General features: G+C 38.6%; 1 protein-coding gene across 1 annotated transcript; it reads left to right on the plus strand.

Moving 5' to 3' along the window:
• The first annotated feature begins 9998 nt into the window (after window positions 1-9998).
• SLC17A6 (solute carrier family 17 member 6) lies at window positions 9999-50867 on the plus strand. The gene is made up of 12 exons (XM_035012297.1): window positions 9999-10084; window positions 12799-13051; window positions 14793-14911; window positions 32799-32913; window positions 34891-34978; window positions 35673-35759; window positions 38794-38936; window positions 42569-42718; window positions 47213-47345; window positions 48169-48279; window positions 48726-48853; window positions 49604-50867. Exons 1-12 carry the CDS (start codon window positions 9999-10001, stop codon window positions 49937-49939), a joined length of 1749 nt encoding a protein of 582 aa, XP_034868188.1. The 3' UTR covers window positions 49940-50867.
• Window positions 50868-72089: the final 21222 nt, after the last annotated feature.

Here is a 72089-nt window from a genome sequence, read left to right on the forward strand (position 1 = left end):
AGCTAACCTTGATCAGAATGGCATAAACTGAAATATTAGAATTGTTTCTGTGATAAGTATATTTTTTTGTCCCTAAAAAAGAGAAACACAAGATCTGCTTCAAGGTTTACAGCATAGTCTTTTTTTTTTTGTATTTTTGTATTTCTTTTTTTTTTTAATTTTTTTATTGTTATGTTAATCCCCATACATTACATCATTAGTTTTAGATGTAGTGTTCCATGATTCATTGTGCATAACACCCAGTGCTCCATGCAGAACGTGCCCTCCTCAATACCCAAAACCAGGCTAACCCATCCTCCCACCGCCCTCCCCTCTAGAACCCTCAGTTTGTTTCTCAGAGTCCATCGTCTCTCATGGTTCATTTGTCTCCCCCTCCGATTTCCCCCCCTTCATTCTTCCCCTCCCGCTATCTTCTTTTTTTTTTTTTCCTTAACATATATGGGGTGGCTGGGTGATAGACACTGGGGAGGTTATGTGCTCTGGTAAGCGCAGTGAATTGTGCAAGACTGTTGGATCTCAGATTTGTACCTCTGAAACAAATACACCATAGTCTTTTTAAAAATATTAAGACCTAATTTTTTTTAGAGGAGTTTAAGGTTCATAGCAAAATTGAGGGGAAGGTACAGAGATTTGCATATACTCCCTACCCTGCACCCAATATCAACATCTCCAACTAGAGGGGTGCATTTGTTACAACTGACCTACGTGGACACATCATATTCACCCAAAATCTATAGTTTATATTAGGGTTCACTCTTGCTGTTGTACATTGTATGGGTTTTGACAGTGTATAATGACACGTATCCGTCAGTGTGGTATCATATTTTCACTGCCCTAAAAATCCTCTGAGATCCACTTATCATCCCTCCCCTCCCAGTACCCCACCCCCAGAACCCCTGGTAACCACTGATCTTTTCACTTTCTCAGTAATTTTGCCTTTTCCTGAATGTCATATAGTTGGAATCATACAGCATATGCTTTTTTCAAATTGGCTTCTTTCACTTAATAATATGCATTTAAAGTGCCTCCATGTCTTTTCATGGCTTGATAGTTCATTTCTTTTCTAGTGCTGAATAATTTTCCATTGTCTGAATGTACTGTAGTTTAGCGATCCCTTCACCTACTGAAGAACATCTCGGTTGCTTCTAAGTTTTGGCGATTTATAACCTCCATAAACATCCATGTGTAGGTTTTCGTGTGGACATAGTTTTCAACAGAGTTTTTTTAAACTATAAAATAGACACTGATTTCCAATTAAATTAGAATGATTGAACATATGTAGCTTATGTCCATTTTCTCCTAGGACCTCATTAAAATGATAGTAAAGCATTTTTTTTTTTTAAGTTAAAAATGCCCAAGGATAAAGAGATTAGAACAGGAGGTTCCAATATTTAGAGAATGTTAACAAGACTTTAAAAGATGGAAGCCTGATGGACAAATGGAAAGTGGCCTAGATGGTGGGGAAAGATGAACTTTAAATGCCTTGCCAGGGGAACCCAATAAGAGGCAATCTGATTCATGTGCAAACCCTGGAAAAAACTTGTGAGTTGAAGTGACCAGGTCACTGTGAAAGCAGGATTGTGGGCTAGGGTTAAAAACAGATGGTTTGCTGCAATTCCATATAAAGAGGATTTAGACCCACCTTAGCCTATAGAGATCGGCAAATACACCTCACCCTTGCAGAATATGGAAATGTATCCCTGCAGGGTGAATCATACAGACCTGGGTCTCAAGGAAGGCAGGCGCAGCTGAGGTCTGAGGGGAGAAGCCTTACTAAAATCAGGAGGAAAAATGAAAACTTGCATACTGAATAATGAGATTCTATCTCTAGTTCCTTTCTCTACTCAGCTTCTAGAATACTGGTTGCCAGATGTGTAATCTTCAGGAAAGGACTCCTATATAGAGAAGCTCATCAACTCAAGAAAAAAGATGTGGTTGCTATCCAGGGCCCACAACTGAAAGGTTGAGTTTTTGTGTGATCAATCTTGGTTGGTGAGCCCGATACCCACAGTGTCTTACCCTTTTTTTTTAATATTTATTTATTTATGAAAGAGAGAGTGAGAGCACGTGGTGTGGTGTGGGGGCGGAGGGTGGCAGAGGGAAAGAATCTCAAGCAGACTCCCTGCTGAGCATGGAGCCTGAACAGGGGGCTCCATCTCACAACCCTGAGATCATGACCTGAGCCAGACAGTTAACCGACTGAGCCACCCAGGTGCCCCCACAGTGCCTTGCCCTTGAATACAAATGGACCACTGAGGACTCCTAGATGTTTGAGGAAAAACTCTAAAAGAATCTAAAATAAAGTGAAAAACAGGAAATTAACAGAAAAACAGGGACAAAAAGAAAACTAAAAATAATAACAGCCTTCTGAAAATATTAATTTTAGATGCTCTTATTTTTAGGAACAACAGGATCATGATATGGGAAAAAAGACTAATTTTTGAAACATTTCATCAACTGATACACTATTGCAATAGTTATCTTCTGAAGTGAGAACACTGCCTCCATTTTCTCTCCACAGTTTACCACATTATTGCCTGATTAAACTTCTAAGAATGTTATTTATAAGAAAAAAAATCTAAATTTCTTAATTAAAATCTGAGTTCTCTGAGAGCAAGATCTCTGTGTTATTTTCCTGTTTCCCCAGTATCCAGCCAAAGACCTGGCACATAATCATAACTTAGAAATGTTGAATAAAATGTAATTGAATTAACTTGAAATTCTTTGTCTCGTCCTATTCTGCCTTTCTGCTATTTTGTTCTGTAATTACTTTTATATGATCCTTCTCTCTTTCCAGTGTTTTTAATTTATATTCTAGACTTCAAATCTATCTATTCACCCTTTTTTCTATTCATCCACTTATCCATCCATAAAATACTTTTAAGGTGTTAAATCAGGATCCTCTCAGTTACCAAGAATGAAAACCCTGACTCAAACTGGCTTAAATATTAATTAAAAGGGACTAGGTGGCTCAAAATTTTAGGAAAGTCAGGCTAGTTAGAGAGCAGATTTCAGGTATGGTTTGATCAGATCTCTAATTCTGTTCCTCCACAATGAATTAGCAAAGGGAATGGCACTCAATATCCAAAGTGTCAGTGAAGGATCATAGCCTCTTCTTTTTACACAATAAGACCTACTCACCGTGGTTCGCACCACAGTATAATGGTGTCTTTACCATTACCATAATTCTACAGGCAGACATAAACAAAATTGTTTAAATTGTAGCACAACTTTTGAGTGCTAATTAATCAGTGCCCCTTTATTCTTTGTGCTAGGAAAAAAACACACAAGTAATATGAATATTATTTGAAACATGTTTACCTGCTGATTTTAAAATCATTTAAATCATGCTTTAGGTTAGCCTTTTTAACTTAAAGAAATCTTTTTCTTTTTCACCACCAGAGGGCAGCAGTTAGAAAAGAACGCTATTGATCTTGCTGTTGTTTTTACTTCTCCAAAATTGTAATAGAGTATGCTTACAGCAGTGAAATATTCTGTATTTTCTGTATTTTAAATATTCTGTCTTATTAAAAAAAAACTATGTATCTATCCATATCTTTATTTTGGAAAATGTCACTCTAAATATTCTAGAAATGAAATTGCCCCACCTTCTGCCTCTGATAGCTTAAGTAACATAGAAAATGTAAACAATTTAAACAGAAAATATCTAGGTGCTTGCAGCCAAGTGGGAAATTTTAATAATGTTAGATGCTTTCCTACAAGGAAGATAATATTCCACAATCTGGAATGACAAGCATATGCTCTTCAAAGGAAGGGAACCAGTAACCTAGGCTGATGAAAGCTAAGTAGGATCCTTATAGGATGCAGAGAGAGAGAGAGACGTTTCAATTAGATAAGATTTCATTGGACTTGAAGGGTATTACATGTTGTCACTTGATCTCTTTATTTACCTGTAAAATATCTTAAGTCATGGTGATCTCTGCCTTGGTTTCCTTCATATTGAAGTATATATTTCTTTTATTCATTTTACAAGTTGCATCTCTTTTCTGTCCTAATTTCTCCCAGTATTTCCTTATACAATCACATCTTCCATTTTAAGAAAATATTTTTGAGAGTTTAAAGAGAGGTCAAAGTCCTTCTGCAATTTATCACATTACTCTCTATGTATAGTATGGGATTCAAAATTAGAAGTACTTTCCTGCATGAGAACAACAGTATTTGGTCTCCATTCACTTTAAACAAGGCATAATGGTGTGTAGTGAATAAGAAGGTTTTTTTTTTCCTTGAGTACAGAAAGAAAGGACAGGAATAAAATGTATAAATCTTTCTAATGGTAATTTATACAGAGTAAGATATACACTAAGAGAAGAACACATAGCATACATGATTATATATATACATTTTGGGTAGTTAAAATATATACTTAATATTACAATGTGATTTATTGAAAACTTCCAGCTTTCAGTTTTTTAATCAAAGAGATCACAGGGAAATCAAAAGATATTTTATACTAGGCCACTAAATATAGCAGTGCAGCATATTGGGTTATGTACACAGATGTGGATAAGACGAAATTATTTCTTCTATCTCCAACACTCAAGAAATTGTATAATCATAATTTCTTGGAAATGTCTCTGAGGCTAACATTGCCAAGTAAAGTCAAATAAAGCTGAACTAAAAGCTGTCCACTTAAAAAGCCTTGATAAGAAACAAGGCACAGATGAATCCTAGAGCTTATTTGTATAGCCTCAACCTGAAAGAAGTGTGTAATTATTAGAGTGAATGTTGATTTAGGAATTCAAGTCAAATAATAAAAAGTGATACTGTAAAAAAAATAGCTTTTCAAAGCACTTTTTCTTCAAGAATATGCACTCCCTACATCTATTATAACAAGCTGTGATACTGTCCTAAGTTCATTGGTTTACTATATTCCAGAAAAAGGCCTAGCTCACTACATGTGCAAATTATCTGTTGAGTATTTGTTGAAAAAACAATAGAAAATGTTGCATTTAAAATAGCCTTGGAATTAGACATCTTGAAGAATTTTTTGAAATAAATTTGCCTTAAAAAAATGCTCCAGCAAAGATTTGTGAATAGCATTAAATATGATGCCTTTAAAATATATTTTTTGGTAATGGAGGAGGAAACTTATCAAACTTACATTACTATTTCAAAATATTTATAAAATTATCATAATTTATTCCATTGAGATAAGAAACTTTAACCAATTTTCCTACTGTCTGATGACCATATCATTTATAAATCTTAATAGAGTTAAATTTCCTTATAAAAACTCTTTGATTAACTGATTCTTAGACAATCAACTTACTTCTAAAGACATTTAGTACTTGGTCAGGCAATTTCAAGTGTATTGTCCACAAAAAGGACTTCATATTTTTAGTTGTAGATATTAATTTAACAAGTACTAAAAAGAGAAAAAGAGGGAGTGAATGAGGGGGAGAGAGAGAGAGAGAGAGACTGAGAGAAAGAAAGGAAGGAAACAGTAGTTTTAATTACATAATTAAGGACTACAATTACTTCTAAAATAATTGTATATCCTTCCACCAGAGGGCAACATTTGCAAGTCATTTAAAAGATCTCTCAGAAGTAATTCCTCACAGGCAGTTATAAACAAATGCAAACTATCACATTGTTATTGGGTAATATCTTCTATAAATTTCAAAGAATACTATCGAGACAATTATTGAAATGATTGCATATAAAACTCAATATCTACTCATAGTAAAACAAGCAATAAATGTATTCTTCTTTGAATATGTAAGAAGATTCAACTCAGGAAGAAGCGTATTTCTCCCATATCATTGGCATTTTCTTCTGTTCATTATTAACCACTTAGCTCAAATATAATAGAAAAATCTCATGGTGGAATAAGCAAAGGAAATGTGGTTTTACATCAATGAATAAATTAATGAAAAAGTCATAAAATTTTACAAGTAGAAGGGGTAACAGAAACCACTTACTATAACCCGTCATCTACACAAGGAAGGAACTGAAGTTCATTAAAGTGAAATGATTGATTAAAAATTACAAGGTTGATAACCAACAGAATCAGGACCCAAACCCAGGTCAGCCAATTTCATCTTTCATACTGTAATGCTATCAAGATTCGAAGGGTGATCTATGAACAAGTGGTCCTGAAGACTTGTTAAAACTGCTGAATCTTAGGCTCCACTCTAGATCTTTTGAATCAGAATCTGTGTTTTAACAAGATCTTAAATTTTGACAAACTACTCTACTTCATGCTCCTTCTTCATCACTGTTTGCATGTCTTCAGGCAATTCATTAAATCTAATTTTTCTCCTCAATAAAATGGGAATGAAATTAGTTTAGTTCGAAGAATAATTATAAGGAATAAATGTGATCATGTAAATGAAAGTCATTCATAATTTGTAATAAGCTACACACATTAAATAAATTCAATGAAACTTCCTTTTATTTTTAAGAGTGTTTGGGTAGAGGCCACAATTCTTCTATAGGAAGACTTGTCTAATAATTCAATTTAAGGCACTATTAAAATTGGATGGAAAAGTGTGTAAGGGGTAAGGGAGGTAAGAGAGTAAGGGAGTAATCTCACCAGATTAATACCATATGTGTAACACTAATATTTCTTTGCATAAAGATAAGTCTGGTGATCTTTTTATTTTTTTAAAGATTTTATTTTTATTTATTTGAGAGAGAGAGAATGAGAGAGAGAGAACACCTGAGAGGGGATAGGGTCAGAGGATGAAGCAGACTCCCTGCCGAGCAGGAAGCCCGATGCGGGACTCGATCCAGGGACTCCAGGATCATGACCTGAGCCGAAGGCAGTCGCTTAACCAACTGAGCCACCCAGGCGCCCCAAGTCTGGTGATCTTAAGGTCACAAAAGTACATGTTCAGTGTTTGAATTTAAGGATCACACATGAAGAAAATCTGTTGGGTATGTACATAATGCCCAAGTATATGTCTCTTATATTGGGAGCTATCAATTTAAGAAAAGCCTAAATGGCATTCTTTGGTCTCAGGTGGCCTAGTAACAATTCTTGTAATTTTCCATATACAATAGTTTTCCTTTGTTTATGACTTCGCTCAAGATGTCCCCTCTGGCCGGGATGTTCTCCAAATATCACCACCCCTCCTTACCCAATTCCACTGGGCTGCCATCACCTTCATAGAGCTAAGTTTCTCTTCAAGTATTAAGACAGACAAAGAAACATCATTTCCTGGGATCTTTTCCGTATACTTTTACTTCCAGGCTGGGTTATTTACTTATTTGCTTGTCCAATTGCATCCATAATTGTTTGTAATTGTATTTATGTGTCTATTTCCCATAGCTTGTGAGATCTTTCAGAGAATATTCCCAGAACCTAGTGCAATTCTTGGCACTGAATGAATATTTTTAGAATGAATAAATCAATATTAGCAGTAATTCTGATTCAAGGACTTGCTCTGTTATCTAGAGAATGGAGGAGTCAGATGACATTAATTTCAATAAAGGTGATATAATTATTTTACTATAGAAAAAATGTTTTCATGTTGGATTTGTATTGCTTGGTGCCCTCTGAGATAATCTGTAGTGCAGAGTTAGCAATTCTGCTTAATGGTGGTTTAGATCTCTAGTTATTTAAGGTGAAATATAAGCAGGAGTGTTAAGGAGAATCAGTTTTATATCATCCTCCTAGCTTCACAGATATTTATCTAACTTCTATTTTTTGCATAACTTCACAGAATTTCAAAATCATGGATATCCCTAAGTGAATCTGATCTAATGAATTTCGTCACTAAAGAATTGAAAAACATAAATATTTTGAAAAGCACCCTAGATGAGTAAAGTCCTGATGAACTTGAATCTTTTATTTGGAAGGAGGTAGATTAGTGTGTGTGTGTGCGTGTGTGTGTTTCCTTCTTACACTTGATCATCTTTGGGGATATTATTTTGAAACATTCCAGAGTTTTAGAAAAATCTGGTTCACTGTTTTATAGGGATATATATTTTAATACATATTTATCAAAATGAGAGAAAGATGCCTCTAGCTTTCTTTTCTTTAATATAATTCATAATGATATATAATTTAGTAATAGCAGATGGTTTTAGCTACTTCTGATTATCTTTTTTTGGCTATTCATTCACTGTATACATATACATTGTATTATTTGGCTTATTTAGGGGACATTCTTACACGATTCTGTATTTAGATCCATACTTTAGAGATTTGGTCCCAAAATCCCTAAGAAAAATCTACTCTCCCTGCTGGCTTAAATAAAATCCAAAGATTTTGACCTTGACAATGTGGCTCAAGGGCAGTCAATTTTGTAATCACTTGGTTGAATGGCATCTAAGAGGTTTGTGATTCATGTTAAATGCATTAATAATTAACATTAAGCTAGCATAGCTTTCTTGCTTTGCTTAATGAAATAGATTCATTGATGCTATACCTATGTATGTGACAACAAAAGTCTTACATGAATGTCTCTCTAGAATTCTGCTTTAGGGGAAGATGGTATGAAGAAAAAAATCACATTTTAAAGGAATATAAGCGATTTCAAATAAATCTTGAAAATATAATTACTCATAATTTGTTAACAAGCACAAGATATAGCCACAAATTTTGTCAGTATATTGATAGTTCCATAGTGTGCTGTAAATCAGTTAAGCAAAGAATCATAAAATTCTAAGGAATTTATATTAAACTGGCTGTATTTTATTTAACCAAGGGCACTGAGGTTGCAGCTCATCTTTTCTTTCTTTCTCTCCCCTCCCTCCTTCCCTTCTTGCCTTCCTCCTTTTTCTTTCTTTCTTTCTTTCTTTCTTTCTTTCTTTCTTTCTTTCCCTCTCTCCTTCCTTCCTTCCTTCCTTTTTATAAGAAATTAAAACAAAACTCATGAACAATATAATTATGCATTCTGTGTACAAATGTTTTATATCCAAGGGAGACCAAGTGCCCCAGAATTCCACAAACATAAATGAAATATGTTGTAAGCTTCCTTCCCTGCAACTCTGTCAGAGCTGGAGGTAGCGTGCTGGGCAAAATGTAGGAAACTAGAAGTAACTTGTCAATTTTTAATAAAGTCTTCCTCCTTTGAAGAGTCAAATGCCCCATTCTCTCTGCAAACTCTGGCGATGATGACAGATTTTCACTTGGTTTCCATAGCATCCATTCCTGAAGATGCCCAGAATGGTTCTTGGTCAGGGCGATCCATCCATCTCCCCTAGAAAGTTGGCGACCTGGCCAGCCAAAAGAAGCTGTTTTCCGGAAACTTACTCTGTCCATGGTGCTGAACAATTCTTCCAGGACGCGCCCTCACGAGCGCTGTCAGCCGCGCTGAAGAAATCTTTCCTGACGCTGTCCAAATCAGGACTGTGTATCTGTTATTTACTCACGTCCTCAAAGAGCAGCAAGCTTTCTCCATCTTAATTCGACACTACCGCAGAGCAGAGTTGCGCCGGCGTGAGGGAAGGAGATCATAGGCAAGGAGGAAACTAACAGCAGCATTGCTCACCTGAGACCTCAGATGCTCCCATGAGTTTTGGAAGTGCTCTGCTCCCTACAGCAAAGACACCATTTAAAAAATACTATTCTTCTGACTTTGCTTTTACACAAAGGTTCTGTGATATTTCTGCTCCTCCGTTTAAAAGCCAGAAGATTTGACAGCAATAAGGTTTTCAAAACCGGGAATTTGCATTGTTTTTCAGTGGACTGACTTCCAGGACAAGGACTCATCTGCACCCGCCCAAATACCATGGCACTGCATGCGCCCTTTGCCACCGGATCCTCCCCTTCCAATGAGACTTTCTGATTGTGTCTACCAACTCTCCTATTAGGAAACCCGTGGGTTGCATGCAGCTATTCTGTTGTATTCTCTTTCTCACTCCCTCCCTTCTCTCACTCACACTCTTGCTGGAGGCACACCAATACCGTTCTGCTGAGAAGAAAAGCCCACAACTACCTTAAGCGATTAAGACAATATGCGCAACTCTCGCCTTTCATAGCGATCACTATTTAAATCTGGCAAGAGCCAACACCAGTCTTTGCAAGAATGGAGTCGGTAAAACAAAGGATTTTGACCCCAGGAAAAGAGGGGCTAAAGAATTTTGCTGGAAAATCCCTTGGCCAGATCTACAGGTAAGAGAAAGCAAACCCATGTTTGCCTGGGGCTGAGCATGAAAAAAAAATCTACAAGGCTATTTCTGTAAACCCTGGTTGCTTTGAGAGATTGTAATATGATCGGAAAGTCTTTTTTTGTTGCTCATTGCTCAAGCAGAGCTGCTCTGGAAACCTGCTTATTAATTCAGGAATGTTGCACTAAATGAACCTGTCTGCTTTGTGTGTATGTGTGTGTGTGGTTTTTGTCTTGGTACCTGCAGTTTCTCATCCTTTCCTACCCAGGATTTATCCTCTTTACAATTGAGAAATGATCCGCACCTGTTCAGAGAATCTTTGTTTTGGTGTTTATAGTCACAACAAATTAAATTCCTTTGATGCAGACAAATGAATTAAAAAAATACAACCCTCAAAAAATTAACCAAGAAATTCCAAAGAGTAATGGCAGAAGGAAATTTAGATCTCAGCCTCAAAACCACTCAAGTAGAGAATCTCCCAGTGGAATCTTCCTCCTGTGCTGAAGGAAGAAGAATCAAAATATATCAATAATTAATAACTAAAGCAGCTCCTCTCTCCGAACCCAAAACAATGTATATGTATTTTAATTATTTGACTTCTCCCAGAAGTCTATTTCTTGCATGGCAAATGTCACAGTGTTCATAAGAAAAACCATAATAATAACCAGCAAAATGCTTCAAAAGTACTAGAAATGATTTAATTTTGTTATCCTTCCTGTAGTCAATGTACTAATTATGCTGAAAATGTTACAACTTTAAATCATTTCAAGTATATTACATGAATACACTTTTCTTAATAATATGAGCAAAATCAAGAAGAGAGGGCAGAAACAGAAGGATAAATGATTCCAAGAGAGCGCTAATTTTCACATTTGGGAAATTGAAGCCTTTAGAAATGTATAGAAAATATAAAGAAAATGACCAATGCACTTCCTGATTTTCCAAATCTCTTTGGATCTGGTGGGCTTCATGTAGGCACCATCATGCTCCTATGCGGCAGTAGATACCGCAAGGGCCCTGCAGTCCCGCAGCTGCCCTAGAAAGAGCTGTTCTTTCCCAGCTCAGTGCCATCAGGTGGGGAGTTCAGGTGCATAGTCCAACTTTGCATATATCAGCTATAAGCCAATGTAAAAAAAAAAATCACATTAGTTACATTTTTTTCTCCCAGAATAAATAATTTGCCATGTGTTCTGACATTGGGATTGGACTTTAAAAATAAGAATTAACATAGTTGCAAAAACCTTCATGACCTATTCTCCAGGTGACATTTTGTAGAATTTGGAAGTCTAACATTGTTTTCTCGTAGCCTCAAATTGCTTGGCAGTCAGCTCCCAACCTGTGCATTCTTGGAATTGATCTTAAAATTTCATTTGCTTTACTCCTGTGTATGAAAATAATTGTGTGTGAATATATCATTTAAATGGGAACACAGAAAAATAAACTACATGGTGGATTTAAAAAAATCTGCAAATTGTAAACGGAGAGGTTCTTTGTTTAAATATCGAAAGTATCCATCTCAAGAGTCCACAGTGATTCTACTGTTCACATTCATTCTCTTCTTCTTTTTTAAATAGACATTTCACGGATATATTGTGGACTAGAACAACACCCTCAGCTTTTAGTAAAACCATGCCACCACCCTGCTTTCCCCTTCTCCCTCCCCCCTTCCCTCAAGGACGAAAACCTAAAAGGAACCTTATTATACGGGTGAAATCTTGTGAAATAACAATGCAAATTAAAAAACACAAAACAAAACATAAATGTGAGATCTACTTTGGTGTGGAACATCTTACCAGAGTTGATTTGGGGCACGTTTGTGTATCTGGGAGTCGCATTTTACGTCTTTGGAAATATGCCCATGACATTTTTCGGTGTTTGTAACCGAGATAGTAATGACGCAAGATTGTGAATAATTAATTATTCATGTCTGGCAGTGGGAAGCTTAGGTGTCGGCCATATGCTGCGGAGGCCTTTGTTTCAAACTCGAGTAACAAGGAAAAGAAAGTAAGATATGTGACAAGAGAGTAAACGTTGAACTAACACCCCGGGACTGGAGGAATGGGCAATAGAATGCGCGCGTGACACTCAGGGAGCATTCACGGGCCTCCGCGTGGGCACCGGTCAGGAGAGGCCTTAGTCCCTCGGGTCCCCGGGCTCAGCTGGGGGGCGGGATCGCGCGTCCTTAACCCAGAAAGCTTCAACTTGGCTGGGAAGGAAAGGATAGCTCGGGTGCAGGACTGAGCTGGGCTGGCCTGCAGAGGCGGCCCCCAGGAGGCTGGGTGGCTGGATAAAACGCCTGTCGCCGGGGGTAAAGCACTGCGGGCAGGAGACATCTACACAGATGCCGACCAGGCGCCGCTCCGGTATCCCATTCCCTCCCTCTCAAGCTACAGACCACGCGAGAAAGTTAAGCCCAAACAGCTTGTGTCGTGAATCTAGGCGCTGCGGGTTGGATCCCGAGGGAATGGGGGCTGGATGCCCCCGGCCAGACGGCATGAAAGTTGAAGAGATGCTACCGCAGGGAGGGGGACGGGCAGGAGGCTGGAGAGCCGGGGAGGTCCCGAAGCCTGGTGGCGCCCTAGCACCCTAACTCCTGAAGGACTTGAGCGTGTCAGCGCCCCTCCCCCCAGCCCTGACGGGTCCTGGGGATTGGGATGGGCCGGCGTCGGGGGTGCCTAACCCGCCGCGCCCTTGCCTTCCCCCCGCTCTGCCGCGCAGGGTGCTGGAGAAGAAGCAAGACACCGGGGAGACCATCGAGCTGACGGAGGATGGGAAGCCCCTGGAGGTGCCAGAGAAGAAGGCTCCACTGTGCGACTGCACCTGCTTCGGCCTGCCGCGTCGCTACATCATCGCCATCATGAGCGGCCTGGGCTTCTGCATCTCCTTCGGCATCCGTTGCAACCTGGGCGTGGCCATCGTGGACATGGTCAACAACAGCACCATCCACCGCGGGGGCAAGGTCATCAAGGAGGTGGGCAGCCGCTGGCCGTGTGGGTTCGCAAAGCCACATCACTTGTTTGGGCTCCATTTCCTGCCCACTGAGCGAGGAAGGCCGGGCAGCTCGCTCAGCCCCCTGCTAGCGCTGCCGTTCTAGAATAGGAATCGACCGCGGTAGCAGTATGACCTCCCTTTTCGAATCTGCTCTCTGGGTCTTCCTTTTCTTACCTGCAAGGTGGAAAAATAGCATTTAGCTCGCTAGATTTTTGTGGAGTGACTTCAAACGAGAAGTTGCATAATAATGTCCCCTAAATTTAAATCGAAATATTTTTCTTTCCCTCGGAGGAGTGGGGCTGCATATCAGTGATAATGTCCCCCTGGTTTCCTCCAATTCCTGCCAAACATTCTTAATAATAAAAATGAAACAAAACCGAAATCAAATGAACTGTGAGCATATCGATAGTTTCCACCGAAAGGCCTTTAGGAGCTGTCCACCTAACTGGCCGAGAGAAGAGCCGCCGCGTCGAGTGTCTCGAGGTCACAGGGAATCCAGTCCCGTAATCTCCTGAATGTGTTGGGGTGACGCCTAGGGAAAGGAGGGTCAACTTCAAAGTCACCGAAACCCCTGGGTCTCGACTTCCTGTTCAGGGATCTGAGCAATCATAAGCAAGGGTTGGGAGGAGAAAATTCGGGAATCGGCCGTGGTTGAGAAGCGGTGAACGCTACTGGGCCCTGGGGATTCCGGGACACCCTGCAGAGTGCGTTTGGTTTCAAAATACTATTTAAAAGGAGAAAAAGGATCCTCAGTTTCCCAGGCGGGATTAGCGCTCCTTTGCCTTTCAGATGCAGATTTTTACTTTAAGGTTCACCCTGTGGGTCCGCCCAGGCTGGCTAGGGCGGAGCTAGGCCTTGACCTTCAGACACACCCCTCGCCAGCTCTTAGGACTACCCCGGAACAAATTCTCCTCTCCACTGGCCACCCCCACCCCCCACCAATTCCCCAGGCTACTCCCAAATCTTTCCGGCCTAAGCCCATCCCCATTTTTGCCGGGACGATCCTTCCCTCTGGCTCCTCCGACCTCCTCACCTTCCATCCAGGTGCCCCACTTTCTTTCGTCAGAATTTCCCTGGTTGGATTTCATTCTGGAAGCGACCCCACTACTGCATTAGTACTGGCTGGCATTAACTAAACGGACCCCGGTCAGGGGTCCCTATCCTCAGCCAGCAAATGGAATCTCTCCGTGGAGAGTTCTAATTTCCAATACTGGAGCTCAGAGGACTCCTCATTCATCGAGGGGATCAGACCTGCCTGACAGTAGTCGGGGAGCAAATCCAGGGCGTCCAGCTTCGCCATTAATTGCAATACATTTCAAATGAGCACAGTTTTTCCATTAAAAGAAGCATTTCTGGGCGCCTGGGTGGCTCAGTTGGTTAAGCGACTGCCTTCGGCTCAGGTCATGATCCTGGAGTCCCTGGATCGAGTCCCGCATAGGGCTCCCTGCTCAGCGAGGAGCCTGCTTCTCCCTCTGACCCTCCCCCCTCTCATGTGCTCTCTCTCTCTCTCGTTCTCTCTGTCTCAAAAAAAAAAAAAAAAAGCATTTCTTCTCTAGAAGAAGGTATACATTGAATTTTGTTAGCAAACGAAAATTCAGCCACCTCCACCTCCAGAATGCAGGGCGTACCCCGGGGGTTGAGGGCTCCTGAATGCAAGTCTGCAGCCCAAGCACTGACTCTACTCTTTCCCTCCACCCCGTTCTGTCCCCCTACCTCCGTAGAAAGCCAAATTCAACTGGGACCCGGAAACCGTGGGGATGATCCACGGTTCCTTCTTTTGGGGCTACATCATCACCCAGATTCCGGGCGGCTACATCGCGTCTCGGCTCGCAGCCAACAGGTAACGCGCCCCCAGGGCTGGGGATCTTGGGGCTTGTGCCTCCGAAGGGGCATCAGAGGCTGGGGGCAGGGACGACAGCCCCGCGGGGATTGGAACTCCTGGGTGAGGTCTCCTGGTTCCCAGGCACCTCCTCTCTCAGGACTGGAACTGTTGGTTCCTCCTTCCAGAATTAGGCACCCAAGAGGATTTGGGTTAGCCAGGCTGGGCGCTGGTTGCCGCTTCCTCTCTGTCCTGGCTGAGCCAGCTTTACTCCAAATGGTCGACATGCCTTAAGACCTGGTAGGAGCTGAGGCCGGGCGGGAGTGGACCGAGCCGGGACTGAGCGGCTAGGTGCACAAAGGGGAGGGTGTGTGTGTGTGTGTGTGTGTGTGTGTGTGTGTTTAGAGGGGTAGAGACACGTGCTGCGCTCTCGCCCGTGCGCCCCTTGGGGGCCCCGGCTCGAGAGGGGACTGAGCGGCTGGGTGCACAAAGGGGACTGTGTGTGTGCGTGTGTGTGTGTGTTTAGTGGGGTAGAGACACGTGCTGCGCTCTCGCCAGTGAGACCCTCGGGTGCCCCGGCTCCTTGTGGTGCTGACCTCCCGGCAGGGCGCATCGAACGCCGGGCCACGGAGCCCGCCCAGATGGTGCTCTGGGTCTGAAGGATTTGTTTCTATGGAGTCAGGCGGGATTTCAGGCGCCCGGGGTGCAATTCCACCTGTTAATGAGCGCCAGTGAGTAGGGGCGGGGTGGGGAAGGAGCTCAGCTGAGTCCCCAGGCTTCCAGCTTTGCAGCCCGGGCTGCAGCCGAGGTCCTAACGCCAGCTCCAGGAATGTTGTTGGGGTCGCCTGCAGAGACACCCCAAAGTATGGGGCATAAGGGGTGGGGATGTCTAAGAGCACAGTCCGGCCACTGCAGCATGAGAGGCAGCTTTATTTGCTTCATTGTGTATATTAAGATAAATAAAACTAAATAAATTCTCCTTAAGTCTGAATTATAAAACTGAGAAAGAACACACGCACTCACTTTTTCAAGTGTTGCTTCATAAAGACCCCCAAAAAAGACTTCAGGTCTTTCCTCTGACTTTGTATCTATGACGTCGCCTTTCTCCCTCCCCTCCAAAGTCAGATTTTCTGGGGAAGATATCTTGAACTAGGCACCTCTCTAGTCTTGATCTCCTCTTTGCTTTTGTAAACTGGTCCCTTCTCATTTCTCAATAAAATCTCCGAGGAGGCCTCTTCCAGGAGCTTTGTCACCTAAGACCCATTCACCAGCGGTGACTTCCTGCCCAAGATTTTTCTGTCCTCTCCAAAGCCTCGGGAAGAATTCTTGCAAATTTCTCTTAGGCTTCACAATTGCTTGGGCCAAGATTTTTGGACAGTCCTTCAAAATGTCAAAAGAAGAGAGTAAAAGATTAGAAATAGTGCCTTTTGAATATCATATTTACCTTGACATCATGATAGTTAGTACTCAGACCCAACAGGAGACAAACTATTCTTTTAAAAAAGGAATAATTTTAAAATGAAAATCATTAACTATTTAGAGAACCCAATTCTATGGATGGGATAAATCAAATTAAAGAAAATATTTCCTTAAATAGTACTGGTAATTAACATGTTACATTTTTGGCTTCCATATCCCTAAGGCATAATGTCTCGAATCTTTTTTTTTCTCATTTTATTCCCCTAAAACAAAATAAACCTCCCAGAAAGATAATCCAAACATACGTATATGAAATATTTTCACTTCAGGGGAAAAACAACCAATAATTCACAAAAAAACAAAAATGATACAAGAAACTCAGTGTAATGTGAAATGAAATTATAATGGCTGGGCCTTTAAGGGTTTTTTTCAGAGTCAAAACCTTCATCTTGCCAATTGTTAAAATGCTAACATTTTCCTGCCAGGAAAAAACACCAGGGATGCCCCAGCTTTCCCTCTTTGTAACACTGGGAGGTCAGTAAACAGGTTTTCCTGGGGGGAAAAAAAGGCAAGATCATTTCTATACTATCATTTGTGTTATGTTTAGTATGCTAACTCAGGTTCTAATTTATTTGGTAGATTTTTCTTAAAGGAAAAAATTGTGAACTTTAGAAGTCATATTTGGATCTGAATTCACCTTACCTTTATTGGATATTCAAGGGAGAGAAACTTAATATTTTCATAATGTTTTCAATGTCTTCTGTTCTCCAAGACTGAGAAAACTAAAATTTATTGTAAAATATGACAAACATATAGAGGATATAGACTAACTTCCTTATCAGATCTTAGGGTTTTGACATATTTGTCTCATTTAAAAAATATAACAAAATGTTACAAATACAGTTGAAGCTTCCTGTGAAAACATTCCCTTTTCTGATGACGAAAGTATTGTATCCTAATAAAAATATATTAAAAAGAAAATATAATAAAAATCATAAATTAATCACACAGAGACCCTCTTATTAACATGTTGGTAAATGTCCAAATAGTCCTATATATGCTACATAGAATTTTATCTTAGAACTTTTTTATTAACACAAAATCTGAGAGATTTTGAGAATTGGTTTGAAAGATGTGCATTTCCTAATATGATCCTTTTTCAAAAATAGTCAAAACAACACAGCAAGACCAGTTTTCCACCTACAAATATTGTCTGCCTATTCAAATAAACTTCTCCCTATAGATCATCTAATAGTAGAACAAGATTTCCCTTGGGTGGATTACTGGGGACAGATTCCTTTCCCTCTAGGTGTAAAAGAAGCTCACTTAGGAAAGTGTTTGCCATCACAATTATGGGCGGAACTGGAGTAGAGGAACTGAGGTGTGTGTCTTGGAGAGAAGGGCCTCTGGATACACCTCCTGGCAAATTTCTCAGTGAAAAACCAACAGCAATGATGTGGCTTCTCCATTTTATGTTTTAAGCAAAAGCAGCTGCACCCTTAGTCAGAATACAGAATCTTGGTCCCTTTTCTGGTCAGATTCTAAGTATTCTTGCTTTCTTTCTCATTGAGAAAAAAAGCTAGGGAGAGAAATCTCAGTCCCCGAGGAGGACTCTTGCATCATTTTTTCCTTTGTCTTTTCTTTAAGGGCTATTGCACATTGTAGGCAGGAGAATTTAGTCACCTCCCTGGAGGGCTTTGGGATGAGGAACCAAAGGGAGATTCCTTACAAAATCTGTAGTGTCTCTAGATGAGCATATTTACTATAGTGATAACAGTGTGTTGGGGTCAAATTATTGTTGCCTTTAAATAGTACAGGACATGGGGCTTACAGTAATCCAGATAATTGCAAATGTGAAATTGCTAAGGATTATTTTTACCTTGCATTTTGACTGATGAGGAACCTAGGCAAGTACTTAACAGGAGAAACAACAGAATTTCTGCAAAGGGCATAATCACAGATGGTCAGATTTACCAAAGAATATTTGGTCAACGTTACGTTTTCAATGGACAATATTATCTTCGCAAAGACTATTCTTTCTTCTGTCTAGGTGGCAATATTATATAAACCTTATTTAAAAATTTTTCCTATCCTGCTCATATCTTCTTGATCTGCCAATGGTGACTTCGTTTTTTATATAGCACTTATGGCCAGCTGTCATGCCAGTATTTTACTTATTTAACTTTTTGTTTTGTCCAATAAAGTGTAAGCTCCATGAGAGCAGGCAATTGTATCCATGTTGTTTTCACTGCTATATCCCTAGCATCTCAAAGAGTGCCTGGCCCAAGACAGATATTTTTTTAAAGATTTTATTTATTCATTTGAGAGAGAGAGAGAGACAGAGAGAGTGCAAGCAGGGGCGAGAGGCATACGGAGAGGGGGAAGCAGGCTCCCTGCAGGATCCCATCCCAGGACCTGGAGATCATGACCCGAGCCCAAGGCAGACACCCAACCATATGAGCCACCCAGGTGCCCCAGATATTTGTTGAATAAATAAAATGAACATCCAACGAAGTGTTTGGGCCTTTTTTAAAAGGCAGTATGACAGAGTAGTTAAGATACAGGTTCTAAAGACAAACCATGTGGGTTCAGACTCCTGAAGGTACTACTTAATAACTGAAAGACATAAAACATTACTTAACTCCTCTGAACTTCAGTTTATATTTCTGTAAAAGGGGACTAGTCAAAGAACCTACTTGATATGAATATCATGACAGCTAAATAAGAGAATATGTGTAAGGTTCTTAGAAGTGCCTGGCTCTCACTAGATGTTGGCTGTTATCATTTATTATTAATTAGGTCCTAACTTCAGAAAAAAAATGAAAGAATAAATAATATCTTAAGGCCATTCAGTATTACTTATGTTTAAATTGGTCTTAAGTATTAGTAATGCAAAAGGATTATTTCTATTGTGATAAAAATGCATCTTTCCACCTGTCAGATTTCTAGCTTTAAAATTATTTCCCTATACACATTATTCCAGCTAAAATTACTGTTCACTGATAATGCCTTAAGTCTCATTTGAAGGACTGTCTTAGGAAAGCTTTTTAGCCAAGGGTATAGAGAGTGCTAGTAATTCAGTGCATTCAGTCTTTGAATTCTAGTCAGGCATTATAAAAACACTTAGAGAAATCCATTTAAGTTTGAGGTTAGACTTCTCTGTTAAATGTTACAGTTTATTTCCCCCTACTCCTTTATTTAAAAAGATTTTAATTCCTGGTGCAACATTTTGTCTTTTCAGGTATTTCTTGGGTTTCTAACTTGACTTTTGCTAAAGAAAAAAAAATAGTTCTTTATTTGAATAAGAGATTGAGGATCCTATGTGTCTGTAACATGCAGTGAACTTTAGCTAACAGAAAGAATCCATTATTAGAGAGGGATAAGGCTCATCTAATCCAATCTTCTCACTTAAGAGACCAGGAAAGGAAATAGAGAATCAGGGAGGTGGTGACTTGCCCACCAGATTGGGACTACAACTCAGGTGTCCAGCAACGAATGACCTCAGGCTATCTCTACACTGAAATTTAGCATCTCTGCCTCAAGCTGAGCCATCTGCTCTCTCAAGGAGTGCCTACAGTCTATCATGCCCCAAATCCAGGATAGAAATCCAAGAATTAGAAAGAGAAGCCTTTAGCTGGCCCAAGGGTTTCTTACATTTTGGTGGCAGGAGAAACATACTGTATTTGTGTGGGTGTGTGTGTATGGACTCCCAAATGATTTGGCTACAGCATGAATGATTCTGTTGTTTTCTCTGCAAGAGACAAAAACCCAAACGTGATAATGACTTAAACAAATAGTGTGATTTTCTATAAGAGAAAATATGGCATTTAGAACTTTTTCTCCCTAATCAGCCCTTTGGTAGTATGGGCTCCTGCAATATTTCAGAGGTTTGAGCATCACTGGGCAAGGGGGTGGGGGTGGGGGGGAATTTAGACCTTTTGTCTGCAAAAAGGAAGGTATTCTTCCTTGGGATTTTGATGGATACAACTCAATTCATACCACTGTTATGAAAGAGAGAATAGTTTCTACTTAAAAAAATCAACAAATTCAAATCCATGGATTTTAAAACTGTTAACTCATGTGAATTTACATTTATAAAAATGAAATTTGGTATACTTTAGGTAAATAACCTGGCTTGCCTGATTCTGAAAAATTCTCTTGTGAGAAGGATTTTCAGAAGGAGAGGAATGAAGATACTTTGAACATAATATCTTCATATTTTAAACCCAGGAAGGGACAATTTTACCGGTGTTATTCTTTTTCCTTCACAGAAATAAAACAATGAAGATGTGCTTTATTTACTGGAATAAGCATTGGAAATTAATTCTTTTTTTAAATTTTATTTTATTATGTTATGTTAATCACCATACATTACATCATTAGTTTTTGATGTAGTGTTCCATGATTCATTGTTTGCGTATAACACCCAGTGCTCCATTCAATACATGCCCTCTTTAATACCCATCACCAGGCTAACCCATCCCCTCACCCCCTCCCCTCTAGAACCCTCGGTTTGTTTAATTGTCAGTACCAAACACATATGCAAACATTATCTATCTATCTATCTATCTATCTATCTATCTATCTATCTATCTATCTATCTATCATCTATCTGTGTATCATCTATCTATCATCTATCACTCATTTTTTTCCTCTCTACTTACTTACCATTGCAATATCTATTGCAAGCAAGGGTTCCATAATCCTTCCTGTGAGAAACATTTGCAAATTCCTTTTGTGTGAGAAAATAATTCAGACTATGAACGTAAAGCTGCGGCAAGACCACCATCCTGCTGTGGTGGAAGTGGTTTATCATGATCCGGTCCTTTAGGACCAGAGATGACTCTGTTTCACTCATATAGCAGCCCATCAGACATCTCGCTGCCTTCCCATTGTGGGATCTATAGGGACAAAGCGGAAGAGACTTTCCTTTTTCCTGACAGAAGAAAATACCTTTCCACAAGACGAATAAATGGAGTGAGAGAGGGAGGGGTCCCTAAGGGCTTGCACGTGGTTTGCTGACAAGAGCTTCTCTTCCCTTCGATTCTCCCTCCTCTCCTCTCACCCTTTACTAGCTCTGGCTTCCCCTGTGGCTGCCACATCCAAGGATGGCAGTGCCGAGGCAGCCTCAGGAGGGGAGGGCCGTGATTTTGAGGGAGGAGAGAGTCAGGTGGGCAGCTGGTGGAATGATTGTCCTGCTGCCATATGCCACTGCTGGGCCTGTCTAATTTCTCTGTCATGAGTGATGAAGTCATTTTTACAACTTAATGATGTACCAAGGGACCCAGAGGGCTGGCTTGTGCTTGTGTATTCCTTTTTAAATATGGGAATGGGGCATCAGATGTGACAAAGGGAGGCGCCGGAGCCCTGATTTGATTAGATTAAATAGATTAAACAGCCTGAATCAGTCTATTCCTACACACCCTCTAGGACAGGATTAGCGCCACACCTGGGGTGAGGAACACTAGTTCCCTGTTAAGTGACAAGCCACTGTCCAAATGGAAATGGATTGATCGATTTGGGGAAAATGGATATCATCTGTAGAAGTGACAAGGCACCAGTGTTCCTGTCACCTCCACCAGGCAAATCCTTTTGGGGTGGGCTTGCTAGCTGAGGGTATTGTGGCTGTGGGTCATAGGGAAATAACATGACTGAGAATTTCACAGCTAACTCACCCTGGACCACAATGAATGTTAATCATCAGGCAGGGTGTGATGCAGGTTTTCAGCAATTGCATTTGCTTTTCCAAACATTTCTGTATCAGGGACACTATATGCTTCTCAATTTTGGGAATCTGTTTAGTAATGTAGAGCCTTCTACCGCACACACATACATACAAATGCACACACACCTGTGTCCTTAAAGTCATTCTATGTAAGAGGATCTAATCATTTCCCACTGGAAGACAAAGGAGAGAGAGAGAGAGAGAGAGAGAGTGTGTGTGTGTGTGTGTGTGTAACAAGCAGAGGGAAAACAAGTAGAAATTAGGTTTTAACTTGAAAATAAGCAAATTGAATTCATTTTAATATGTCATTTGCTGCAGGGGAAATCATGAGGAAAACAACAATTCTAAGTAGCTTTCAAGTGGTTTATCATTTTGAAAGCAATCTTTCTTATTAGCAAATGGCCCTTATTTTATTTCACAGAGATTATGATGTTCTTTGAGAAATGGAAAGCACCCATCAGTTTCTAATCCTGTTCTTAAGGCATTTGAGATGTTAAGATTTTTCACATTTAGTTTGCATGTTTCTTTGCCTTTTTTTTTTTCTTGGCCCAATTACTGACACCGTCTCTTACTTACAGTCACAAACATGGATTTTTCAGGTAGAACTTTAGCTGCCAATTATATAAGGAGAAGGACTGTAGGTGAAATGAAATATCATGCTAGTTGAGATGCAACTTCCTCTGTGGAACTTCAAGTTAGGCAAAATTTATTTAATTAATAACTTGAATATAAATATATATTTATATATTGCCTGATATTACATATACTGCCTGGTATTATAGAGAACTTAGATTTACAAAGTAAACAAGTATGTTAAAAATAGACAAATATTTATTTGGGGAAATTTGTTTAGAGAAAATGTGTTTTTTTAAATGTAAAGTTTAATATTTCTTTATTTACCTATACATTATTCACCTTTACTTAGACTAAATGGTGGATCAGACCATAAGTGAGCTTCTTTTTTTTTTTTTTTAAAGATTTTATTTATTTGAGACAGAGAGAATGAGAGACAGAGAGCATGAGAGGGAGGAGGGTCAGAGGGAGAAGCAGACTCCCTGCCGAGCAAGGAGCCCGATGCGGGACTCGATCCCTGGACTCCAGGATCATGACCTGAGCCGAAGGCAGTCGCTTAACCAACTGAGCCACCCAGGCGCCCCCATAAGTGAGCTTCTTAACTGACATAGATTATAAAGCAAACAAAAAAAAACAAAACAAAACCCAGACTCTAAATCAGAAGTCAGCTTAATTTTACAAACATGTAATTGGTTACTTATATTGAATAGAGTCTTAAATTTCTATTCTATAATCAGCATTTATTAACACATTCTCAAACAAGCTACATTATTATTTGATAGGTCACTAAACTTAGCCTTTAGCCTGTTGAGAAACAGAAAAAGTACCGGAGAAAATCCACAATGAAATTTCAAAAGACAAAAAAATAAAAAAGAAATTGTAAAAATGAACCTTAAAAGCAGCATAGATGTTCTTCTTAGGCGCTACTGAAGTCAAGCAGTAACAGGATTGCTTAATTTATGTGATGGAGTAAACTACAGCATTCTCCTTCCCTGTAGTTAAAAAGAGTTTAGAAATCTAGCTTTTAGATTAAAACAGGGAAAAACAAAGCCAGCTCTACTGAATGGAAACAGAAATGCTACTCTAACCAGGCACCATGGAGAGGGATGAGTGAGTATCAGGAAAGCTTTTCAATCAATGAGAAGTAGATCATTCAGGGATAACATTTCCACCTCTCCCTAAATAGTACATTTGTATTGGGTTGGGAAGAGAGAGAGGATATGAGTTATAAATTGTTTTTATAATTGCCTTAGTTCCCCATTTCAGGAGGCAGATGAAATTAGAATTGAATACAATACTAAATATATGTATCACTAAACTTTTTATGTATAGCGATCATCTTTCTTCCTCATAGAGACTATAAGGCAGACATTCTTAACACTTGTTTTACTGATGAGAGAACTGAACACAAAATAGCACTTATTTCCCCAACGATCACTAGCTGATAAGGGGAAGAGCTGGGGTCTGATTTCAAAGGGTCCCCAGGATCCCCCTTCAAAGGATCCCCAGGATCCCCAGGATGTCTGATTTCAAAGGACGTGCTTCTTTACTAAAAACATTTCTCCTATTAAGTAACTTTACTGTGTGCTCTTTAAAACATTGATTTTACAGTCTCTTAGAAAAATTCACCATATTACTTAGTGCTAGGCTAAGCTCATAGGAAAGAACATGGCTGTGGAATAATTTAAGACATTTCTTGCCTGATTTTGGTTTTTAGACAAGCCTTCTAATCAGGATAAACTTGGAAACCTATTATGGTGGGAATTGCTTTCTGAGCAGCAGTGCTCTGAAATACAATTATGTGTCAATGTTGGAACCAGTGCTAGAGATAATGAAACTCACAAGAATAGTACATGTTTCTTGGTGTATAATCTATTTCCTTCTACTGAGGTATCAAAAATATATTCAATGCTTATGTTTGTTTGTTTTTGTTGACATCGGGCCAAACAAAACTAATGACTGTCAAGCATAATACAATATACACGATGAGGACATTAAAAATTGATAAATGGTGGGATTCTTTAAGAAGACAATATGTCATCTCTGAATCATTACCACCTAATTTAATTTTGAAAGCAGAGCTTTAGAGACAGTGGTCTCAAATGCTGATGAGGATGCTGTGATAAACAGAGAATGTAATGGCGGTTGGTTTCCGGAGATTCTACAGTGTTGTTGGGAAAACAAGGATGAGGCCAGACTGGGCCACGTACTTGAACTCAGCAACTATCTCAAGTGAGCATTTATCCACAGGAATACTCTAAACTCTAGTTCGTAGCTGCCATCCTACAGTTATTCTATGAGAGTAACTCAGCTTCCTAGGATTATTAGGATACCCAGAACAGCAGTTCATCCCCACTAAAAGTGCAAGAACAAAGAAATGGTCAATTGATTGAAAAGGATATTGGAATAATAAAGGTTCAAAGAAGAAAGATCTGTTATCACCCACATATATCTCAGGAAGGGAAGTTATCATTGCTCTCTGTTTAAAGTCTTTATACAAAAGTAACCTTTAAAAAAATTTTTTTTTAAATATTTTATTTATTTATTTGACAGAGAGAGAGAGCACAAGCAGGGAGAGCAGGAGAGGGAGAAGCAGACTCCCCGCTGAGCGGGGACCCCCCCCGCCCCCGACGTGGGGCTCAATTCCAGGACCCTGGGATCATGACCTGAGCTGAAGGCAGACGCGTAACCAACTGAGCCACCCAGGTGTCCCTGGGTGGTCATTTCTTAAGAGCATATCATGTACAAAGCATTCTGCTAGCATCATGGAGTTTGAACAAGTGAAATAAAGACCTGGACTGTGTTCCCCACAAATAATGCAGGGGTTTAGGGGAACAGGTGATCTCTTGAGTTAAGTCTTACGAAAGCAATCTATAGTTGCTTGAGGGATACCTGAGAGAAAAGATTATCTGAAAAAAGAGGTGTGTGTGTGTGTATCTGTGTGTGGTAGGTAGGTATTAGGGATAAGGGTGGAAGTATGCTAAGTACCAAGACCATATAATTCATTTGGATAATGCCATACATTTTAAAAAAATGTTTTGTTTCCTGCCAGATATTTTAGATGACCTATTGAGCTACAGATTGAGAGCCTGATGCAGTTCAATCCATTCTGTATGCCTTCAGAATGGGAGGTAGAATTTTTATTCTATGTCTTCACTCACTTTAAGCTGATAGAATTTCTTTTTTTTTTTTAAGATTTTTATTTATTTATTTTAGAGAACGAGCAAGAGAGAACACAAATTGGGGAGAAGGGCAGAGAGAGAGGGACAAGCAGACTCCTCATTGAGCAGGGACTCAGGGCTGGCTGCCAGGGTCCTGGGATCGTGACCTGAGCCAAAGGCAGACGCTTAACTGACTGAGCCACCCAGGCGTCCCTAAGGGGATAGAATTTCAAGATGACATGGAACAACTCTGAATCCATTGTCACAGAATACTATTTCACCAGGGCAAAAGCATGCTGGGAAAAAAAAGGGCAAAGAATAAGAATTCTCTGAAAACTCTAATGAATGTTGGGAAATTCCTGTATAATGATAGCTGACATTTATAAACCATTTACTATGAACCAGACACTGTCCCCTTTCATAACTGATTCCTTTAATCTTCATGATAGTTCTTTGAAGTATGAAAACTGATTATTTCCATTTTACTAATGGAAAAAAGTAAGGCTTAGAGAATTTAAGTAATAACAACTTGCCCAACATTATACTTAGAAAGAAATTAGAGTTGGAATTTGAATTCACATACCGTAACCACAGTTTTTATTCTTAATATTATGTTATGCTGTTTATATGTCCCCAGGAGAAATATGGCAGTTGCTCAGTCAAATTGGCCAGTTAAGGCAGTCGAAATTAGGCCAGAGAACTTCGTTTTGGGTCTTGATCCAACCATCTAATTACAATTTGTGCTTTGTAAAGGATATTGCCCCTTTTACTAAGTGTTTCCATTCCATTCTTGCCCCTCCCCTCTTTAAATAAAGGTAGACCCCCTTTTCTAGCTAGGTCTACCTCTGTCCACTTTAGGCTTGTCCCCAGTCCTGCCCTGATCTGTCATTTTTGTGATATCTTGGGGGAATATCTAACATGGTATTGCTAAACCAATGATTCGCAAGTCAGGAAAAGTAACATCAGCATCATCTGGAAACTAGTTAGAAATGCAAATTCTCAGGCCCCACACAAACCTCCTGAACCAGAAGCTCTGGCACCCAGGGTTCTGTGTTTGAACAAGCCCTCGAAGATGATGATCGTGAATGATGAAATCTGAGAATCACTGTGCTGAACTATTTTATATTCTGGAACTTGTATTCCATACTTAGTTCTATTTCTTCCATTTCTCTTTCGAAAGCTAGACTTTGCTCATTAAAAGACAAAACCCTCCCCAAATAAGCTTCTCAGTTTAACTACTTTGGAACCTAGGACAGGAGTAGAATCCTTTTTTTTACTCCTCACTGCTGCTGTCATCCATTATTCAACAAGTTTTTGTCTCCCAAAATTGTTGCCATTTTATCTGCTGCTGATGGAACTGTGTGAGTACTAGTTCTGTTGTTATTACAGTAGAGTAGAACTTAGCAGGTGAATATCTAGGATCAACAACCAGACTGAGTCAATACAAACCATAATTCTCCACTTAGTATCTATGTGACTGTAGCAAGCTATTTAAACCCACTTGCACTTCATTATTCTATGAAATAAGGACAGCATTAACAGCATGCTGATATTATTGTTAGCTTAAAATGAGAATCTAGAACAGTGACTGACATACACTAACAATTCAATAGCCATTGGCAATTTATTATTATTTCTACTTGACTGACTCACATTTATGGATTTATTTTTATGTGCCAGACACCTTTTAAGTGCATCATTTTTAGTCTCACAGCAATCCTATGACATGTAATAGATGAATATCATTGTTGTACAGATCCTAACACCCTTTAAATGCTTAGGATATGCCAGGCATTCTTCTAGATGTTTTACTTAAAATAACACATAGGTTCTGTTAATATCCCCATTTTGTAGACAAGGAATGAAACATAGTTAAATAAACTGCTCAAGATCACTCAAGTAATAGATGATAGAAATGAACTTTGAAGCCAAGCAGCCAACCTTAGAATCCATGCTCTTGACCATTACATGGCTCTGCCCTTTTTATAGACAAGGAATTAGAAGCCTAGATATGTTAAGTAATTTTCCAGTCATGCAGTTATTAAGGGACGAAGCTAGGGTCTTATAAAAATTTCTGTACCATATTTATGTCACTTTCTCCCCCTCTACCACCATTAGTGACTTTGGTGACTTGCTCCTCTGCAAGTCAGCATCTTGCTTAAATTTACATGGATCCTGATCACTTTCTGTCTCCCTGGCCTCATAGATTCCTCTGTCCTTAATTCTAGTAAGCTTCGTGTTTACTTCTCCTTAAGGGCTTACTCATTGTTTACCCTCTACAGTCACTCTAAGTTGCATCATCTCCAGGATGCCATGGACTTACAGACTTTGCTCTTCCCCTCTTTGTTCAGTCTGTGTTTCCTCACACCCTCCTCACACCATCCTTGTTCATAATCTCACTCTTGATGGTCTTACTTCTGTTACTCAGGGTACTGGGTACCACCATGTCCAGCCAACGTGGAAGTTTCCCTATGAAGGGCTCACTTCTTGGTCACCCCAGCTGGAATGGATTTTTCCCTCTTTTGTTTTTCATTTGTACTCTTATTATGACCTTTGGTTTAAGTTGTCTCTTGCTACTTGTCTCTCCCTTCCTTTCTCCTACTATATCCCGGGCCATCTTTATCTTTTCTCCTGAGTGCCTGATAGCATCATATTGGTGAAAGAGCACAGATTTTCACATCAGCCTGGATTCCAGTCTCCACTTTACTGCTTGCTTTTGTCTTGCACAATCATTGTCTCCAGTTTCCTATTTGTAAAGTGAAATGAATGTGTGGCTCAGAGAGCAGTTGTGAGGATTAAATGAATTAATGTAGGTGGAGCGTGTATAGTAAGCGTTCGGTAGGTTTTAGCTACCTTTTCCTTCTCAGCACTGTACCCTACTCTAAATATAGGCTCACAAAGAATTAGAGTGTGAATGCATAAATGAATGTTGAATGAAGTGGCTGCTTTAATTTTGGCTGTGTGTAGCACAGCAAGAGAAAGTGTGAAGGGTTCCCATACTGGGCAAGAATTTTGATAATCAGAATTTTAATTACCTGGGTATTGAGTTGGATAACAATGATATGAAACTTTAAAAAGAAGATGAGGTTCTGAAAAGTCTGATAGATTTCATTCTTTTTTTTTTTTTAAGATTTTATTTGTTTGACAGAGAAAAAGGTAGTGAGAGCAGGAACACAAGCAGGGGGAGTGAGAGAGTGAGAAGCAGGCTTCCCGCTGAGCAGGGAGCCCAATACAGGGCTCAATCCCAGGACCCTGAGATCATGACCTGAGCCGAAGGCAGACGCTTAACGACTGAGCTACCCAGGCGCCCCTGATAGATTTCATTCTTAAATAGAAAAAAAAGTCAATGCATTTTTATGATCCAATAGCAACTAATAATGAAAAAGGGATAGTTAAAAGAATTTAGGAACTTAAAAGTAGGAATCATTTAGATATGTCACAAGATTATATAATTAGAAACACTATCCAGGGCAAGAGTAGAAAATAAACTTTGAAAGTGATCTATTGATGTTTTCTTTCAGGAATAGTAGGGTGAGTTCAAATAGCTTTGTGAAGATTATTATTTAAATTTACAGTTAGAATCCCGAAACACATTACTAACTACATGTGTGCATAATCAGATGAAAACCCTAGTAGTAAAACCCACTGGCTTTGGAATCAGACAGACTAGATTTGAACCAGGGTTCTTCTACTTGGAACTGATGAACAACTTGTGCAAGTGATTTCACTTATCTCAGGCTTAGTTTCTTCATCTATGAAATGGGTGTATAAATAATACCCATCTCACTGGGTTGTGAAGTAGTTGTGGATTTTATGGCATGTGAGGTGTTAGCATAATGGTGTCTAGCAAGTTGAAGAAGAACTTAGTAGATTTAGGGCTAACTCTAGTGGGTGCTCAACAAATAGTTCATAACTGATTCAGTTCTACTGGTGGATGATTTTTGTCCCCCAGAGGACATTTTACAATTTTTGTAGACATTTTTGGTTGTTACAACTTGGGGGCAAACACTACTGGCTTCTAATGTGGAAAAGCCACTAGACATACAATGCACTGGACAGAGAATTATCCATCCTGAACCATCGATCGAGCGGAGGTTGAGAAACGAGCTACAGAATGGGTAAAATTCATCTCTCTTTGGCATATATAGAGACGCAGTATCTTAAAACCCTTCAGAGAAAGTGATGGTTGAAAGTTATACTCATAGAAAATAAACTTTTTTTTTTAAAGATTTTTTAATTTATTTTTCAACAGAGAAAAAGAGACAGCGAGAGAGGGAACACAAGCAGGGGGAGTGGGAGAGGGAGAAGCGGGCTTCTCGCTGAGCAGGGAGCCCGATGTGGGACTCGATCCCAGAACCCTGGGATCATGACCTGAGCCGAAGGCAGACTCTTAACGACTGAGCCACCCAGGCGCCCCATAGAAAATAAACTTTATGCATCATACTTGCAAGAAATTATTGGAAAAGAAGACACACATATTAGATAAACCTAGATATAAACCTTATGGTGTTTTTGTTTGTTTGTTTGTTTGTTTTGTGGGCTTTTTTTTGCAAATCTTAGCATGCAAAATTATCACCTGGTTTCTTATTAAAACACAGTTCTTCAGGCTTCACTCCCAGCACAGTCTGATTTGGAAACTCTGGTGTGAAAAATCTGCATTTTTAATAAGCACTCCAGGGAATTCTGATGCAGCTGGTTCATGGACAACAGTTTGAAGGGATTCGGGCGGATGCATAAGTCATCTAAACACTTTGAAAAATCCTATAGCATTATGTAGCTCTAGTTCTCATTATCCTTAAAGCCTGAAGCACGGTCAGTCTCTTTTATTATCGAGGACCATAAGCAACATGGGATACATCTACAGAAAATACAGTCAGCATGAGTTTGGCAGTACCCAGACAGCCTACCCATATGACCAAAACTCCAGTGTTGTTTGCCCTTCCTGCTTTCATCCTCTCTGTTACACAGGTAAAACACTTGCACTCCCAGAACAGTAGAAACATGTTTATCTCACCGGCCTTTGGGAACTTGCACCATTCACCACTAGGTCCAGGAAACATGCCCCATACACTTTCTCCTATTTCCTCTCAGCCTTAAAGGAAACCTCCAAAATGTCCTGGGGTTTGCATACAAGAACATTTGGATTGCATTTTTAAGAGAGGTGAAAAATTCTTTCAACATAAATGTAATGATCAACAAAAATTCATCTTAAATCAATTTTTATAACCATTTTGGGTTCTTATTTTATAAAGACAGGTTATGGGATTTTGCCTTTCTTTTCTGAAAAAATAAATCCATATTTGGCAGACGTTTAATGTCACTGGGTGTGTGGCATTTTAATGGGAGTAATCATTTTTAGAAATAGAAAGTTTCTATTTTGTGATAGACATTTAGGAAATAAATTATTCTTTGTCTCAAACCTAGAGATACCTATTCAGCAAACAGCACAGAGGAAGAATAGAACAAGATATTTACCTCCTGAGTGATGACCCCAGTGGCGAGAAGCCACTGAGGACAGGCGGATATTAGATTACATCAAATAAACAAAAGTATTTGACCTGGTCTATGATTCATAGAAAAACAGCTGATCCACTTTGGCCCTTCATAAAGTCATTTCTCAAATTTCAGTAGCTGATTAATAATGATCAAGGCCCCCTTCAGAAGCGCCAATCTTTAACTCTTACGGTTAAATGGGCCCCATGGAAGAATCAGAGCCTCTATGAAGCAACAATCTTCACTGAATTCAAGGCTCAACGTTCGACTGTAGAAAACTTGCACAAGACACACAGCTTAGCTCATTAGAGATAGTGTGTCCCCAGACTTCTCTCCAAGACGATATTTTTAAAGGTACCCAGTTAAGGGAATATTTTTCTTACTAGTGTGAACATTATGGAAGATTTTTTAAGAACAGAGTGGAATTTTTGCTTGCAGATGGAGGAGGGGGTGAGCACCATATTTTCAGCAATTCTTTTCTGAATCGTGTGTGTGCTGCTGAAGGTGTGCCTCAGGCAGTCCCCCCACTCACATACACAAAAAAGAGAGAAAATATATATATAAAGTAATAGTTATTTTCATTACAAATACTTGTGCTGTGGGATCTAATCATGAGATTTCTTGGGGCATTTAAAATATAATTCCATTCATAAAATTTTTATGTATGTGCAGCTTTTAGGAAGTTGCAAATGGTCATATAATGTGAGACGTAACTCCATTCAGGAATTTGTTATTTTTTTGACAACTTTTCAGTGAGTATCTGCTATGTGTCAGGCACTGTGCTGTGTTAGGGATATAACAGTGGACCTCGAAAATACACTCTTGCCCCAAAGCAGCTTACATTGTAGACTGAGATATAGACCCAAACCGTAGACAATGATTTGGTAAATATTTGCAACTGGTTGTTGTTGTTGTTGTTTTAAGATTTTATTTATTTATTTGTCAGAGAGAGAGATAGAGCACATAAACCAGGGGGAGCGGCAGGCAGAGGGAGAAGTAGGCTCCCCGCTGAGCAAGGAGCCCAATGTGGGGCTCGATCCCAGGACCCTGGGATCATGACCTGAGCCAAAGGCAGATGCTTAACCGGCTGAGCCACCCAGGCATCCCAATATTTGCAATTTGTAATTAGATCTATGAAGAGAATAAATATGAGTACATATAGCTGGATTTATTAAATCTTTCTCTTATTTCTTGTGCGTCAATTATGTAACATTTCAAGATAGTCAAAATACCTATTTGTAGTGGTTAACCAAGTCCAGAACACATTTTATTCTTTTAGAAAAAATCTACCTTAAAATTAGCAAGCCAAGAAGAGGGCTCTCACCAGAGCCTGGCCAGGAAGCACCCTCATCTCCAGTTTCCAGCCTCTGGAACTGTGAGAAGTCAATTTCTGTGCTTTAACCACTCAGTCTATGGTACATTGTTATGGTAGACTGAGCTAATATACAAGTGTTCGTTTTACAGTGGGAAAAAAAAAATTGCCTTCAATTAACTTGACCTGAGAAATTTAGATCTATGAACTCCTTTTCTTTTTCAGGGTTTTTGGAGCTGCCATACTTCTTACCTCTACTCTGAATATGCTAATCCCATCAGCAGCCAGAGTGCATTATGGGTGTGTTATCTTTGTCCGGATATTGCAGGGCCTTGTTGAGGTATGGAACTGCAGGATGGCGCCATCTGAAGGTTGGCATGTTAATCAGAACCAGCAGATTATCTTTGACTTGATCTATAAATAAACATTTTATAAAGTTGTGACTACAGAGTATGCTTGAAAAGTTGGAAAATTAAGGCATTCAGATATTTTGTGTTTAAATAATGCTAAAGTACAACTGTGACTGCTTGCCTCCCCTTCTCTAGAATGGAGTGGTATTAAAGAAATGTTTAGTGACTATTTGACTGAAAAAAAAAAGGGGGGGACAAGCACTTTGGTTAATGTGCTGTGAGGAGAATTTCTGAGTCTGTCCTTTGCTGGTGATAACCCTGAATTAATACCTTTGGGGAGATTTATACCACATCCTTGTTAGACTTGAATCATGATTTGTTTTTTCACTGGAATATTTCATCTACTAATTCTTTGGGAATATAACTCTAATGATTGACTTTTTTTTAAATTTAATTTTATTATGTTATGTTAATCACCATACATTACATCATTAGTTTTTGATGTAGTGCTCCATGATTCACTGTTTGCGAATAACACCCAGTGCTCCATGCAGAACGTGCCTCTTTAATACCCATCACCAGGCTAACCCATCCTCCCACCCCCCTCCCCTCTAGAACCCTCAGTTTATTTCTCAGAGTCCATAGTCTCTCATGGTTCGCCTCCCCCTCCGATTTCCCCTCCTTCATTTTTCCCTTCCTGCTATTTTCTTCTTCTTCTTCTTTTTTTCTTTTAACATATAATGTATTATTTGTTTCAGAGGTACAGGTCTGTAATTCAACAGTCTTACACAATTCACAGCGCTCACCAGAGCACCCTCCCCAGTGTCTATCACCCAGCCACCCCATCCCTCCCACCCCACCCCCCACTCCAGCAACCCTCAGTTTGTTTCCTGAGATTAAGAATTCCTCATATCAGTGAGATCACATGATACATGTTTTTCTCTGATTGACTTATTTTGCTTAGCATAATACCCTCTAGTTCCATCCACGTCGTTGCAAATGGCAAGATTTCATGGGGGTTTTTTTGATGGCTGCATAGTATTCCATTGTGTATATATACACCACATCTTCTTTATCCATTCATCTGTTGATGGACATCTTGGCTCTTTCCATAGTTTGGCTATTGTGGACATTTAAAAACCTCAGATTAGCCTACCTATTGCCCTTCTCTTCTCCTGAAATATAGTGGGAGTAGATAAATCAGATAAAGTATTAAGCACTGAAAACATTCTCTTTTCTCTCCAAAAAGAAAGAAAAAATTGGTAGGATAAAAATATATAAAATGGGTAATTATTTTATTTTATTTTTTTTAAAGATTTTATTTATTTGACAGAGAGAGGCACTGTGAGGAAGGGAACACAAGCAGGGGGAGTGAGAGAGGGAGAAGCAGGCTCCCCACGGAGCAGGGAGCCCAATGCAGGGCTCAATCCCAGGACCCTGGGACCATGACCTGAGCCGAAGGCAGACACTTAACAAATGAGCCACCCAGGCGCCCCTAAAATGGATAATTATTTTAAAAGCCTTAAGTTCTAGACACTACTTTCAGGAAGTGTGAGCTTCAAGGATCTAAGCTTTATCTTCCTCTATCTGGATTCCTTATATCTGGGAATCACTGTGTTTAATGCCTCATGAAAAGGCCTCCCACATTTCTCAAACTGTTCAAAGTTCCAGATGAATGGAGTAATAGAGGATCTTTTCTTTTGCCTTCATCAGAAGAAAACTGAGGTGGGAGGAAGAGTTGAAGGGTGGGGAGAATTTGGTCAGGTCACTAAAAAGAAGCCATGTCTTACCTGATCTGGGCTGAAAGTTTTTAAAGTGGAATTTCAGGGAATTAGTAAAGATCTATGAGTAGCCGCTTTCCCTAATATCTTGAGCCCATTCTAAGGAGACAGCATCAGAGAGGGGATTGTGCTTATTTTTCAGTGACCCTGTATCCTAAATGGTGATATATATCTTCCCCGTCACAGGGCGTCACCTATCCAGCATGTCATGGGATATGGAGTAAATGGGCTCCTCCTCTAGAGAGGAGTAGATTGGCAACCACCTCCTTCTGTGGTGAGTACTGCATGCAGATATAGTTATGGTGGGTAAAAGTTTAGGAACAAGTTGGATAAGAACTGAAAGTTGATATAGCTCATCTGTAAAATCATTTGTGTGTGTGTACATGAGGAAAGGTTTTTGACCACCACTTCAATTTCTTTAATTCTTATTGGTCTCCTTAAATCCTCTATTTCTTCTGTGTTTTGTATTTTTCTAGGAGTTCATCCATTTTATCTAAGTTTTCAAATATATTCATGAATAATTTTTATTTTTTATTTTTATTATTTTTTTTAAGATTTTTTATTTATTTATCTGAGAGAGAGAATGGGAGACAGAGAGCATGAGAGGGGGAGGATCAGAGGGAGAAGCAGACTCCCTGCCGAGCAGGGAGCCTGATGCGGGACTCGATCCAGGGACTCCAGGATCTCATGAATAATTTTTATAATAGTCTTTTTAATTTATTTTTTATTATAGTCTTCTTATTGTTAGATCTCTTTTGTGTCTTGGGTAAGTAGGTCATATCCTCTTATGTAGTCCCGTATCACTGGCTATGTATGTAGATAGATATATGTTGGAGATATAGGGGTGTGAGTGTACATGCACCTAAGTATGCAAGTGTGTTTGTGAGAGCCTACCAAGAAACATGAGATGAAGTTAAGAATTTCTACTTATTTCACTTACCTACCTCCCATTCTCCCTTTTACTTTAGGTTCATATGCTGGAGCTGTAATTGCAATGCCTTTAGCTGGCATTCTTGTGCAGTACACTGGTTGGTCTTCGGTATTCTACGTCTATGGTATGTTGCATACGATACAATCAAGTTAAAAGAAATGGGTGTAAACTCAAAACAGTGAGGTAGATTGCTGAATAGACCTGCATTCACTCACATTTTTTCCATTAAGAATCCTTTCCTTATATTTTGAGAAGATCGAGGAAAATGTTCTATCTCTATGATTCTCCCTACCTTGTAATTTATTGTTTTAAAAAGGAAGTACATTGCTGCTGGAAACTTTGGGATATATTTCATATATTGTCCTTGATTATGAAGAAAAAAATTAAATTAGCTCTTGATTCGTAGCCAATTAAGAAGAAAGAGCTAGGCAGCCCCCACTACTGCTTCCTCGGCTGACCCTGCCTCGTCAAGACTGAATAGGGATGGGAAGCTGGAAGGCGATAGCAATGCTAATGCAACAGTTCGCTTTTGTGACAAAATATTAATAGTCAGCAGCGGCAGTCTCACATTTTAGTCCTCGTTGCTCCAGGATTAAATGAAATGAAGCCCTCAAATGGAAATAAAAAGCACAAGAAACCCTGAGTCCAAAGTCCCTTTCTGTTTACTTTCTAACCAGAACCAGAAAGCTTACCACTTGAGAGTACCCCTAAAGTCTCTCTCTAGGAGACTTTTTTTTTTAGCCATGAGAAAAAGAAATACAAGAGAGGTGGATTCCAACTGATGTCACTGATTAATACCGTCTTTGGACGTGGGCAGGAGAATGTGAAGTATTAATGAAGTCATGAGGTAGAACTGAACAGTATCTGGCTGCTTCCGAATTTGGCATGATCCATTCCCACTTCAAAATGTTCTCATCAGAGCAAATTCTTAGGTTTGCAGAATATTATTAAATATGCTTTATGGCAGGAGCTCTTCTGGTTCAAAAGCCATGGATAGGTTTTAGATTCATGAATGTCTTAAATGATGAGCCATGCATGCATTTGTACATTTTTTTCCTGGGGAGATATTTTTATTAGATTTTAATCCATATCTTCCATTAGATTTTCAAGAGTCCATAATTCAAAGAAGTTTAAAGCAAATGTGTATAGGGTATATAGTACAAGTTGGGATACCGGGCCAGTAAATCAATTTGGGATTGATTTACAGTAAATCAATAAGGGATTTGTCCCTTAATTGAATCCATTACTTAACTGAAAATATGATGTGACTTTAAAGTAAGAATATTAATTTCCCGGGGTGCGTGGGTGGCTCAGTCGGTTAAGCATCTGACTCTTGGTTTTGGCTCAGGTCATGATCTCAGGTTCATGAGCTTGAGCAGCCTCAGGCTCCCTGCTCAGGGAGGAAATCTCCTTCCCCCACCCCTCCCTCTGCCCCTTCCCCTGCTCATGTGCATGGCATGTGCACATGCTCTCTCCCTCTCAAAATAAATAAATAAATAAATCTTTAAAAAAAAAGAATATTAATTTCCACAAAGCATTCATGAAAACCAATCTCATTATGTCAAGTTGTATCTCATTTAGTATTTATCATAGAATGATACAAAGTTTAAATATTAGATAATCTGAAAATATCACATCCCCATAGTACTTACTTACTGTGTATAACAAAATTGGGTCTTTGAGCCACACATTCAATATTAATATTTTAAAAATTAATAATATAAATTAAATATTAATAAGATAAGATAAGAACTGTATAGTGGCTTATGTTAAAAGAAGATAATGCATATATGGCAATTAGCTGACTGTCCAGCACTTCGCATTCAGTTAGCGGTAATGATAATTATTATTGAATCACAAGAGCTTTCATTTATTGAGTGCTTATTTTGTGCCATTTGCCATGCTGGTTGCTTCATGCATTATCTCCTTTAACTATATTTTGCCACAATCTCATAAAAAAGAAATCGTCTCATTTTATAGTGGAAGTTCACAGAGATTCAGTCATTGATTGGAGCATGTAGCTAATGAGTGACACAGTCAGGATTTGAATCTGGGAGAGCCATCTTCCATAACCACTACACTATGCCAAATTTTCACATACTATCTAACTCCCATTTGTGTTTGCTGTCATGTTTGGTAACGAAAAAATCTTTATCTGTGGTATAAAAGGAATCTTTATCTGTGGAAAAAATCAAAATCTGTGGTATTAAGAAATAATTCTTAGAGATTGAATGAGCAAGAAAAAAGTATTATAGAGATCAGGAGCATTTAGACTGTTACCCAAGGGATAAAGAACAGTAGAAGCCAAAAATGAAATAACTAGCCTCTGGGAAACCAGAATAAATCACTTGAAATTCTTTCTTTTATTAATACTTTAGATTTACATTACACAATAAGGGCATGTTTTAATGCTGAAAGTGCTAAATAAAGAAAGCGATGCTAAAGAAGTTTCAAACAGTTTATTGTATTAGAATTTATAGCTTTCATTTGCCCAGAGTGATCAATAGGTAATATTATGTACTGAAAATAATAATGGTATACAGTCACATAAAGTGTTAAATGTTACTACATTAATTACAGAAACTCCCACTTCCTGCCTTTTTTATGAATGATAGACACCCAGGCTAAAATAATCTAGATTTTATTTAATAATCTGTTTACTAGATCTGCAAGTGCTTACAGGAAAGGGAAATGAGTATTTTTTTGTGTGTGGAAATATAGACCACTTTCATATATTCAAAGAAGGCAAATAAGAAAATGATCCCCCCTCATAAAATTCTTTGAAGACAGGAATTTTGTCTGGTTCACCATATTTCTCTCACTTAGCAGAGTGCCTGGAATAGTAAATGCTCAGTAAATGTTTGTTGGATGTATGAACATGTTCCAAACTATACCATTCAATAATTATCCAATGCTGTGTCTCAGCATTATTGGAGACAGAGAGATAAAACTATAGGACCAGACTTCAGGAAGCTTGAAGTTCAGTGACATAACACAAGAAGAGCTGGCTGGTCAATTGGAGAAGCAGAAAATCCAATTCACATTCTAGAGAATGTGTTTGTCATGAGATTCCTGCAGTTTTATTCCAGCAAATGACAGTTACATGGGGGTATTTATGATAGATTTTTTATTTTCTTCTTTTGAACTCTTCCTTGCAGGAAGCTTTGGAATGATCTGGTACATGTTTTGGCTTTTGGTGTCTTATGAGAGTCCTGCAAAGCATCCTACTATTACAGATGAAGAACGTAGGTACATTGAAGAAAGCATTGGAGAGAGTGCAAATCTTTTAGGTGCAATGGAAGTAAGAACTTTATTATGGTGTATATTCCTGTTCTGATTCTTCATCTCACCTCCCTTTGACCAACCACTGCTGACCAACTACTTTCTGAGTCCCTATTCAACAAAACCTATTTGGTGTCAATCATGATTGTTTTCTTTCCTCCATCCATACTTTCTGACTTAGGAATGATTGCTACTTCCCCCATCTATAATTTCTTTTTTTTTCTTTATCTTTTCTTAATGATCTTCAAATTTGCCCTGGACTACGGCTATGACTAGAAACCTAAACAAGCTTTTATAAACAGTTCAATATGGTCCATAATTTAAACAAACTCAACAAATATTTGTTAATTTCAGATTGTAGGAAATGCCAGATCACCTAACACAATCATGAAAAGGACTATTTTTTTGTGTATTGAATTGTCTAAATGTTAGGTGTTATACGTGTGTATTTATGCTATATGTGGTTAAAGAAATATTAAATCATTAGAATGTCAATAATAGATAGCTGACATAAAAATATTCTTAATATAGAATCTTGTTATTGATAAAATCTTATCATTTTCAGGATTATTATTATGAAGATAAAGTATCATAAAAATATAACATGGACCCCTTTTCTGATTCTAATTTGATTTCTTGCATGGGCTCTATGGAGAGAGAAAATGCAGTTCTGTGTCAATAAAGCAAATATTTTAGTCCGCATGACATTAATATATCATAAATATTAATTAATAGCCATTTGATACTATTAAAAAATGGAAGGCAAAACTAACGTATTTAGACAGGCTCAGTAATTCAGCACCTAAACAGTAACTCAATTTCCTTATGCTGAGAGCTGGAAGGTATCACGCACGGCCGAAGAGTCAGCGTCTCCTATACATTATGCTTCTCTTTCTTTTGAAGGCTCCTCCCCTCTTTCTAATTATCTTTAATTCCAGCTCTGATTCTCTACTTCGTTTGTTAGAGAAGGTCTGTCTTTGACATCTCATCCTAGGTACAAAGGTCTATCACCCACCGTGGTTAAGGCCTTTAATGAATAAGAAAAATCCCACATTGGATATCATTCAGAAGTGAAACTTCAGTACTTAAAAAAAATTCTAACACTATGGACTGGCATTAGAAACTCCCCTGCCTGTTTCCTTCTGTAAATGGACTGGAAGTTTCTTTCTAATGGTGGCTACTTAAGAAACAAGTGGTTCTGCAGGGAGGGGTGTTGGCCATGTGTGTGGTGCCCACTGGCAGCAGTTGCTGGGAGCGGAAACGAAATATAGGCTGATCTATGGTGAGTTCAGCATTTAGCCTCAATTTCTAGCCCCAGGTAATCTGATCAACCTGTATTTTCATTACTTAACTATGCTTCTTTTATTTACCAGTTCTTGAAAGGTTGTGTGTCTAAATCAAGCATAAATTTTTTTAAACAATCAAAAATTTAGTCTAAGCGAAAACCAGTTTCTGGAAATGACCTTAAAAAGAACAGCTGGTAACTTGATAAGACAGCACAGATGATCTCAAACTCCCCCCATTTCCTTACCTTACTGCTTGCCCAAACATAATATTTTACTTCTTACTGATGTTTGATACTTTCCTGTAGCTTCAAAACAAAATTAAAAATGAGATTATATTTTAGTTATTGTACTTGTAGTTAATTTTGAACTTTTTATTGTGAACAACTTTAATATACAGCAAAGCAGAAAGAATAGTAATATCCATGTATCCACTGCATAAATGCAACAGTTATCAACACCCTGCCTTATTTACTTCATTTTTCTTTTTGCTGAATGATTTCAAAGTAAATGAGATGTCCTAACACTTTACCCACAAATACTTCACATGCATCTCTAGAAAAATAAAAATACTCTTTCACAGTCTAAGTACTATTATTATACCTAAAACAATTAAGAATAATTCCCTACATTATCTAAGACCGAGATCATATTCAGATTTCTACTACCCAGTCCAAATTCAAATCTCTAGTCTATATTCATATGTCCTTTGTAGCTATTTCTTTGGAGTCTGCATCCAATTAAGGAGCACACATTGCAGCTGACTATAATGCCTTTTAAATATTTTTTTCTTAAAAAATTAAATATAACATGTGTACAGAAAAACACACAAATCATAAGTGAACAACTTGCTTAATTTTTGTAAACCATACACACCTGTGAAGCAAATAGCCAGGTCAGTAGTAGACTGTTATCAGAATACTATAAGCCCTCCTATCACCCCGAATAATTTTTTAAGGTATAAAATTAGATACTTCTATCTTACATTTGATGAAGTATTTTACAACCTGAAGAATAAAGTTCTTAGTAGAGATGATCCAGGTATGAATAATAGAAACATTTTCCCAGCAGGAAAAAGGTATTTACTTTTAATAATATTCTGAAGTTATTTCTTATACAAACATAATACTACCATGCTGACATCCCTGTATCCAACAATTTTCATTTTCTGTGAAATAAGTATATTTATCTGGCGTTATTTTCCCGGAGTATATAGGACTTAAAAAACACACTTTTTGAACCCAGCTAGGATGTTGTCACTGGATATTTGTATTCAAAGCCAAGGTACTCATTATATGTTATTAGGTATTCTTTTGTTTTTGTTTTTTGTCATATGTATTTGTGATCACGACAGTATAACTTCTTACTCTATTACTTTTAAAGTGAGTCACAATCAATACTAGCAATTATGATGCTCTACATCCAGGAATAATTAACTAAATCTGTGTAAAAAATGTCTGCCTCCCCTTTTATTAATTTGGTCAGGTTAAGGATCCCAAGCTAGCATTAAATGGAGTTATTTCAGGCTATTGTTTCTTCACCAAACAGTATTTTGATGTTCAAAATAAAATCATTGAGAAAGTGAGAATATGAGAGACATTTTCAGGTCTAAAAATATTAGTCTTGGGGGAGGATACTTGCTTTATTTTTGGGCATATACAGGATCTTTAAGTACACTAGATATAGTTTTTAAATGGGTATCATAAGCAAAACCAATCCTATTTAAGTGGTTAATTTTGAATGCCTTGAATGTCATAAGTAACTAGTTATGATGTGCCCATGGTGTGCTGGATAGCCAAATACTTCAACCCAGCTGTATACCATGTGAGTTTTCTAGAACCTTGCCCTTTAGCATTACAGAATTTATATTGATATCCATTGTCTATCAAGAGGATTTATAGATAGGTAGTGGTATTATTAACTTTAGATAGGGTCTAGAATATTGCACTCTTAATTTTTCTTATTTTCTCCTCCTAACTATATTGAATTTTTGGTGTTTTAGATAAAATATTTTGGATACCAACAAGGTTACTGATATGGCAATGATCTTTAGCTGAGGCATGATCTATCACTGCCAGAAAAAAAAATCTTGGAAACTAGGATCTGTGCTTTTGGAATTGTTTTCTATAAACATAAGATCTTATATATTCTGAAAATGGGAACAATTTAATCAGAAGAAGAGGCTAATATCTTTTTTTTTCCAACAATTCATGCAGCTAAGGTTAACTAGACTTTTGCAATTGATTTCATTACCTCCTACTCATGCCTCAACATATACATCCTGAAAATGCAAAGCACCTATTATTCCCATTTTCTAAGTTAGAAAATACTTTAAATGGTCAGAATTGCTCTCTTTTTGGGATTTCAGAAATTCAAGACTCCATGGAGGAAATTTTTTACATCTATGCCTGTCTATGCAATAATTGTTGCAAACTTCTGCAGAAGCTGGACTTTTTACTTACTGCTTATTAGTCAGCCAGCATATTTTGAGGAAGTCTTTGGATTTGAAATCAGCAAGGTATGTAAAAATTATCTTTGTTTAACTAGTGCATTACTTTTGTGTTCAATTAAATATTACGTTCCTTTGCCAGTATTTTATCTTCTAAATTTTAGGAGTTACTCATTTATTTGTTTATCCACTTAACAAATAACTTCTGGGAAACAAAGACTAAGTAAGGTGTTTGAGCGTCTACTGCATTCAGCTGTCTGCTAGGAAGTGCTCTTTTTGAAGGCAAAATCAACCTAGTCTCTGCCCTCGTGGAGCTTATCTCTCTATTAGGGTGGACAGCACCGTGGCCCTTCCCCTGTAAAGAAACATAACTTCCTTTAAGTCTCAGGTCAGAGACAATGTAACAGTGAACAAAGAAAGAAATTTTTATTGAAATGGAATTGTGTTTATATAATTACCAATCTCTTCTTCAATGCTTTCAAAAATCTGTCTGGTAATCTTGCCTGTGTGAAAGCTTTTTATTTTGATGTAGTCCTGATTGATAGACAAATGGATAAGGAAGATGTAATACACATGGACACACACACAGACACACACACACATGCTGGAATATCACACAGCTATAAAAAGGATGAGACTGTGCCATATGCAACAACATAGATGGGCCTAGAAGGCATTATATTAGATTGAATAAATCAGACTTTGAGAAAGACAAATACCATATGATTTCATTCATAGATGGAACCAAAAAAAAAACAAAAACAAAAACAAAAAAACCCAAATGAGTAAACAAATGAAAAGCAGAATCAGACTGTAAATAGAACAAACTGGTAGTTACCAGAGGGGTAGGAAATGAGGGATGGGCAAAATGGGTGAAGGGGAACGGGAGACACAGGGTTCCAGTTATGGAATGAATAAGTCATGGGACTAAATGGCACAGCATAGGGAATATAGTTAATGATATTGTAATAATGTTGTATGGTGACAGACGGTAACTACACTTATGGTGAGCATAGTGTAACATATAAACTTGTCAAATCACTTTGTAGTGCACCTGAAACTAATGTAACATTGTGTGTTAACTATACTTAAGTAAAAAAAAAAAATTTAATTTCTTATAAACATAAAAAAAATCTTGCTAAAATATTTGAGAAAGCAAAAAAAAAAATCTGAAAACATTCTTGTGTGTCATTTATTCAATTTATTCACTTAACAGGCATTTGTTGAATATGATGTGTGAAGCTTTGTGTCAGATTCAGAAATAAAAACATGGTTCCCGTCCTCAGGAGTTCACAGCTTTTGGTGGTATAGACAAAAGCAATTAGTTACCAGTTACACACAGTATGCTAAACCCTACAGACATTTGTTCATAGCTGTGAAAATGTAATTATTTGGGGATTTTCTATAAGGATAAAATGAACATAAAAATAACTACTTTATAGAAGAGTCTGAAATTCACAAGGTCCTTTCATATTCATGAACAACCTTGTTTGGTTGACCAGCTGGATAACTCTCATCATTTCTGTTGATGGGGAAACAAACTAGGGAAGGTATTTAAATTGCCTAAGGCCAAGCTGATAATATATGCCAGAATCAAGGTTAAGCCCGATTCTTTAATTTATGTTTCAATTCCCTTTACTACGCTATTCAAATTCAGGTAGACCCTATCTTCATTTAAGCACTTAGCAAGTATTTGTTAAATGCCATCTCTGCCAAGCCCTTTGCTGAGTCTGAATACACTCGTCTGTGCTGGCCATGGACTTGCCATTTCTCTTCATGTCATTACATCCATCCAGCTGGGCTCGCTATTCATGTTAAGTCTCTACTTGAAAGACTATCTGAGGGCTGAAATTGAAGAAAACCTGAGTTTAGGAGAAGCTATTCTAAGAGCTCTTTTGTAATCCCTGTTTCTAAGGAAACTGTTTCCTCCATTCCTGAGAAGAATGGCTGCTTTAGATAGGGCTCTTCTCTCTAGAGCTGATCAAACATTGCAGGGTAGCCTTTGGAAGCTCCGAGAGGTGTTATACTTCTCAACAAAGGCTGCTGGAGGTGTGAGTCCATTTTCATAATCTAGGACAAATATGACACTGTGAGGCTATTAATAAAGTCAGGTCTCATGGGGGAGAAGTGAAGGAGCCAACTGATGTTCATGAAACTGCGTGGTCATTCTGGCCCTGTAGCTCCACTTAATTGAAAATGCTTGAGTAAAAGCAATGATATTTTGCCAAAACTAAATATAATAACCAGATGAGTTGATTTGATTTACTTGTTATATTTTTAACTAAAATTGTAGATAAGTTCTACATACACAGATTGGTTGAAGACTTTGATTATACTGGTTAAAAAAAAAAAAAGCCACTGACTTACTTGAAAAATGTATGAAGGAGGCAGTGAAGGAAATAGAGCATGGGCTTTAGATCCAGGCTGGCAGGGCTCGGGACACAAGCTCTGCAATAAACTATTGATACATAACCTGGGGCTGGTTTTTGAATGATTGCCAACTTTGATTTTATTTTCCATAAATAATGGTTATTAATGTTGTCAGAACTGTGGCAAAATGTAAGCAAACTAAAATATTTAGATGGAGGATAGTTCTCTCCAACCTTAGTTAAACTGAGTACGCTGCAGACTAAAACACAAGTGCAATAGCTCAATCTTCATTTCAAGTAGACTGACCCAGTTAAAGCAGAAATATATATAGATGTGTGCATATATATATATATATATATACTATAAATGATATTTTAGTATTTTATATAAATTGTTGGATAACTTTCATAAAGTTCTGCAACTTGGCCCTGTTGAGGTCACGTATGGAATATGTCCACATATTGTCCTAGGAACTGGGAGATTGAGTACCTCCAAGTATTAAGACATTGGGCTAGGATATTCCCAACTTCTGTCTCGTTAACCTCTAGATTGTTAGCTCCTTGCACTTCCCATAGTGCTTTGCTGAAAGAGAATAACTAATAATCATAGCTTTATTCTTTGTTTATCCAAAGGAATTAAAATGTCTGTTTGAGTAGATAATAAATAGCAAAGGGTGTTCAATTTAAGAACTTTTCAGATGTCTCAAACACTGAGTCAAGATACAGGCCAGTTACGTGGACTTAGGAAATGCAGGTCACTCTCCGGCTTTCTCTGCCTCTAGAAGCAAACACATGACATGCAATTCTACGCACATCCTAACGTGGTGTATTTCAGAATGTTTTCTTGTCTGATGGTTTCTTTCCACACATTCGTTGCTTTAAATGTATCTACTGTAGTTAAGAATAAAGAACCATTCTGCTTTTCAAGATGCTGTTCTCAAAAGCAATAATGTTTGCCTTAATGTCAGTTTACCCTATAGTTTTACTTAGTCCACATTTGTTTAGCCTATACTAAATGCCAGGTTTTGAACTAAATTAAGAACATTCAGCACATTATCTGGTTTTATTTGATTTTTCTTTCTCAGATGGTGGCAGTGCTAAGCATAGTGGTTAAAAGCCCAGTTTTTAGACTCAGGTAAAAATGGCTCAGTATTTGGTTCTGGAAATGATTTAGCCTTTTTAAGTTATACGTTCTTCATCAATACAAGAGAGTAATAATATTATAAACTTTCACCTGGGTACAAGAGAGAATTAAATAACTCAGACGTTTGAGCTCTGTGGGAGTCATTCACTGACTCAATCATGGTAACAAACCGACTCCGTGGGCGTGGTACTCAAGTCTGCCATTGTGACATCAGCAATCTTTGTCTCAAACCTTCAATAATCTTACTTGGAAGACATTTTTAAACACAAATAATAAACTTTTCCCCAGTACTTAAAAATGCATTTTATTCATACTTCATGATGTCTAGAGAAGAGTGTCTTGCACATAATTATTGGCCAAAAAAATGTGTGTTGAATTGATGCTGGTAGGTTAGATTTTAGGTCGAGCTATTTCATATGAAATTAATACAGAAACTATATACCATTGTGTGACAATGTGACCAAATACTGACATTTGAAATAGAAAATACCTAACATTGAAGAACCGATCTGCATTTTCTGGGCTAAATTTAGCTTAGAAACTAAATATAAAACTCATAAGAGATACATATTTAAAATGCAATTAAGGTTTTTAGCCTTTCTAAGAATTAAAAAAACATAAATTTAAAAATAGAGCCTCTTCAAGGGCTTGGTCAAATGTATTTCTTATCCCTCTGACTCTGTCTCTGTGTCTCTCTCACTCACTAATGATGAATTTCTGCAAACATATTTAAGAATATAAAATAGGCACATAAATGTGAATCACTGTGATAAGATTCAGGATAGTTTATTCATAAACTCAAAATTTACTGACTCATTACACAGGAAAAAAAAGTATTCTCTTCTAAAAGATAAAAAGTAACTTTACTTAGCTTTTCTCATTTATTCTGTGGAAGTTATTGCTTATTCCAGGAAGGAGTAAGTGGTCATTTGGAGACAGTACTTTTTCTTTCTTTTTCCATAAAGAATTTATGATGGATTCAAAAAACCAAGACCATTGCCCATATTACTTATGGTCATGTATATGTCTCCTCTTTCTCTTTTTCTTCAGGTTGGCATGCTATCTGCTGTGCCACACTTGGTAATGACAATTATTGTGCCCATTGGAGGGCAGATTGCAGATTTTCTAAGAAGCAAGCAAATTCTTTCAACTACTACAGTAAGAAAGATCATGAATTGTGGTGGTAAGTACATAAGTGATGTGAAGCACATGATTTGGCTCATGGAATGCTGATATACGTGCGTGAGTAACTTTTACTGTGCATGTTACATATGCAGCTAAATTTGTGTCTTCATTGTTCATTTATAATCATTTCCCTATCTTCAAATTTTCATAACTCCTATTTTTTTTTAAGATTTTATTTATTTATTTGACTGAGAGAGAGAGACAGTGGGAGAGGGAACACAAGCAAGGGGAGTGGGAGAGGGAGAAGCAGGCTCCCTGTTGAGCAGGGAGCCCAATGCAGGGCTCGATCCCAAGACCCTGGGATCATGACCTGAGCTGAAGACAGACGCTTAACGACTGAGCCACCCAGGCGCCCCTCATAACTCCTAATTTTAAATAACTACATAACTAACTCATCCCTGCCCACCACTGACACTTAAGGGCATATTCAATATTTTTATTAAAATGGAAGGCTTCAGTAATCTCTGTGCATAAATTATAACTGTTATTATTATTTTTAAATATTTTATTTATTTATTTGAGAGAGATGGTGGGGTAGGGGCAGAGCGAGAGAGAATCTCAAACAGACTTCCTGCTGAGCACAGAGCGCAAGGCTACCTGGGGCTTGATTTCACCACCCTGAGATCATGACCTGGGCTGAAATGAAGGTTCTGAGGCTCAACTGGTTGAGCCACCCAGCTGCCCCTGTTACTATTACTTTTAAGATAGACTCCCTGAAGAGGTTTCTTAGGTCAGATAAACATGAGCAGTTCTAGCAGTTTTGGCTCATTGGGAAGATTGACACAAATTTCTGAAGCGTTTCCATGTGTCTGTTTCCAAAGGTTTTGGCATGGAAGCAACACTGCTTCTGGTCGTTGGCTATTCTCATACTAGAGGGGTGGCTATCTCATTCTTGGTACTTGCAGTGGGATTCAGTGGATTTGCTATTTCCGGTAAGATACATGTTTTTAAATTTATAAATGTAACGTCCTGATTTTTGCCGGTAATAATACATATATTCTCCTTTCCTCTTTAATATTCTATTGTTGAAAAGTTACTTAACATATTTCCACTAGAAAGTAAAAAGAATAACACATTTAGAAGTCATTATTTGGATTCGTTACTTCTCATTTTCCTCCTGCTTACTCTTCTTTTTTTTTTTTTAAAGAGAATATTTCTCTGATTTGAGCATCACATATTAAGTGGTGGATAAGAACCCATACTTCATTCCACTCTGATCATATCCCTGAGCTAAGTTATCAAAAAATACTTACTGAGCACATGCAGTGTACCTAGTATCTTCTAAGGAGGGTGGTGAGTGTGGTAGAGAATATTCTACAGTCACCCACTTCCAAGGGGTTTAGGATTCTCTGACTCTAAGCTGATGTGTATATTTCAGGTTTCAATGTTAACCACTTGGATATTGCTCCGAGATATGCCAGTATCTTAATGGGCATTTCAAATGGTGTTGGCACATTGTCAGGAATGGTTTGCCCTATCATTGTTGGTGCAATGACAAAGAATAAGGTAAGACGTAGCTAAAGAAATGTTCAGTTTTTGAAGATTGTCTCTCATGGTAGAGAAGAGTTACTGTATTCTGTTCGGCATTCTCTCTGTGGTCTAGCCACCAGACCTCTGAGTAAGGGAGATCATTGAGGCTCACTAGAAAATCTCTAAGAACTCTGAGGAAGCCTTCTTTCCCAACCAATAAGCACTGTGCTTTTCAACACCTTTTAATATTTCTCATATTTCTGGCGTGGCAAAACAACAACAGCAAACCTTTTTTTCTCTGAGCTTCTTAGAGTACTCAAGTAGAAGTCTTCTGAGCTTTATTTGGAAACATCAATTCAGACTCTGCAGTTATCAATGGAAGAATATTATTATCAGCTATTTGTCCTTAAATGTAGAGCTTCACAATTATTTTTCACCAAAAGGAAATAAACAAAAGAAATAGGAGGAAAAAATATATGTAAATCAATGGAAATTCAAAGAGAGATTATGGGTATTTTAAAAATTAACACTTTCAAATTCGGAGTTTTAAATTTTAAATTTGGAGTTTTATTTCAGAACCTGAGATTTAAAAAAATTTTTCAATTAATGAAAGTCATAGGATTATGGAAAATTTCCATCACAGTATTTGCTTTACGTAATCAGAACAGGGCTTTCCCCTAAAGATAGCATTGTATGAAAAGCGTGCTGGTGGCTCATTCAAAGAAGAGGTTATGCTTTTCAAACATGGGGAGTCTGTTCTCACAGTGCTGCTTTTTGTTACTGCAGTCACGCGAAGAGTGGCAGTATGTTTTCCTGATCGCTGCCCTGGTCCACTACGGTGGAGTTCTATTTTATGCAATATTTGCCTCAGGAGAGAAGCAACCCTGGGCAGACCCTGAGGAAACAAGTGAAGAAAAGTGTGGATTTATCCATGAAGATGAGCTCGATGAAGAAACAGGGGACATGACTCAAAATCATATAAATTATGGTACCACCAAGTCTTACGGTGCCACAACACAGGCCAATGGAGGTTGGCCCAATGGTTGGGAAAAGAAAGAGGAATTTGTACAAGAAGAAGTACAAGACTCATACACCTATAAGAACCGAGATGATTATTCGTAACAAAGCTAATTGCTGGATTTATTTTTAGTGTTTGTGATTAAATTAATTGTGATTGCACAAAAATTAAAAAAAAAAAAGTGGTGTGCACACATAAACACATCAACCAGGCAAGTCTTGCTGTAAAAAATGAATCACAAACAAACTCATGAAGTTACCATCAAGTGCAATCTGTAGAAGTTGTGAAATGCCATCATTTCCATTCACGTCATCCATTTTTGCGTTTGTGATTTAAACGTTGACTGGTCAAAGTTGTAGAAGCGAGTAGTTACTCATTGGATTCGCGTGAGCTAAAACTCATCGCCATTTAATAAAGCACAACTACAACAGTTGGCACATCCCATCCTACAAAGGTTAGGAAGCCAAAGCTACTTGATCATGCAAAATGCACTTATATATTTGTTACACTGTATTGCAAGATATCATGCAGAAGTCCTGTTAGGAAACCCGAAGATGTCATGTTGGCTGCATCAGGTGGTGGCAATGTTTATTGAATATAAATTATGGAGTTGATATATCTCTCAGTTAGAGAAGAATATTGTGGGCTAGCAACTAGCAAAGTGTACTAAATAATTATTGTTATTACATAATGTGGAATATTTTGTTGGTTCTGAAAAGAAATATCTTGCCGTGTTTTATATGAAATGCTTGTGCAATATACTTATATCTGTGAAAGAGAACTTGTAAAGTGAGGGGTATGCTTCATGTTCTTCCATTCATTTACCTAACAGTATAAAACACTTCATGTTTCAACAGAAATCTGACTTTTCACGTAGCATATCACATAACTTTTTTGCAAAAAAATATAAAAAATAAATAGACTTTAATGTATTTTTTATTACAACTTTGTACTGGTTGTAACTTGCATTAGAAAAAAAAAGATGCATACACCATAAAGAATCTAATAAGAAATTTACTATGGAGACATAGCCCTGAAAATGCAATATTAACAACAAAAGAAATAGAAAATTGTTTAGATATTCTTCCTTAATAATGAAATACTATATGAAACTTGTGCCACAGAGGTATATATAATATGAAAAGATAAACTTAATAGAGATATTGTAAGTAGACGATTTTATTATTTAAAGTCCCATTTAAAAGATATTTGTCTTAAATATATAGGACAATAAATTATATTAAAATTATATCTATATATATATCTGTATATCTTATACATATCCATACACAAAAGCATAATAAACAATCTTCACAAAAAAACAAAAATAGCATACACCTAATGTTGGGTTAGGGGACTGCCATTTCTACTTTCATAGAGTCATAGAATTTTAGATGGGGCAGAGGCATTTTGCTTGTCATTTCTTAATATAACTCAACAGGAATTGCAACATTTGTGTTCCAAGCAATAAGTGCAAGGCATACAATTTCCTGTCTGTATATTATCTTCATTTTGCTTGTGGTAGCTGTCTGGGTGGTTGGAATGATTTTTTTTTTCTTTTAAAAAGTTGACATCCGATCTCTTTAGAATGTTCTAAACGATAATAATGCATTTCCCAATTCAATGCAAAATATCATCGGTGTATTTAATTGTCTATTCTGGATATTTGATCTGTTCATTGTATTGTGCTAGTGACTGGAAGCCCTGCTACTGCAAATAGAAAACATAACATTTGTTTTAAAGATGCAAACCCCCTTGACCTTAAGAAAATAAAAATATCCTTTGCTTTGAGTCTCAAAGTGATGTAATGTGATCATAGCTTTTGTTGTGTTGAATGAAAAGATGTGGACTATCATTTTGTTGCTGCAAAAAAAAAAGTGTTAATAAAATGCTCTATTTATCCTTTTGTAAAAATACAATACATTAATTTGGATTTATTTTATTTAGTTTGCAGCTTTAATGGGAGTTTAGCTTTCGTGTGTTCCCGTGAAGCCAAAGCTAGGTTCGAGAATAATAACCTTTTTAGCTACTTGAGATTTAATGGAAGAACATGGCACTCTTTAGATTGTGTGGGATGTGGTTCCATAGACAGAGTTTTGCATCAAGAAATGGGTCTCGGAGTCAAGCTCTATCTCTCGATGATAGCCTTCTCATAGCTTGTGTGCTAAGCTTACAGAAAAATTCAGGAAAAAATTCAAAAGTTGTCAGGTCAAGGATCCCATCTAATTTAGATAGTACGTGTAGGTTGTGCTGGACCCTGCTCTACCCATTCTATGTAGAGAATCTCATAGAACTCCACAATGACCCAAGGCAGGTACTCCTTTTAATCCCAGATTACAAGGGAAGAAACTGAAACTCATGAAGGTTAAAAAACTTCCCCAAGGTAAAATAGAGTAACAGCATTATATTATAACGTGTCAGCCAAAGAAGCAAGCAGTGAGCAAGATTTATCAAGGTAGCAGCCGGTGGAATGTGTGTGTCACTGGAAAAGTGATCATTTCGCTCCGATTCCCAATTTTATAGATGTGTAGAAAGGGAAGACCATAATTATACAACACTGGAATCTTACAGTCTTGGAACTTGACTGCTCAAAAGGACTTATGGGATGATTTAGGTGACACTCTTTATTTAACTAACTAAGACACTGAGGCTCAAGAAGAGAAACTGATGGGATACAGAGGATGTCAAGGATTTGGAACGAAGTTGTTATGGTACGCTGTGTTTTGTTTTTATTTTTATTTTCTTTTTAGCCAGGACTTAATTTAAGAAGTTAATTGAAGAAGAAAAAAAAAGAAGTTAATTGAAGAAATATTTATCGGTTCAACCACTACCCCATATCCACGACTCACATAAGCTCAGAGTGTGTGTGGAGGCTGGTGGGAGGTGAGGGAATGTATTTTCTTTTCCTGCAATCCTCTGCACAAAGAAACAACAGCCAGAGACCCAGCCTAATTCTTATGGAGCCTCACATACCATTCTTGCATAACTTTGGCAGGAATGAAAGTGTCTTGGATCTAATACTTTATAATTTCCCCAATTCTATAATGCAAAAGTTTACAGTTCCTGTAAGAGAGTAAGAGAATCGTTCTAATGATGTCTCCAGATATTACCACTGGCCACCCTCACTTGCTCCTACCTCTCATCTTCCTTTTTTTTTGAGAGTGTGCACAAGCAGGGGGAGGGGCAGAGGGAGAGAGAGATCTCAAGCAGGCTCTGCGCTAAGGGCAGAGCCTGATGTGGGGCTCGATCTCAGGACCCTGAGATCATGATCTGAGCTGAAATCAAGAGTCAGAAGCTTAACTGACTAAGCCACCCAGGTACCCCTTCCCTTTCTCCTCACACTCCCACTTTTCCTCCTCATCTCAATGCCTATCCCTATCTCAATGTTATATATATGAGGTATTTTGTAATTTGCAAAATGCTTTCTTATGCATTATCCCATTTCATCCACACATCTGCCTTGTAAACTTGAAAGGCCACATATCAGTATTAGTATTTCTGTTTTCCAAGTAAGGGAACTGGGTATAAGAGGGTGTAATTAACTTCCTAAAGATTCCCTAGGCAGGGGGCGCCTGGGTGGCTCAGATGGTTAAGCGTCTGCCTTCGGGTCAGGTCATCATCTCAGGGTCCTGGGATCGAGTCCCGCATCAGGCTCCCTGCTCCTTGGGAGCCTGCTTCTCCCTCTGCCTCTCTCTCTCTCTCTCTCTCTCTGTCTGTCATGAATAAAAAAAAAAAAAAAAAAAAAAAAAAAGATTCCCTAGGCAGGAGTAAAACAAGAGACAGACTATTTGGCCACAGCAAGACAGTGATTTATTTTTATCTTTAAATCGCTTTATTACTCTTCTGATTATAAATGGAGTACAAGGGAGGGGAGCTTCATTAGGCAAAGAACAGTATTAAAAAGAGGGTAATTGGCAATCTCACTATCCAGAAATAAGCACCGTTTAACATTTCTGGAATCTTTTATAAGTAAAATACGCAGAAAATCTTTTGCAATTTTCAAATTTGAAGTCATACTTAGTCTACTGTTGCAAACTACTTTTTTGTTTAACAATATAGCATGTGCATTTTCCTATTTGAACAACAGAGTTCCATACTCTAATATCCTATTACATGGGCTGTATTTAACCTATGTATCCAGTACCTTATTTATGAAAATTCTATCTATCTTTGCACGTTTTACCCTTTAACTTCCTGCTTGCCTAGATGATTTTGGGAAATGCAAAGTTACATATACTCACTTCTAACTTCTATAACCATGATGGATATTTGAGTTATTATCCCTCGCTTATCATTCCTGTGTTTGTCTACCAAGTGCTACTGGCGATCGGCTTTCCTGGGTTTCATTTGCTAATTTACGGATTCACTCAATAACTGTTTATTAAGCACCGACACGGTGCAAGTCACTGTCAATACAGCAATGGGAAAACAGTCCCTGCTCTCATGGCTCCTAAAGTCCAAATCTCCTCCATGAGGTGTTTGCAGCACCCCCAGCTACCCAGACAGGCCACACAGACATGACTGAAGAGAAGAGGCTTTTCCCTGAGAAAAGGTTTTTCTTACTCCACAAAATTCCCAAACGTGGGCTCCCTTCCAGGTGGTGCTCCCCATGTCCATTTTTTTTTTTTTTAAGTTTCAGGTGAGGAGGCTTTTCTCAGCCTTAGAGGTCCCCATGCTGCGGGGAGTCCAGGCTGTGCAGCAAGATCAGCATCAGCTACCTCCATGCCTGACTCTCCGCAGGAGGGGAGATGGATGGGCTGAACTTCTAAGCTCATTTTCCAGTTCTCCTTCACATTTCTTTCCGTGTGTGTTCCTCCCCTGGGTTTCTAATGACCTGTACATTTTCTCTTTCCTTTTTCTCCCCCTTCTTGTACGTGTATACTGCTTTGTCAGTCTTATCCACAGATCGTGGCTATTGAGATTTAATTCTTACCGTGGTGCTATAACGAGCAAGGTTGTTTTTTTTTTTTTTATTCTCTTTTCTCCATCCTCATACAAGACTTCAAACCTGAATTTTTATTCCGCTGCTGTCAGAAACACTTCATTTGTGAAGGTTGCTCTATGCTATGCAGTCCCTTAAAATGCTCGAGCTTCTCCAAGCTTTCCCATCAATGTGGCCAGGCACCTAAAAGCTGCAGAATCCGGACCTATGACCCTATGCCTCGTCCAAATTCAGCAGCTTTTATTGAATGAAACCCCTCAGATACCGATGACCCTGTGCCTCATCCAAATTCAGCAACTTTTATTGAATGAAACCCCTCAGATTCCACCAAGAGCAAACCACATGAAGAAACCTCTTCAGTTTTGTTAAATCACATTTGAGGACATGTTTTATTACTTTGCTTAGTATGCATTAGATACAGATCCTTGCATTTCTAAGCGTTTGAGGAATGCTTTTCCTGATACATTAGTGCACTGTCGGCGTTTAGAAATGAAAAGACATGGGGCCTGCCATGCCTCCTTCTTTGTCTCCTTCTCAAGAAGCTTAGAGATGCGCTGTTTGGCTCAATTGCTATTTTTATCTTCGTTCTTCATTTTCATTTAGTTTCTGTTTTTCATTATTTGTTTAGGTGTTATTTTAAAGGAGGACGTGAGTGAGGGATCTGATAATAATAATAATGCTAATAGGATTTCTTTATATAGGGCTTATAAAATTCCATGGTTCTCAGGGTTTCATATACAAATCTATAACTCATTTAGTCTCCAAATTACCCTTTGTGGGGCACCTAGGTGGCTCAGCCAGTTGAGGGACTGACTCTTGATTTCTGCTCAGGGCTTGATCTCAGGTCCAGAGGCCAAGCCCCCCATAGGGGCTCCGCATAAAGATTCGCTCTCTGCCTCTCCCCCTGCTTGTGCATGTGCTTTCGCTCTCTCTCAAATAAATAAGTAAATAAAATCTTTTTAAAAAATTTTTTCAAAATAACCCTTTGTGGTAGATACTATTGTAAACTCCATTTTGTAAATGAGAGGAAGCAGGCACGAAGTGAAGTAACTTATCCGAGGTCCAACAACTAATGGGGTAAAGTTAGAACGTGAGTGTAAGTCATCCAGCTCTAGATCCTGTACTCATCATCACTACAGTTGACTGCATCTAAATAGCTGTATGACTTTGCAAAGTACCTTAATTTCTCTGAAGCTCAGGTTTTGTTTTTTTTTTTTTCACCAATAATACGGCACTCTAATACCTAATTTGTAGCTGGGATTGTGATTAAGTAAAATAACAGATAAAGTGCTTAGCACAGCAACTTGCACATCAGTATTTAACAAGGGTCATTCTGCTTGCACCTTTCCCCATGTGCTAAGGAAATACAAGGTATTGACTCTTCAAGTATGACCTCAATGTCAGAGTCATCACAATGGATCATTTTGGAAACTATCTTCAGATATTTTTATCTTTACCAAAATTAAGTTACGGTGATTACTTAAATTATTTTTCTATTTATAGCTTATAGATTTTATATGACAGAAAACAGTGCAAAATAATTGGCACTGTAGGATGCTATTCATATGAAATATATATTTATCAGATGATATACTGTGCAGTAAAAGGATAAAGACATGGACGGGATGGAAACACACAAAAGTATTCAAAAGGGTTGTAGCTGGAAAGGAAGAAAGAGAATAGATTTAGGAAAAACATAAAAGAAACTTCAAATTTGTCATTTTTTAATTTTGAAAGATGAGCTGAAGCAAATATGATAAAATACCGATATTTATTTATTCTGGGAATTTATATATGGCTTTTATTATATTTTTCAGTCAATTTTCTGTATTGTAAAATATAAAACAAGCAAACCAGATAAGATATTTTCCCTGGAGAACACAAGTCCTATTTCTCTCCAGCCTTTTTTTTTTTTAACCTCTGGACTGCCAATGAAGATATTGTCATGATCTTCCAGAGCGTTTGACAGTTTTCAAAAGCCATAACATTTAATGCAACAGCTTTGGGAGAATGTTTTTATTTTATAAAGTCAAGATAAAGGTAGAATTATACACATTTATGAACAGGTTTATGAATCCAAATGAAGTTCTTGGGCACAAAGCCAACAAAAGTGTGCATGAGAATAAATGTCACAGATGAAAGCATTCTTTCTGACAGATATCATCAGTCCCTTGGACTGCATCTCAAAGATTAAAAAAGGGATTTGAGGAGCATACCTATCTCCTTGAATGCAGGGTAGAAATTAGTATATCACCATTAATCTAAAGGCGTATTAATTCTCAATTCCAGTTGCAGTGAGATAGTAGAAAAATCAGAATTATGTGGATTGAATCCCTAAATCTGCCACAGCCTCTTTACATAACCCAACGTAAATCATCTCAGCTCTTTGGGCTTCAGCTTCCCCATCTGGAAAATAAAAGAATTCGTTAGTCTTGATGGTTTCTAAAGATCCTCCTGACTCTGAGGCTCTGAAGTTTTCTGATATTATTCCCACTGACAAATAGCTGAGTTCCTCAAGTCAACTTAAGATTGTAATTGTTCTCAGAATTCCATTAAATATAAAACTAAATTTTTACTTTCTTTTCTTTTTTTAAAGATTTTATTTATTTATTTGAAAGAGAGAGAGAATGAGTGGAGAGGGTGAGTACAAGAGGTGGGGAGGGGCATAGGGAGAGGGAGAAGCAGACTCCCCGCTGAGCAGGGAGCCTGAAGAGGAGGGGCTCCTTCTCAGGACCCCAGGATCATGACTGGAGTCCCTGGGATCATGACCCAAGCTGAAGGCAGACACCCAACCAACCAGCCACCCAGGTGCCCCTAAATTTTTACTTTCTGCCTGCACTCCTATTGACATTTTAAAAATCCTGATAGTTATTGGAGGTTCGCTTCATCCTGGTGGGTTTCTTTCTGTGATGCTACTTTCTTTCTGACCCTTTTAGGGAACACCTTACACATTCTTACAAAACTTTGGGTTTGAGGATTTCATTAAGTAAACGTCCTGCAGTGCGTTGACATACTTGTGTGAAAAACACAAGTCTAAGTTCTAATAACAGGTCGCACTCAACTTTTATTTGTTTAATGGGATATATTAGAGAGTCCTGGCACTGGGAAGGAAGAAAATACAAACTTGAAACCCCTTCATTGTATAGATGGGGAAGCTGCAACTAGGAATGTGAAGTGACTGGTCAAATTCTCCCCAGACAGTTAGTAGCAGAAGGGTAATGTTAACCTACATCTTGGGATTCACAACAGAGCTTTTGAGGTAATTCAGAACCACTCTTTCATTTGGTAAGTTAGGCACTTTGTCAAGTAAATATTTATTGAGAATGTATTATGTGGCAGGTACTAGGAATATGGTGGGGAAAAGAGCTAAATGGATTCTGCCTTCATGGAGCTCTTAATACATGGAGGTGACAGATAATAAAGAAGTGAACAGAAAAATCACTTGTGGTTGTGACAGATGCTATGAAAGAGTTGTATAGGTACTTTGAGAAGTTCAAATGGTGGACTTTTTCAGGAGTTACAATATTTGCCCATTCATTACTTCATTCAACACCTATTAAGCTATATGCAGGCCTTTTACTATACTACAGAGATACAAAAATGAATTAGGCATAGTCTCTGCTCTTGAGAAGCTCATGGTTTAGAAGAGAAAACAAATAGAACTAAAAATAGCTATAGAAAGAATGTCATCAGAGCAAAAGAAAGAAAGAAAGAAAGAACTTCATGTATATAGAATCTCTCATTTGGGCAGCAAATTCTGCATATCAACAGATAGTCACAATCATTCCTGACATAAGTATACCACTGTACGGTTTCACTTTTACATATGATTTATCACAATTTGCAATTAGGCATTAATTTGTTTGTTTATAACTTTAATATTAACTTATTTTTTCCCACTAAACAGTAAATGTTGTGAGGCATATCTTTTGCTCTCCATACTATCTCCAGGGCCTAACACAGATTAGGAACTCAACAAATAATTAATGGGAGAATGCATGGTCATAGTTGATATGCAAGCAGAATGATATTGTCCTCCTCATTAAATTAATTCTTCTTGTCAGAAGGGAAGTCAGAGACAGAGAGAAGACATTGAACTAGACTTTGGAGGCAGAATAGACGTTTGCCCACCTTATAAGTGGAAAAAATGCACAGAGGCAGAGGGCACATCACTAGAAGATCATGGAGGTGTAACTATTGTGATATATTTGGAGGAGTGAGCAGGTGATGCAGATGGACTATCATGTGTGGTTAGGAACACATATGAGGCTGGATGGGATGAGTAGGCTGTCCATGCAGGGACTTTAGATCGCAGACTACACTGTTTAGATGTTGTTATATTTAAAGGAATTTTTAGTGGAGCTTAAGATGAGCATTTCTGTCTCATAGGATGTTGCATAGGAGTGGGAAGGGACTGGAAGCACGTTCTGTACAAGAGTGCCAAGGCAGACATGATGGGGGGGAAGATGATGTGCTCTGGGAATCAGAGTGTCTTTCCAGATGTTAAGATAAAAGCTTGGCTTTTCATTTGTTTCATACCCACCTACTCACAACTCAAACCCAAGAGCAGGATGTGGATAATCAAAATATATTGACAAATACATGATTCATGCTTTCTGCACCTTGCAGAAAGAGTCCAAGGCAGAGTGACCACTTGTCCCTGGCTTTCACAACTCTAGACAGAAAGAACCAGGCACAATATTTATGAAATAATACTTTTTCTTTTTCAAAATCCTGTCTGAAACTCAAGGTTACCCACAAGAACAAGACAAAGTGTCTCAATTTTCGTTGTTTTCTCTCTCATATCTCAGAGCATATTTGTTCCAGAAGTAACCCTAAATTGGTTTCTTTCCTCAAGGAAATTGATGCACTCAGAGAACAATAGGCTCATCCAAATGGTAGATTCAAGTTAAGCTTTGACCATACACCATCATTTTTTTTGTGCTTTTTTTAAGCTGTATTTCTTTAAAAAAATTTTTTTCTTGATAGAACATGGTTCTTTATGATATGTCTGGAAACATAAATAGAATATTTAAGTATCACCAGAGGGCTTGTAAGGTCAAAATCGTACTTCTTCATCAGTAATGGAGGACATCATAGTTGCCTGCATTAAGTGTTTATTTTTAACAACATGGAAAAGGATGGGTGATCCAAAATATCCCCCTTACTAGGAGTTGACAAATGCAATGTTGGAGTTAGCCTTACATCATACCTCCAACTATTTATGAGCAAACCACTTCATTTCTCTGAGCTTAGTGTTCTCATCTTCAAAATGGGCATAAAATGCATAGCTCACTAAATCGTGGTAAAAATTAAGTCAGACGACTTGATTTGTGAACTGTGTAAATCTCTATAGGGGGCTAAACAAATGCAGGGATTTCAAACTTCTCCATTTGGGTGAGGGTAGCAGCTCTGCAAAAGGCTCTCAGTAAAAGGGAAGTATTTAACTGGATGTAAACATATTAGACCCTTGGTAACAATGAATATTTTATGCTATATTAAAGGTTTTCAAAATGCCTTCAGTTATTCTCCCTAATTTGATCCTCACTCCAATGCTGTGAGATAGAATGGAGAAGGGTCATTATTCTCATTTTTTTTCAAATAAAAATAAATCAAGACTCGGAGGTAGTCTTTGATTTGTCCAATTTGGGGCTAGAACCTAGGACGAGTAGGACATTTCTTCAGTGGGGGTGGGCAGGAGCATGACTGCATGAAGACCCTGTGTGGAGTGAGGAGAAAGGGACACTGAAAAGAAGGGAATGGTTCTGGAAGGCTGGTATGTCGTGCTCTGTTTTGCTCACTGACAACAAGTTACTTTTATTTTCATATAACACTTATTTATTATTGTCTTATTATTTGTGCTCCCCAGCAAAGGTACTGAAGGAAGCAATCATGTTTTATTTCTCTTCATGTTTACCCACAGTACCCAAACTATGCCTCTCACCTAATACAGAATCAAGTGGAGGGAAACTCAAAACACCTCTGCATTAGTTTCTTAGGGCTGTCTTAAGAAAGTATCACAAGCTAGGTAGCTTAGAACAACAGAAATTAATTGTCTCACAGTTCTGGAGGCCAGAAATCTGAAATAAAGGTGCCAGCAGGGCCAAGCTCTTGGTACAGGTACTAGTGAATGATCTGCTCCAGGCCTCTCTCCTAGTTTTGGTTAGTTCCTTGGCTTATGACAGTATAACTCCAATCTTTGCATGGCATTCTTATCCCTGTGTGCCCGTCTGTCTCTTCACATGGCATTCTTTTTATAAAGATACTGATGAAGTTTTAGAATATAAGTGAAGTCTGGAGCCGACAACTAAGAAAGAATTCTTGAGACGTGTTTGGTGCAAAATGGTGGTTTATTAAAGCACGGGGACAGGACCTGTGGGCAGAAAGAGCTGCTGCTCCAGGGTTGTGAGGGGTGGCTGATTATATACTATGGGCTGGGGAAGGTAAGGAAAAAGGGAGGTTCAAAAGAACTTTCATATGCTAAAGAGGACCTACAAGATTCCAGAGGCCTTGCCATTGTCAAGTTAAGGTTGTTTACCCCTCTAGTAAGGCATTAACATTAAGATAGTTGGGAGCTGCCTTATATTCTGCCCGCTTCAATTATCTGTCAATGGGTTGCAGGTTATAAGGGCATTTAACTGTATCTACATTTCCTTCTGGAAGCTGGGTTATTGATGATAGGAATGCTTTGTTCTTGTAGATTGCTAAAACATTTGTAAACTGAGGGAGACTCATGTCTTGTAGGATTGTGATCCCTATAAGTTAACTATTTGTTTTTCCTTTAGGGCAGCCAGGGGTGTCTGAGGAATGTCACATAGATCCCTCATGTGGGGGGGAGGTGTGTGTGGGGTGTCAGCTTCTGCTTTGTCCTCAGCTTGCCCTCTGTTCCCTCATCAATACCAGTCATATTGGATTAGGGACCCACTCTAGTTCAGTATGACATTATCTTCACTCAACTAACTATATCTACAAAGACCTTATTTCCAAATAAGGTCACATTCTGAAGTCCGGGCGGTTGGGGGGCGGGGAGGTTAGAACTTCAACATAAAAATTTGTGGGGGGGGCATAATTCAAGCCATAATAACCTCCCTCTCTTCTCAAGAGACCCTAAAAGTCTCTCAGTTTAACAGAGCTTGTTCAACTGGGGATCCCCATTGAGCTATTGGGGGTCCCCAAAGCAGCTATTCTTAATAATCTCTCCATTTCTTTCATTTAGTATGGGTAATAAAAATCTTGCAAAATGTTCTCACACTTGGCTTAGTGTGGGCATTGGTTGCCTAGCATTCTCTCCAAGATGTGTAGGAATGTGATTGTCTGACATGGCCACAAGTGGGAGAGTAAAGATGCATTCCGGACAGTGAGGAAGACATCACAGAGACACTACACGGCCAGCCGTTCCTCTGACAAGGAGTCAGTCTGATAAGACACGTTGTGGATCCCCTCAAGGATCAGATGGCAGAAACCCTAAATCAAAGGGCAAGAAATAAAATGAGACCTGGAGACAAGGGCATAAAGCCAGTGTACCTGGCTATGTGACCGGTGTCCCAAATCCCTCAAGAGTCGGTTTTTTTCCACTTGGCAGTTCATCTTGGTCTATGCTTAACATTACTCAGAAAATTAAGTGGATCTATTCAATGCAATGGCAACATCAGTCACTGCAGAAGGTAAAGCTATTATTTGGAGCAAGTATTCTCAAGTCAACTGTATATATCTCAAGGTGAGATCTGCAGAGTAAGTGAAATTGAAAAGTTGCCTGAAAATCAAATAAAACCAGAATCCCTCTAGGTCACTCTGCTTCTGGGTCCTACTGAGATCACTTAACAGTTAAACCTGAGGTCTGCTCCTGGCTTGATGTCCAACTTTCCTTTTGGGGGAGATTCCTTTGGGCTGCCCTTATCCATCGGAGTCACTGACTGGGCTTCTGTTGAATTTGGTGCCAGAGGACTGATCCATCCATGAGTTGCTGCAATGTTACTTCAAGAGCTTCCAGCAGGGACTCCTCTTGCTACCACCATGCCAGCCTTAGGGGCTATTGCTCTCTCATGGCCCTAACTTCTACCTGTGGCCTGCCCTTTGCCCGTGAATTACAAAGAGGGAGATTTGAAAGGGACGCCATTCTTTCCAGTTGCCTGGTGTCAGGATACATTGTTGGCACAGAGTTCCAGCTGGGTTTCAGCCCCAGTGTTTCCTCCACCCAGACCTATTGTCCCTTTACCATTCTAGTCTTTCTCTTAGTTACAACACAGCTCAAGACAAGCTGAAAAGTCTACAAGGTTTGCTCAAAGAAGGGACCCAGGATTATAGAAGAAGATTTTCAACTGATCACTACTTAGGATTACTATTCAAAGGCCTACAGGGTTCAAGCATCATATATAAATGGAGAAAGGCTGGTGGGGATGGGTGACACAGAAAATTCACACCCGGTCGAAAGGGGACAGAAGTTCCTTAGTTCCAGCTGATTGTGGCCCCATGGGACTGATGCCATCTTTTTCTGAGAGGCAGAAAATTGAGATATTTATGTGGCATCACAGAACTTTTTTTTTTTTTTAAATACTGGCAAACATAATGGCAAATTAATAAACAATGTGAGCTAAACAGAATTTCTCCAGGCCAATTTGGCCCTTAGGCTCTCACTTGGAAGTCTCTGGGCTGGCAGTTTAGAGGCTATGTGACTTGGGAATTCCTCAGGCCTCACTTATAGGACGTGTCACACTCATTACAGGCCTGACTTCCTAGCAAGATCTAGGAATAACTCTCTGCCATGCTCTTAGCCTATGTCCCACTGGCATACATCACCTTTTCTCCTTCACCTGCAGCTATGCTCAAAAGCATCTGCCCACCTCAGAGACCAGCCTTAAGAGGTTGAAGTCTGGACAGAAAAAATATGTTCCTCCTCATCCATGAAAGCCAACATGCCATTCGTTCAACCAATATTGACTGTGTGATCACAAGCAAGTACTGTTCCAAGCATATGTATGTCTGTCATGGCACTTATTACATGTCTAGGAGACAGATTTTTTAAGAGTAAATAAATAAATAAACAAATAAATAAAATAATTTCAGAATGGTATGTGTTAGGGAAAAATAAAAGAGAGTAATGGGATAGAGAATGGTGGGAGGGTAGAGTTCTACCTTAGACTTGGTTGTCAAGAAAGCCTCTCTGAGGAGGGAACTTATATAGAATTTCTTAAAAGCAGAGCTAAGATGGGGATTCCTGAGTGATTTATCGATGCATGTTCTTAGGACAAGGGGAAATAGGGGGAAAGAGGCCAGGGAAGCAAAGCAAAGCAGGGATGTGGTCTCAGATGTGGGGACCTTAAGCCTGGTCCCACCAAAAGCTCTAGAATATGAATTACACCACACAGCTGGAAACCAACTTGAAGCAAGTTGTATTTCCCTGTCAGTCAGTCACTGGCTTTGTTCCTCCCCCTGGTGAGGGGAGCATAACCTCTTAAGCTATGGGGCTGAGGGCAATTCTTTGGATAAGGTGGCAGGGGTGAGCTGGTAATAGCCAATACACTTGATAGCTAGGGATGGGTGCATGAACATAGCAAAGGGAATATGGGTAGGCACCCACCATGTTCACTATCAGAGGTGATATTGGAGCTTGGCACTGGAAGTAAGAAGCAGCCATTTATGCAACTATCTGGAGGAAGAGTACTTAAAGCTGAAGGAAGGGCTCATGAGAACAAGCTTGGACAATGTTTCTGGGGCTCAGTGGGAATGTGGAGCATGGGGCGAAATGTAGTTGAAGTAGATAGCTTAAGTCAAGTAGTGCATGACATTATTTTGACTACAAGATTTCATTCTAGTCTGTTCCAATCAATATGAAACATAAGTTTTTATTTTTCCACAGTTAAAGAAAAACTGTCTTTTCTTACTGGTTATAAATGAATAAGCTATTAACCCTAGATGTGGCTGGAAGCTATCTTGTAACCATAAAGAGCAGAGCTATGGAGGAAGCTGACTCTTGGAGAAGGGCAGAGCTGAAATAACTGTATATACATGGAGCCAGAACCTGGACTAAACTCTGCCTGAACCCATCCTGTGCTACCTCTGAACTTTTCACATTTGTATAAGCCATAAAGCCCTATTTATTTATTTATTTATTTAGAGAGTGGGGGAGGAGGGGTAGAGGGACAGGGAGAGAGAGAAACCCAGACTCCCTGCTAGCACAGAGCTGGATGCAGGACTCAATTTCACAACCCCAAGATCATGACCTAAGCTGAAATCAAGATTTGGACGCTCAACCGAATGAGCCACCCAGGCGCCCCCACAAATCTCTTTTATTTTGTAAGCCAGATGTTAGTAACGCAATACAAGGCCTTCTAGTTGATGCAGAATTCAGAAGAGAGGAGTATTCCAGGAAGGAAGGGGTGATCCCAGTGTCAAATGCTATTATTTATTATTTAAAGGAGGACAGAAATTGATGCTTAGATTTTACAACATGGAAATTGTTGGTGACGTTGACAAATGTTGTTCTCTTGTGACAGAATAGTCCAAAGGAAGATATTTTGGAGGCACATTGCCTCAAATCCATACTTGGAAATTAAACCTTCTCTGAAGGAAACATCGCATTCAGAGATGTAGCTAAGCCCATCATCAACAAACATTCATGTTAGCACATCAAGAAGTTTAGCACCTTAATTACACAGCTTCTGAGACACCTCTATTTTTTATTATAATTTCTATAAAGCACTTGTATAAGTAAATGACCCATTGGTATGGTTTTCCAAGAACGGAGAAGTGTTCTACTGCAAAAGTATAAATTCCCACCCCTTGTGTAATCAAAAAGTAACATGACAATTTCGTCATCAAGGTTTAAGCCGTCTAAAAGGTAATATCAGCCAGATTTTAAGTGTAAGCTATCACCTGTTCCCCTTCATCTGGTAATCTATGTAAGAAGAAAGCCCTTCCTGAGCCCATGACCCAGGAATGTATCTAAGCACTGAGGTGACGGCAAGGAAGAATCCATTCTGCCTTTCCACAACTTTCTTTGGGGAATCACTGCTTTTCACCTGGACAGTTGGTAGCTGATCTTCTTGCCAAGTCCACACTCAACCTTTGTTCAGGATGAGCTGGATCACCCTATTAAAAGTTTTTTAACCTAAGACAGAAAGCCTAATCTGTCCACAAAAATATACAAAGTGGCTCTGTTGACCCTTTAGGAACATGCCTGTATTTTAACTGGTGAGACTTACCTGGCTGTACCAACAAGGATACCATGTCAGGTATTCAATAATCCTGGAATTAACTACTGAACCAACTTTGAGACTTTATCTGCTCTACCACAGACTTGACCCAATCCTCTTCCTTTTTTGCTTTACTCTTTCAGTTTACTGAGTTGCTCAGTTAAGAATACTTTTTGACATGTTCTGCTGTTTTGTAGATGCTGCTTTGTTTTCCTTTTCTGGAGTGGTATCTCTTTGAATTGATGAAACCTGAATTGCTCCCTGCTTGTTTCCATATTTATTATTAATTGGGACTCTTTGTTGAAAGAGACAGAAGCCTAATCCAAATTGTTCTGGATTTCTCCTGCTTTGCTTTCTTCTAAGGGCCAGCCACTCTCTCACAGACTCTCTTTCGCTTGAAATAACTGGAGAGGAAAATATGATGTCTTAATTAACCAGACATAGGTTTTCTCTCTGACTTCTAGGTGGAGTCCGTTTCATCTAAAGTTGATGATTTGAGAACAGTAGAGGGGATGATTTCCCAAATTAAGTAGGAAGCTATTAATTGACCAAAAAAAGGTGAGTGGTTGGCAGGTTCCAAATATCCTATTTCCCATTCTTCCACATGCATATCAGCTTTTGGAGCTAACAGGTTTCTGTGGCCACAGATTTAGAGTAGAAAATTTCTCACTAACACTATGGTGAGATGTTGAAGGAAGAAGAGAGAACAGGACCAAGAAGTGGATAGAAAGAGGAAATGGAAAATAGAAGAGATAGTTCCACAAACAGAAATGAAAGCTGGAGCGTATAGTTAGCAATTCGAGAACCAGGAATGTGAGTATCAGAGTAGGCAAGAACTATCTATGCAATCGTTTAAAGTCACATTTTCTGAGAATATTTACTCACATGGGAATATACTACCTCATAGAGATAGAGCAGGTGCTCATCAAAAGTGACCTTTCCTTCCAGCTAAATTGCACCTCCCAGTCTCTTGCATTTAGATGTCTTACATGTTTTTAGTCAATAGAACGTAGGCAGAAGCTGGGACCTGACATCTCCTGTGAGCCTTCATGCCTCCATGTTAACTCTTATCTCCCTGCCAGATACAGCAAACGCAGTATAGGACTCTGAAGCACCTAATGATGGCATAGACACTAGATGGAAAAGTCTGGCAAATGTCCCGAGTGAACCAATTCTGCTATTATTTAAGTGAGAGACACATATACCTTTGTTATGTTAAGCACTGCAACTGGAGTTGTTAAAGCAATTAGCATACCCTGATGAATACACATAATATAGAGTTCAGTTAGTTTTTAAATGTGAAAATTTAAATGTGGAATTTAAATTCAGTTATTTTTTATTTTTTACAAGATTTTATTTATTTATTTGTCAGAGAGAGAGAGAGAGAGCACAAGAAGGGGAAGCCGCAGGCAGAAGGAGGAGCAGGCTCCCCGCTGAGCAGGGAGCCCAATACAGGGCTTGATCCCGGGACCCTGAGGTCAAGACCTGAGCCGAAAGCAGACACCTGACCGACTGAGCCACCCAGGTGCCCCTCAGTTAGTTTTTAAATGTGAAATTTATTTTGAAAAATAACAGAAATAAAATAGGAAAATATAAACCAAAATACTAAATGGTTAATGGAATGGTAAACTCTGGGTGCTGGGCTTATTGGCAATTTTAAAAGATCTTTTCTGAGATTCAAGACAACTTTTAAAAATAAAAATGAACTAATGTTATTACTGTAGATAAAGTTTTAAGAAAAGCTAAATGGGAAGGGTGTTGGGAAATTGTTAAAACTTTCTGCTCTTCTTTATTGGTTTGATTTTGTGTGCTCTCTGGAATATGGAGCATGAGTAGGGTGATTGAGTTTAAAAGGCTAGGAATGGTCCAGACGAATACTTCCAAAGAATCTCCAACTGCACACTCAGGAAACTTTGATACATGTCAGATACTCTTCCAGTAGGTCTATGAAAACAGAGAAAGATGATTTCTTGCATATGAAGCCGATTATAGTGGGTGCATTGGAATGAAGAAAATCTTGTTTAATTTGGTTGATGGCAACTCCAAAACCCACATTTTAAGCAACTAAAAATCAAGAGCCTGGTCAATAGTAGAAATCTTGGTGCATGGAGTGACCAAAGCAATGAAAAATGAGGTGGGACATGAACAGAATACGGTAGTTAGAATGTAGGCTTGCTTGTTGTAAGAAAAAGACTCTAACACATAGTGGTTTGAATGTTTTAATCAGGTTCATCATCTCTGAGAAAGGAGTCCAAGGCTGGTAGGATGACTTGACAGTAATGAGGAGCGAGGTCTGTTCATTTTGTTGCTCTTCAGTCTCAAGAGTGTTGCCTTTATCTGCATGTTCATGGATAACCCTCCTCTGCCAGTTGACAGGAAGAAGCATGATCCAGAAGTTAAACACATGGCTCTGATTTATTTCCATTGGCCCAAACCTAATCACATGGCCATGCATATCTGCAAGGGAGGCTGGAAAACGTCTTTATCTGGGTGACCACATATGCAGCTAAAATTTCTCTTATAAAAAAAAGGGGGAAGAAGCGATATTAGGAGTTAAATAGCATTAGACAAAATACAGAAAAGATACTGGGCAATTAGAGAAGAGAAAGAACCAGAAAGAATCGGATAGGACCAGAACTAACACTACTGGAAAAGGAAGAAATTTTAAAATTAAATCCAGACTGTGTATTATTTATAGTTTGTTGGATATAATTATGTTAAAATTGCCTTTCTGGATTAAAAACATTCATGAGGTGGATTTGATGACTTTGAAAGTCTTGAGTGAGTGAAGGAACTCTTCAGAATATTGCTCTACATTGATAAACGGAGTTGGTTGGACCAAATTGACTCTTGTTATGAATTTTAGACATGTTACTTACTAGGCAAAAAGAGCTTTGCAGGAGCTGACTTGCCTGTGGTTAAAGTGTCTGAGAGAAAAGTCCTTAGCTGTAGATTCAGAGAAACAAAGTCACAGTGCAGAAAGTAGCCGGGAAAGGGAAAGACCCCAATGCCAAGATTGTTGCTTGCCAGCCTTCTTATACAAAGCCTCACATCCTGGTAAGATGCAGTCCCTCCCAGGCAAGACCTTGTCTGGTAAGGGGCAGATAGGACTTAATGCGGGGGATTCAGACTCTTTTCAGGCAGAATCTTTTCTTAGATTCTAAGAGAGCTTTTTTGGAGGAACTGTGCTTTGGACCTGCTCTTTTTATAGGGCATTTATAGGAATTAGATTACTTTCCTCCTTACATTCATCAACCCTGACTATCCCCCACTGATCCAAATGTCTTCCCGCAGGGTCTGCTATTTCCCTTTGCTACAAATCCCCACTCCTCTCCCTTACCATTTCTCCCCTTTTCCACTTATAATTTATCTTAGTGTGACCTTTTGATAAGCTTAAAAACCACAGCAATATGTGCTCTTCAAATGCTAGAGAGGAGTATATATTTAAAAGAAAGGTTTGATTAAGACAGACAGTTTAAAGTTCAGCCATTATTCAAACCCACTTAATGTGAATGGTATCACCTGTAAAATCATGATCAAGAGAAATTTCACAATTAGTCTTTGGTTCTTTTTTGCAAAAGCAACTGGAATAAAGAAGAGAAATCCAGGCCCCATTGGAAAAGAAAATATTTCCTGGCTAAGAGTTTCTACACATTTTTCATTAGGATGAGTTGGTAATTGATATTAGAATATATGTATTAAACATACATGCACTGGACACCTTCTAAGAACCACAACACAATGCAGAACTTAAGCGCACCATAACTCATGTTTAGTAACCTGCGCTCATTTCCCAACTCAGCCACTTCAAAGCTATGTATCTTGAGCAGAAACCCTCTTTGGTGTCTCAGAAACCTCATTCATCAAACACTGATAATCAGAATAGCCACATGATAGTGGTTGTGAAAACTGAATGTGCTAGAATGCATTAGGGATTTAGAGCAGGGCCTAGTATATAGTAAGTACTCAATAAACAAAGTGTTAGCCTACATAGAATTCTGTTGTCTATGTTTTATAAAAATATTCTTATCACTACAACATATTACATTACAAATTATTTATTTTCTATCTCCCTTTACTGATCACAGCTCCATGTGGGCAAGCTATTTTCTGTTTAGTTTACAGATGTGCTTAGAACAATACCTAAAACACAGTTGGTGCTCAATTAACATTTAACGAAATATGGATCTGTCTCTCTTTACTAACATGACCAACTTTTGCTTATTTGTGATGTCATTCAATCAACAATCAATCAGTTATCTGTTTGTAGCTTAATTTGTACAGCATACCATGCTGTGCTTTGAATTATCATGCCCTTAGTTGACCATGTCTCTTTCTATTTTCCCATCTTCTGTGATCAATATTCATATAATGCTCATCCAATTTGATCTCACAATGTAGTTTTTGGTGTTGACTTAGTGTATTAAAGATGCCATAATAGTCTCCCTGTCAGCACTTCTTTTATTAAAATTTACCTCAACCACAGGACCTTTAGAAAGAGGGCACTTGAGTAGCCCTATTTGGACCATATGACTTTCTTTACCTCAGTGGACAGAATTAAATGGACCAGAGTGGATAGCTTGCCTAGGGGAAATCCAAACAAAAAATTCATTCTCTCCACGTTTGTCTCTTTAGTTCCCTGTCTCCCTTTCTTTCTCTCACTCCTGAATTTAGATAAAGAGGTTTTGTCATTTATATGGTGATAAGCACTAACATTAACAGGTCACTGAGACTTATGGCTACAGTTTTTGCCATTGCTAAGTGAGCCCCAAAAGACACACAAAAAAACAAGAGCCTGACAGAGGGAGCAGTTCCTTAAAGAAGATAAAGTAGCAGATGTGCAAAGAGAATCTGAGACCACAGAGTATGGGGGCCCAAGAGGAGATAGAGAGTATTAAATGATCTGACCACATTTTTAATGTTTGGTTGTTGGCAGCTTTCAAGCACCCTCCTTTCTCTTCTGCTCCATGTCTCAGCAAGCTGCTAAGAAAGCCCAGGCGCTCCCTCCCTTGGCACTGACAGCAAGTCCAAACCATGCAAGACCCTGTGAGAGAATCCTCACTCCGGCCCCTCCCCCTAACTACAATAAATCCCAAAGCCAATTGCTTATCATGTCACTGGGACTGAAATGATGCAGGCCTCCTGGGGAAACATGGTAGAGTCATTCCTTTTGGTTGTCAGATTTGCTGTTAATTTTGTCTGCAATTGCCAGCAAAGTGCAGGAAGATGTATGAGAATGAATTATTGATTTTCACTTGCATTCTGGTTGGAGCAAGTTTGCAGCTTATTTCCAAGTAACTCTTTTCATCTTCATGGCAATAAATACAAACATCAATTTAATTTATCTCTTTGAGTTAGCACCTTTCATGATAAGTTGTATTTATCAAACAACTAACCCTTTCCTTATTATAATCAGCAAATGAAGAGCTACAGCTGAACAGATTGTTCCATCACACCAAAATTCAGAAATAGCAACTTTCAGTAAAAAAAGAAAAAAAAAAGAAAAAAAAAAGATTCATGGAAGGTGAACGTAGTTCATAGAGGGTTTTAAATACAGTAAGACTTAACAGGCTTGAGAACCAAAAAGCTTCCTGTGGAAAATAGTTTTGACAGTGATTGAGGAATATAGTCCTTTACTCAAACTTGATCCCCCACACTATGAGAGGTTTGGTTTAATTGTGTTAACTCTCTGTACTTCTGTGACTTCTTCTGTTCCCCCATCCCCCATCCTAAAGGAAGAAAGTCAGTCTCCATGTTCCGGAGCCAAGCTGCCCCACTCTGAAAGCACTCACACTACGTATCTTTTTGTTTCCTGTGTCCTCTGTAGTGCTGAAGAGCTCTTGTCCCCTTCCTTCCATTTGCTTAGGAGACAATGCTTTCAAAGAACAACTTGGAGGGATATTGGCCACAAAGTAGACCCCTCACTGCTCAGCAGCTGTTTGAAATCTTCTGGTCCCAACCTGCGTGAGGATTTGATCTTTCAGGATTTTGTTTAATGAGGATGGTGACAGACTCACAGCTTCAGAACAGTTCACCTGTCCAGAATAGGCACAATTTCCCAGAAGTCCTAATAATTCAAAACCATTTCAGTATGGTCTCTACAAAAGGGCATGCTGTCTT

The sequence above is a fragment of the Mirounga leonina genome, unplaced genomic scaffold (genome assembly GCF_011800145.1).
Source record: "Mirounga leonina isolate KUSES-001 unplaced genomic scaffold, KU_Mleo_1.0 Mir_166, whole genome shotgun sequence".
NCBI classification, from domain to species: domain Eukaryota; kingdom Metazoa; phylum Chordata; class Mammalia; order Carnivora; family Phocidae; genus Mirounga; species Mirounga leonina.

Coding starts and splice junctions, on each gene's coding strand:
- SLC17A6 (XM_035012297.1), top strand. CDS start 9,999: ATGGAGTCGGTAAAACAAAGGATTTTGACCCCAGGAAAAGAGGGGCTA. Junction 13,052..14,792: donor GGGGCAAGGTCATCAAGGAG/GTGGGCAGCCGC, acceptor CTACCTCCGTAG/AAAGCCAAATTCAACTGGGA. Junction 48,854..49,603: donor GTGCAATGACAAAGAATAAG/GTAAGACGTAGC, acceptor TTGTTACTGCAG/TCACGCGAAGAGTGGCAGTA.